Source organism: Anser cygnoides, chromosome 3 (genome assembly GCF_040182565.1).
Source record: "Anser cygnoides isolate HZ-2024a breed goose chromosome 3, Taihu_goose_T2T_genome, whole genome shotgun sequence".
In the NCBI taxonomy this organism is placed as follows: Eukaryota; Metazoa; Chordata; class Aves; order Anseriformes; family Anatidae; genus Anser; species Anser cygnoides.
Window position 1 is genome coordinate 27,229,989 of NC_089875.1, and position 72,089 is coordinate 27,302,077.

A 72,089-nucleotide genomic window follows, 5' to 3' on the forward strand; every position below is an offset into this window, starting at 1 on the left:
CCTAAATATTTTCATTAAGGATGAGAGAGAACTTGTCATCTTTTTGGAATCTCTTTGGAGGTTGATTTCAATAGAATTGGAAATGTTCTCGAAAATCCGTTTTTGTGTCTCTTTGGGTCGACCTCATTATAGTCTTCTTCATGTAGACTTTCATTAGGCCACCTGATGTAGTTTGTAATTTTAAGAACTTATCAGTTCATCTGTATGTGTGTATGTAAACACATTATTGTTTCTTGTAAAGAAAAAAAAAAGAACTTATGGTTTTTTTTTTTTCTAATTTAGTAGATGTTCTGAAGTTGGTTGCCATGGAGGAAAAGGCAAGTTGGTTTACTTGGCCCTGAAAAACAGATCTCTGTTTGGGTGGTTTACATGGTATAATTGCTGTAGCTAATCATGTCCCTGGACTCTCAATTTTAAAAATGAACACTTATGTCAATGTAAGTAGTTGCCATGGAAATCCTCACAGCATGAACCTCCTCAGTGAAGACCTTATGGCAGATAACACAAACTATGTCTATGATTTCCCTAAACACATCAGACACCAAAGTGAAAGGTTTTTTTGTATGCCTTTAAAACATGCGTGCAATAACTACTATTTGCCTGTTCTAGCATACTTTTCCTAACCTTACTTCTTCAAGTCAGATAAAATGAAGGTCACATTCTAACAGTATGTATTCATTTGAAGAAACAATACAAGGAATTGAAGAAATCTCTTTCAATTGCTAGTGCCCTAAAATATTTTCAGGTGAAATTTTTCCATTCATCCATCCATCCAAAGACTTCTACATATTGAGCTTTTAAAATACAAGCATGAGAAGCACTGTTGGCATTTGAATGCCTCCTTCCTTCCTTTTCTTCTCACTGATCTACAGTGCTTTCTTCTGTGTAGATCTAGATGTTAACATTTCAGTCATCTAGAAGGTGCTTCTTTTCAACAGGATGCAGCTGCCGATTTTTGGTTTTATAGCATTTCTGGAAAGCCAAATTCAGCTGTAACAAAAATTACAAAGCTTCCAAAAGGATTGTTCTATTATCTTGAATAAGGTGCACTACTAGAGTGAAATTATAACCTGCAGAAGATTAGAAGCAGTAAATTGGTGTGTACCCTTTGTTAAGCAGCCTTTGTGTGCTGATGCGGTTCCACCTTGTGTCATGTTGTGGCTGTAATACCTATGTAGAAAGAGAGCCCAATTGTAGTGCCATGAGATGAGGGTAATTCCATTAGCTACATATTGATAGAAAAACAACTGAGAATGGCATTTGTCCCAACACAGAGACATGAGGAAATGAATAAAATAGATTCAATGCAAAATGTCAAGAATTAGATATGGAAAATAACAGTTTAATGACAGAATGCACAAGCTACATAAATTAATCTGTAAAACAGCTTTTTCAAATATATCTGACTGTTTCTGTGTGTCTTAAATTAAGCAAGAAGAATATTATTACCTTTAACAAAGAGTTTATTTTTTTTGTTCTGCAGGGCAAGGAACGTTAAGATGACCATTCATGTAATCATACAAACTGTATTTATTTCTGTCCAGCTCCCACTGGACTGATGTTGATGTCATGGAAATACCATTCATGACTAACTTGGTGCCAACTGTAGCAAAGGCCAATTTCAAGCAGAAGTGGAGATGTCAGTGATGGTGGGTTTAAGCACACAGACGAGCAAGAATAGAGAAGTTCACTTTAACAGCTGCCCCCATAGTAGATAAAAGAAGTACTTCATTCCCCAGAGCTTTCAGTCTGTCTCTCCATTCACTATATTCTTTTAAAATTGAGTCTGTTTAGCTTCCACTGCCAGACACTCTGGCACAGTTCCTCAGGCACTTAAATATCATTGCGGATTTGGGCTTCCGAGCCTACATCTTATTTCCCTCTGAGGGGGAGGAAGCTTTGCAAGTAGAGTTAATTTTGCTATAGAGGAAATAAATGCCATGAAACCTTTCTATTAGATTAAAACTGATAATAAAAAACAACCTCTGGCCCTCCATGAGGTATGTCTGTGAGCTGCAAAGCCCCAATTCCCTGGGATGCTGTGGAAAGGCTGGCTTAGGTGAGCATCTTATGTGGTTGGCTTCCAGTGAAGCCCAGGATAGTTCTTTCCTCCTGTATGATCTCCTTCTTTTTCTGTCCTCCAGCAGCATGTATGGAGTGCATCCAACCCTCAGAGAGCACAGATGTAGCTACTCCATAACAGCTTCTGAAACATCCCGTGTCTGACATAAATAAAAATGACCTTTAGTATCAATCTCTATCTCTGGCTGACAATAATTGGCTAGTCATTTTATAAAATGACAAGTACATGCAGTATGCTTGGCACAAACTTCACCAGTATGGGCAAGATGAGATTTCACAATTCTTTACTGCACAAAGATACTAAGAAGGCATATATGTGTGTTTGTATATATGTCTCTGTGTCTGTATATGTGTGTACACACATACACGCACATATATAGTCTATAAAACTATGCAATAGTATTTTGCACACAGAAAACCATACTTATTGTAGTGTAGCAGCCTGATTCTGTTAACATGCCAGCATAAATCAAGGCAGCTGTATCTAAATCAGCAAAGATGTAAGTAGAGGCAAACTGCTTTCAGTGAAGAATTGGGTGTAGATTGCCTAGCTTATCTGGAAGATGGAAGAAATAGCTTTAGACAGTTTAATATTGTCATTTGTCTTGGAAATAGAAACCAGAGAGTTGGCTAATTTTTGTTTTAAACTCTAGGTCTGATGGGATAAGGCTGTCTGATTCTAATGCTAGCATATAATTTTCTGTCTTGATTTAAAAATACAGCTAATCTAGTAGATTTTTGGATTAAATAAAATCTTGCCGCTGCAGTGTGTGTGATATTTCTGGAAATCACTATATGATTTATTGAGTGAACTCTAGTAGCTGAAAATATTTTATGAATATTAAAAATATATTCTAGGAAGTTACATGTGTTTTCTCTGAAATGTCTATGGCAGTTTCATTTCCTGTGGTTTCATAGTTATTAAATGTCATTGTTTCTTCTTGGAGCATATGATCTGAGCTCTCTAAACCAAAAGTATGTCTGGAAGGGACTCATTCAATTTTCTTGCTTTATATCCTGTGTCTTTCCACTACATAAAAGAACTTTGAATCAATGCTTTCTGCATCATTCAGCATTTTTAATTATCTACACTTTCAACATCAGTTACTCTCTAATGTCATACTGCAGGTTCACTGTTGTTTGTCTGTTGGGGTTCCTGATTACAGATGATAGTTAATGCTGGCCAGTTTATGACTCCTACAAGTCTCATCAGGTGTTAGCAAGTTCTCATTTTCTTCTGCTTCCACTTACATGCTGTGGATGGAGAGAGATAGTGGTCCTGAAATGAGCTTGCATGGGTTTTGCTTAATATTCAGGTGCATGTGCTTGTCCTTTTTAATGATGTGTCTCAGACTTCACAATGTCATACAAAAGGCAGAGAGTTTTCAAGCTTTTACTTAGTTTCATTCAATATTTGCCATTCTTCTTCTTCTGAAGAGAATAACAGGATATTATCCGGTACAGGGCCTGATGCATTTGATGTTTATATGCCATTCACTAATAAAGCACACAGGGTTTGAACCATGTGGGTTGTTAGTCACCAGTATCAAGAAGCAATCGGTAACTGTTAACGTTTTTCTCAGATTGATGTAAACAAACTGATCTATTTGTGGTTTGACAATCTGCTGATTATTTTTCCCAAGTCAAAATGTGTTGTTTACCTTCATTTTGTAACTTATGCCAAGATGCTAACAGGCAGCTCAGATCACAAATGTGTTCAGGCAAATAATTGTCACTGAAACAATGGCTTTGTAATGATATGTGCTTTCTGTCAGTGCTAGCTTTTATTTTATAGAGTAATGTTTTCTGTAACTCCATTTGGGGAGTAGGAATTATCCTCTAGTTCACTAGCAATACTGGGGTATGAGCAACCCTGTATGGCTCAGTTTATTTTGCCACAGTAGCACAGAGCTTTACCAAGTGGGCATGGAGATGCCCCTAACAGTGTGCCCTGCGATGGGGATGTTCCTGCAAGACAGCAAAATAAGTGTTTGGCTTCCCACCTCTGCACAGAGATAAGAGCTGTCTCTAGGTCATTGTCTTGTGACATTGACCTTTTCCTGAGACTTTTGGGTTATAGATCTCTGGCTGTGATTTGCAAGAAGAGAATGAGCTTGGCTCAAATCTTGGAAAGAGTAGAAACCAAGCCCTGTGGGTCCTCAGTGGAGGTGGCTGCACCCTCAGAGCAAAGCATGGCAGGGTGGCATTTAAATGTTTGTAGAACCCAAATAATTTTGCCCTGACTTCAGCATAATTTATCTCCCGAACCAGGGACATATGTTTTTATTTATCTATGTAATGGTCATATATATACACCTGTTGAGTTGCTCTTCAAAAATATAAAGTGGTGTTCAAATCTTTGTGGTTGTGATGCAATTTGATTGAATTACCTGGTCAAAGATCTTGGAGGTATATTTAACCTAAAGCCACATCAATTTGGAAAGAGTTGTTGTATGTGATTCACAGATCTTCAAACAGGAGAGCTGTCTGCAGAAGTGAATCTTATGCATGCATTTGGGTTTGATTTACCTAACAGCAGGGTTTATTTCTGCTAAGGTGCTGAACAGGAACTGTTGGATATATATTGATTTGATATATATTTTCCCCCTAGCTTTCAAGCTTTAATAAAAATTTCAGTAATAGTAAAAGAGTTTTTATGGACTTCCACAGTTTCTGTACAATCACTGATATCACTGGCTGGATCCACCATAAGATCATTTTGTGCCAGATAGTGCTGGCACTTGTGGGTTGAGATATTTACTCTGAGCTGCAGGGTGTATATTGACTTTGTATTCTTCATTATTACTTTAAAATCAACACTTTTAATTTGGGTCCAACCAGCTGTTATTCTGCATAGTTTGATGCTGAAGAGTTGCTTTACAACTATGTGTGTCTTCAACCAGAAACGGACCAGGAGGCGATAACCTTTATTAGCCTGGTATGTTTATTAAAGTGCACTCTGAATAATTAACTGAAAATAAAATAAGTAGAAAGAACCCACAACTCACTGAAATCTGCATCATGAACACAAGTTGGTTTTGTAGGAATTTGAAGAAAGAAAAAAAAAAAAAGCTTCCTTTACTTATATGCTATGATGGTGGGAGTGTTGTTTTACGTGCATCTGTTCTATAACATAAATGTGGTTGGAGATCTGAAATTGGAGTACAATGAATGCTTTTAACACCAGAGTGAAAGTATTATCTTCATAAAATTAGAGAAGATTGGTTTACAAGCATGAATAAATGCTGTGTGGGTTTGAGGAAAGAGTTTACTACAACACACCTGATCAGTTAATTGATCCATCTAGTCTGGTTTTCTGGCTCTGGTAGTTTGTTACTTCAAAGGAACAAGCAGGATCTAAAAATAAAGCAAGCATGGAGGAAGGAGAGTTCATCTCTTGACTTTTGCAAGCTGTCAATTGATTCATTGCAACGTGAAATGTAGTTGGCATCTGATCATTATCTTGCCTTAACTGTTCTCTGTTACTTTTAAGAACAATGGGACAGTCTTGAGCTCTGCTGTTGATTTCTGTGATATGCTACAACATGATCTGTGAGGGTCACTGTTTACCTGTGTTTTGCATAAAGTTGTGTTGGATTTTACTTGTGCAGATACGTAATGTAACCATGTTAATCAACATATTTTATTATTGTCTCATAATTCAGCACTTAATAAGGAAGAATATATTGAGACTGTATCGAAACTTATTTCAATAATTTTTATAATGCAGCTTAGCTCAAAACCAGAATAAAAGTACACTATCAGGTCAGACCTATCTAGCTTAGTTGGCAATTGGAGGTACTAATTACAATGAATATTTTTGATCTACGTTGCTGATTTATAACTGACTCTAACACAAGGTCTTGCTCAATTTGAAATGCTATCATAATGTTTATATCGCTCATATAAATTTAAATGCTGTAATAATAGAAAACACAATATATTAGTAGCTAAAAGGGTGTGTCTTATCTTTCTTTTCACAAAATTTAGCATTTTTCTCACTGTTCGAACATTTTAAAGGCACTGAAAATCCACAACCTCTCTTGATAATTTGCCAAACAACTGGCAACATTGGGCCACTTGCCTTTTCCCATTTGAAGTTAAAGGGAAAACTCCTGCTGACTTCCAGGCTAGGTGAAATACAGGCTTGGGTAACTGCATATGCCTGTAGGTAGGTTCAGACTCCTTTGAGTGTGCTTCTAAGCTTTCAGGTCAGCCAGCTCTGGCTTGTGACTCTGGACAGTCCTGAGTGTGTCGCAGTAATAATTCATTTTTGAAGTGTAGTGCAGGTATGTTTTTTCTCTTCTGTGTAGTAGAGTAAATTGTAGTTTAGAATTCATATTTGTATAAAGGCATTGTTTCTGAGTCTTGGAGAAACCATGGGCAATAGATGGACTGAATAGATGTACGATTTGGATTGAAAATCAGTACCCAAATCAAACAGCAGGTGCGCCTTATTTAGAAAGAGAAGGAATATGTTTGAGTGGAGCCTTAATTCTAAACCGTGAAGTCTTTAAAGGTGGAAAGTATCTGTAATCTAGAGGTGCTTAAATTTGCATTCTGAAATTTCCATGGCTCGCAGTGCCTCTGAATGTGTGAAGAGCTGCTGCAGATCATCATACATACTAGTGTATTTTATCCAATTACTGTTGTGTGAAATACAAACATTTCTGTGATATGAAGTAAACCCAGAACTAGCACTGTGGTAGTTACCTCCAAACTGGTAAACTGAAAATACAATGCTTTGATACCCTAGATTCTTCAGCTGTAGATGTTCACTCAGGGAGCAGGCAATACTGCAGACAGACAGGCCTATCGATACCAAAGGTAATCAGATAAATTACTCCCTCATTCAAGGGACACTTGTCTGTTGTAGGTCACATCCATAATAGTCTTAAGGACAGGGCTCAGGTTCTCAAATTAGATCCCCTGTTATTAGGAGAACAGAGCAAAATTCTGCTGTATGCTTTACTAGAAAAGCTAATGAGCCTAAATATATTATAAATTAAGGCCAACATATCTCAGTTTTTCTCACCAGAAGTACGAACACTCATGTAAAACACATACAACATTTCAGTTTACTGAGCTTTGCGGGTGATAGATAAATTAAAGAAATATTTTCTGAACTTTCATTAGAGTTATTACAAAAATCAAGACATGGTAACTTCATGCTTTTTCAAGCATGTAATCGATAAAGCTCAACATCAGAAAACAGGTTAGTTAAATGTTTAATAATGTAAAGTGCAACATTTAAAACAAACAAACAAAAAAAAAAACCAAAGCCCACATGTTTTAGGCTATTTTAAATAGAGACTTCTACAGCTGGAAATCCAGGACCAAGATGCCATGATGATAGTGTGGTGCATAAGCAGCATCCCACATGGTATACCTGGCATGTTACTACCAGCTGTGATTGGTACTGCATTGCCAGATTTGTTAACCAGCTAAAGTTACCTGAAGCAAGTACAGTGATGATCTAAGTAATGTGTGATGTTACTGCTTCCCCCTTTACTAACACACGTTCCAATTTTTGCCAAGGGATTGAGATCCTCAAATAGTAAAGCAGATAGTTTCTTTTTTTTTTTAATTTTTAAGGGCTTTTTATCTAAAGATCTCAGAAGATCTGTAAACTACCACAAATATAAGCCCCTGTGCTGTGGGCTTGATAACTAACATACCTAATCTATTACTAATGGCAAAACTGAGGCAAAGAAATGAAGAATGTTCTGTAAATAAGCACAACAATATCTGTCCTATCTCCTTTTCTTCACCTCACAGAGGACACTTGCACTTGAAAAGCTTTCAATTTATTCCAGATACTAACACTTATATTACTATATAGCTAATCCTGCTACTTGGATCTGTTTTTATTTGCTTTCATGTAAGAATTCTTGCTTTGCTTGTTTTTAACAAAATTACAGATTGTAGATTTTGCTGAAACATTAACTACTTGGGGAAAAAAAAAGTTATAATAGGGTATAACACTTGATTCCAGTGTAATTATTGTGTTAGACTGTTCAGATTTACAGGCGTTCTGACTATAAATTTATTAAGATAACATAAGTAGGTTAAAATTTTTCTCATCAATGTCAACTGGTACAGAAACTAACTATAAGGCTGCTTGCGTTTTGGATCCTGAGCAATGTAAAGAGCAACACATTCTTCTTCTCTTTTCCAGAAGTACCTGGAAAAATAGAAAGAGAGGTGATTGAATGTGTAGGGGAGGTGGGGAGGACAAACCAACTACCAAACCTAACAACTAAATACCTTGATGCTCCTGAAAAGTAGAGGAATTACAAACAATTTCTCTTCTGACTACGTTTGTTTTATTTCCATATTGGTATATCTTGCTATATTTTTCAGAACAGCTCTTCGTAATCATCCATGTAAGCCAAACATCATGACACAATGGGGAAGAACATCTCTCTTCTTATGGATGAAGCAAGGGGAAATTCTGATCTCAGTGATGTAAGGATTTAAACAGATTATTTTAACAATATAAGCATCTAAGAATTGAGGAGTATTTTTGCCTTGTGGTCATCACCTTTGTATTAGGTGTTTATGCCAGTTTCAGAGATGGCCAGAGATCAGTATCAGCGTACAGCAGTGATATGTACAATAGTATGTGCCTGCTGTACAGGTCTGATAAATGCCTTAATCCAATATGATCTGTGCTGGCAGATCTCTGCACATGCATCATGCCAGGATTTTGAAAACAGTCTCATTGATTGACTGCAGGACTGGGAATTAATTTAAGAGAAGTGATTTCATAGAAGCAGTGGACATAATGGTGGAGGGAGGAGGGGAAGAGGTACTTGTTGGAATCACAGGTGCAGAGAACCATTCTGTGCAGCTGGACGGTTTCAGGTCTTTCAGCAACGGCTTCTGGTGTTATTTAGTGATTAGCAAACATCATCATTACTACTTATTAGTTTTTCTTTGCTTGCTTGCTTTTTTTTTTCCTGTAGGAAAGCAGACCATTTGTAATCATCTGCCTATAGTAATACAATGCAGCAAACTAGTGGGTGTATGTAATTCTTCACGATGGGCACTTTATCGACCTATGCCACTTTTCACAAGAGTTGGCAAATACTTTCCATTCCTTCTGGAAACTATTTTCACCAGTTTTTCTTTTTACATATATTATGTGTACCATGATTGTGAAACAGCCTTATGCATCCTATCCAGGAAGAAAACTGTGCTCTTGGTCTGGCACCCAGATCTCACTGTATTGATTTTGATTAAGGCTGATCTGAAGCTTAGAGGATTTGCTGTTGCCATTTAGTATTAGCATTCTTGCCATCTACCTTTATGCATGGTCTTTTGTGTGCTGCCTTTTCTTGGTGTTTATCTCTTATTTTCCCCAGCTTAATCATACGAGGTGAACTAGAATGAATGCCTGGCTTTGTTTCCTCCAAAAGACACTTCTGCCCTAAGGAATAATGCAGGCTATTGCAAATCCTGCAATCACAGAGGCAATGTTTCTGCACCAGCTGATGCCCAGCTTGATATGGACCAAATAGACAGAATTTATGTTGTTGGAGCCTGGGAAATCATGCTGTTGAATCGCTCGTCTCTACTCACAGAGATTGGGCACGGACAAGCAGGCTGTCACCAGCAGTTAGAGTCAGGGTTTTACCATCCATAGTAACTGTAGATGCACCCTCCTGAAGGGAAAGAAGAGACAGACAGCTTTTAGTTTTCCATGTCCTATCACCAGCAGAAAGAAAATGCTGAAGGTAAGTATGGAAATCTTTCCTACTGAAAGAGCACTTCAAACAAAACACTGTTTTACAAGATCTAGCTAAATATTCAGCTGATCTTCCCCATCTGACACTATTAGCATCAATAAAAACATGCCTCATGGTTCGTTGTTCCTCATCATAAAGCAGCAACCTATTGCCTGATGCCTTAGGGATGTGCTGCTACCAATCTAACACAGCAGCCTGCCAGTTGGTACGACTCTCTGGAAACTTACAGGGATAACCTGCTGTAGTACTTCAAGCTCCTCTTCTACTTTACTGATTCCTAATACTTTTTTAAGTCTTGAAAAGAAGTTCACAAGTCAGCAGGGAGCTGACAGAAATCAGTAATAGGCATCCGTCTACACTGGAACAGACTCATCATTATCTTGTCAAGCAGAGGAACCAGATTCCTGCCAGCAGCAAGGTCTTGATTGCACAGGCTGCAGTGAGCTGCAGTGTAAACAAGTGTCTTTCAAGAATATTATGTCTTTAATTAGTATTTGATAGTCCCTGTGAATTTCAACAGAACAGGAACTGATGGAAATACCTGCCTTACGAGCTAGTTTGACTTGTGTAAAGGGAAACCAGCTTTTCTCTGCTGTTTTCCCCTTGGGCTGCAGGTGTTTCTTTGAAGCCAGGAGAAAGAAGAGCATCTGGATCAATTACCACTGTGCTTTAGCATAAAAATGATCTTGGATTTTTATTAGCTTTGTCTACCGAATTCCAGCTGGAGTTCAGTATGAGGACAAAAACTTCAAGGCAAGTACTACTAGGTGATGATTTTATCACCCAGAGGCATTCTGATGTATTTGCAAGGTACACCCTAGCAGGAATCAAAATCCCCACCTAGAACTGATAGAGGATGGCAGTAGTTTTGTCCTCCTCATACAAGATGAGGGAAAAGAGGGATTATTTTTATGGTGGCAGTTTACAGAATTTTTTTTTCATGATAGTTTAAAGTCAAACGATGATTCCTGTCAATGATGGCTTCTGTGAGAAGGAAGGTAATCATTAATTTTTGTTGCTGGTAGTAAGAGGCTTTACAACTGTGCAGTTTGCTCTGTAATGTGAATTCATGGGTTAATATGTGTGAATTGTCACATACCAGTTGCCATATCCAGATATCTGAATTACTTTTAGTTTTTTCAGTTGTTCCTGGTCCATAAGCTATAACCTAGAAAAAAAAAAAAAAAGGAAAGAAAAGTAATGGATTCATCCCAGTGACTGAAGTGTACACATTCATCTTTCTACAGCACTTAAACATTCTATTTTTAAAGAAAAATCTTCATAGAGGATGACATTATTTTTACAGACATTAAAATTCACATTACGTTTGGTATTCTCATATTGATTCCTACTGATAAAAAGGGAACTGATCACACCTGCCACTCCTTATGCTCTTCTGCATCCTCACTTATCTACTCCTTCTGCCTCCTCCCACTCTCTGCTTTGCATCTATATCCTTCCTGCTTCTGTTCTTGGAACAGGCGCTTCCTCCTCATGAACTCAGGGCCCTGTCAAGAGTGTGTTGAAGTCAAAAAGATTCTTCCATTAACATTAAAAAGGCTGTAGACCAGACCTTATTTTTCTCATTATCTGCCCTTTTTGTGTTCTTCCTGACAGTCCCACACTCTGTCGCTCTGCTGTCAAATGTAGTGGATTCTTCAGAATATGACTCCAAGTAACCCAGGGAGAAAATATGTTTTGTAAACCATCGTGCATGCAGCATAGACATTCAGATGGTGACAGCCTCATTTACACTCAAGCTGGACTGTGTTTGACAAGGCTGAGAAGTACAGTGCTCTAGCATGGCCCTGGCTGTCCAGGTCTTTGTTTCCATTTTATGTAGATTAAGGAGGGAAAAAAAAGTGTATTTACACACTTGAATTAGATTTGGCACCAAGAGTGCTGTACAAACATATAGGGAAGCTGAACACACTTGTGAGCAGTGTTAGCATCTTGCTGGTATTTCTGATGTGGGAAATAAGGGGGCGGGGAAGCTGTTTTAATCCCAAAGGAAGTGAGTGGAAATAAGGTTTGGGTTGATTCTGCAAATGGAAGTATCTGAGATAGGAGTCCCCTGCCCTAGGCGAGTCGGATCAGTGGCCAAAGGTGGCCATTTCCAAGGGGCAGGGCAGGCTACGAGTGAATTGCTTTTTAAAGGTGCCTGATTTTCTCAGCAGATAGGGTTGCAAGGCCTGGATTCGTTCAGTCTGAACACGAGGCACCTATTATCTGTACCTTTAAAAATCTCCTCTTTCATAGAAATTAAACCACCTACCTCTGTTTCAAAGTTATCTCCAAAGATACTCAAGGATTGCTTCTGTTTTATTTCTCTGCGATGATCGTTCAACCAGCTGTGGAAGGAAAATGGCTCCATAACAGAAGTGGAATTCAGTGGGAAAGGTGTTTCTTTCAGGATATCATCTGTAAACGCATCAGAGGACTATCAGTGGCATTTTCCTTGAGCTTTGCAAACTTTTTACGGTTGCTTACAGCTTGAAAAATTCGATTCACAGGCATTACCTAGGTGAAAGTCCATAGCATGACCATAGCACTGTTTGCTATTACAGTTATCATGATGTAGCACTTGAAGTTAAGACGCGTGTCTTACTTGCCTGTATTGGTGAAGTTGCTTCTCTGAAGCTGTTGTCAGAATTGTGCATCCAGGCTTCTTAAAAACAAGTTCAAACAGTATGTGATAGACTAGATAGTCCTTCTGGACATGCTCTTTGCTCTCTTTCAGACCAGCTTGTGCTTTTATAAAAACTGATGTATTGTTTTTGAGCCTTTGCTGAGCAACCCCTAACATGTCCCCCTAGGAGAGGAATGAGACCCCCTGAACCACCTTCCTCTCTTTCACATAGTCAGTACTGGCCTTTGTGTTTCTTCTCCCCTAGGTGCTAAAAACACTGGCCACAATGAAGCAACCTGGTTATCACAATGTTAAATTGAATATAAAGGCTTTTCTCATGGTGCTCTTGGATTTTAAGGTGGATTTAATTTCCAGTAATTCTTCATAACTGATTTACTTTAAAATAGCTGGAGGACTGAATGCAGTTTTGCTGTATCTAGTAAAATTCAAGACTTGTGCTCCGTGTTGCTGTGAGTTGGTAAATGACTAAAGTTAATTTTGTCTAGCAGTGAAGTTCGGAGACAGGGTAATCACCTTGGGGATCCTAGGTAGCTGGTTCTGAGAAGCCACAGGGGAATGCCTCTAGAACAATTTCATGTCAGGATGCCAACTAGATGCAGGAAAAACTCACCATATGTCTGTCTCCCAAAGGCATTGAGCTAATAAACTCTCAGCCAAATTCTAGTTACAACACAAGGAAGAGTAGGTTTTTTCAAGTATTAGGGTATTCCTTAGGCAGAATTCTTCTGGTTCTTTTCCAAAGCCACATTTCATGGCTCTGGAGTGTTTTGAAAGCATCACTGCAGTTTTTCATGGAAGGCCATTTCAGATGCAGTTTTTGAACAGTGTGAGAAGGTGGTCAGTGCATCTAGGGCACGGGAGTATACTGCATAAGCTGCTGCTATTTGATGGATCATAGTATGCACCAAATATCCATGTTTATCTCCAGAAGATCTGGATGGGATGTTAACTTTTTTTGTTGTGGAAACAGGTTTTGTCATTAGAATAAATTCTCTTTAAGAGTAAATTCTATTCTAAATAGAATTTATTTATTTATTTATTTTTAAGAACAAAAAAACCCAACACTTTACATTAGATTTATTCTAATCTGGGCCTGGAAACATTAACAGGAGCTAGTCTAAACACTATGTTTTATTGTTTTATGACACTACAAAGCAATGTTAGGGTCATTGTTTCGTGATTTATTTTCACACCGCAATATATCTGATTTTATTTCTCACTTTCACAGGTTCATCAAACTTGCTTTGGAGGTATTTAGAAACGCTTGTACACTTTGTCCTTAAATTATAGATACATCCAACTATACCCACTGCAAAGTTGGTTTTTTTTTTTTTTTGGTTAGGGAGTAATACAAAATAAATATCTAAAACATCATGATGCATAATCTCACCCAGAAGGAAAAAAATCAAGATGTTTTATCAAAAGGTACTCAGAGCAATTAGGATTCCAATAGCTTTTAAATATTTCATTAATAGTAGCAATCTTCACTTTCTAAAGTAATATGAAGATAGCAGAGAATTTTCTGTTATCAGACTAAAACAGGTCACTTGAAATTAGAAAAGCCTTTTGTAATACAAGAAAGACAACGGTAGGGCTTTAGTAAAAAAAAATATATAGTATTTTGTAATACATGTGTGTTTGTGTGTATATATATATATACACATACACACAAATATATGTATAGATTTTTCATCTCTTACTCTATCGCATGCTATGTCTACCTGTATCTACATCTCTCCCTATATATATATATATGTATAGGTATACATATACACACACACACACACCAAGATGCCATGACAGTCCTGCTCAGCTCATGGGATTACACCTTGATCAAGAATTCCAGCGTCAGGCCAACATCAGTTCTGGCTTCACATGCTGGAGAGTGGATAGCAACAGACTGAGGATGGGCACTGTGAAGTTTTCTGCAAGCAGAACTATAAATGTTCCCAATGATTTACAAGGAATTTGGGGTTAAAAAAAAGGAAAAAAAAAAATCTGATTGTGTTCTGAGCAAGAAACAACACAAATCTAACAATGAAAATTAATTATCAATTTCTTAGTCGGTATCTTAACTTCTGTCACTTATTCATATTAAGCATAATTTTGCTAGTTTTCCTCTTTCTAGTGATCAACTCTTGATCAACAGGATACAGGATGTCCCATTACACAGGGCTACAGGAAAGCAATCTACTCATACTTAGGGTCAAGGCAGAGTGTAACACATCCTGCCTTTTTTTTATTATTATTATTTTTTACAAAGAGCCCACACATTGCAAGTAGAGCTTCATTTCAAGTGAAGCCCTGAAGAACTTTCAGTCTTCTGACATTTTCTTGTCAGTGGGCCCTAGTTTGTGATGGGGTTTGAGTTTCTTCCTAATTCAGACAAGTTAACAATACTTGGCCAGTAGTAGGACAATGACCTCTGAAAACAGTCTGGATGAAGTCAATGTTTGGTGTGAGCCACTGTGATGATTCTCTTGCCTGTTATTGCAGAACAAATAGGAGAGCACTGTGATGATGACGTATGTGACATGATGCGTCTGACATTGTTAATGACCTGCTTGACTGAGTCCTCATCTAAAGTCCTCATCTGCAGATTATCCCTTGAAGCTGAAAGCTGCACGTGCCCTGATCCCTGTGAACTTGAGCTAATAAAATACAGTGAGGAGGATCCAGTACTTTGCAATCTCACATGTACCGGGATTGAAGCCTGGTGCTTTCAAAGGAACTGAGTCTTTCTTATCAGCCCAATGGCTTATATTTAGTTACTGTTGCATATATTTCTGCTTAGCCTGTATATTGGCTTTCAGTAACAGGATATGTGAGTTGGTGTGTTTCTGGATTTATTACTTTATATTAACACTGTGAGACAAGGAGACCTTAGTGATAATAAGGATGAAAAATAAAATAAAAAATGCTAGAATTGACATCTTCTTACACTTTGCTAAGCTAGTCAGCTGAAAGCCTTGTGTATTTATCTCCAACCGATGTATCGCTAAGTGGAATATCAAATCTAATATGTTCCTACATGTTGTACTGTTCAGGAGATCCATTTAAATAGTTCAATAGTTAAGTCCATTTTTGGAGTTCATTACTATTAAATATTCATACCCCAGCAATGAGTTCTTTATGGTTTTTATAGCTCTTTCCAGCTTTAAATTAGAATGTGATGATATCATGTTAAGCTGAAAAATACATCATGTTTACGGAATGAATTTATAAATATTTAAAAACAGAAAATTACAGTTTTCATTGGTTGTTGATTTCAGTTAAACAATAGAGACTCTATTGAGACCGAGAATATGAAGTTGTGGGGAGAAAAAGAAAAGGACAGAAGACATGCAAGAAAACTGCCAGTGCTCGTACAGCTTGTTCCTGTCTCAGCTTTCCAACGTGTATGGTCCCAGGTATTGTGAGCACAACCTTGACAGAGAGACAGAGACAGTCTAAGGGAGAGCTGGGGACTTGTTGGGATTACTGTATTTCTGATAGCAATAAAGAGGATTGCTATTGGCTAACAGGTAGATGTGCGTGCATTTGCTTATCCCAGACTTGCATGCTACTTGGGAGCTCCCCTTCCCCTACTCCAGTGATATACCTAAACTTTCTTGTCAAGCATCATCTCATTCTGCCAGAGCGTTTCTTAAGATCTACTAACCCCAAGTTCTTTCCATAGCTTTCTTGCGAACCTTGTTTTTTGAGATTTGTTGCAAAGGAAAAAAAGCAATAAAGTCTATAAAATACAATACATTGAAATAGTGTCAACTATGAAACTGATTACGTTGGCTTTATGAAAAACTGTATTTTTTCAGTGACATGCCATTCTTCACTTCTAGGCAGCGCAGTCTAGATGGAAAAATCATTGACTCTTTAAATCACCTGGTATGTTCTTACTAATTGAGAAAGGCCCTCCACCCTGAGTGATGGTGCTGCCTTAGAACCAACCCATCTCTGCATGCTGTGGGCTCATCTCTGAGCAAGGACACGAGAAATTCCCTTATGAATAGTGTCTCCCTCTGTAAAAGAGGTAGGCATCCTTATCCAAAGGGGAACACTTAGATCCTCTTTATTTTGTTCTTATCCTTTAAAAAGCATAAAAATGGCCTATGCTAGGGATAAGGAGTTATTTTAGAATTGTGTATTCATTTATTTCTATCTACTTTATAAGCATCCCTTCCATCTCTTAAATAATACTATATAATAATGAATAGTTCTGACATGACAGTTTTGCAGATTTTCATGTTAAATTGCCAATGCTGGCAATAATTTATACACTGGGATGTTATTCCCAACATGCCTACCTAATTCCTTTGAAAAGTCAGCTTCATTCTCAGTGCTAACAGAAATGTCAATGAGACTAGTAGGAGTTTAATACCTCTGCAAATCAAATCATTTAGAACCTGTGGACCCAGGGACGTAATTCTAGGCACCTGTGTTTAAAAAAAAAAAAAGTAGTTAACTCATTCTATACAAAAATCCAGAATGAGAGCACTTATTGACTTATTACATAGGAGGTTAGTTAGTTCATTTCAGTGTTGTTAAGTATAGATGCGGAAAAATTTAGCTGAAAATTCAGCACTCACATGGTGTAATCATACCTTTCCCTGTGTAACTGTATTTGTTTCTGTAGTGTGCCCTGAGAGTTGGCACGACTGCTAATTTATGGCTCATCCATGTAATTATTTCTGGGCACATTTTTCTTTGTGCCATTAAATCTATGTTAGAAACTAAACAACATTTTTTTCCTAATTGAAACAGGAGTTTGATGTGAAAAGCCTTGAAAAATATTTTTGTAATAAAGAAATATTGCATCTTCAAAAGGAGACATCACCATCCAGGAGGAAGGGAGTAAATTAGAACAACAAAAATGCAGGACTTAGGCCATATTTCTGTTTAAAGGCTTGTCGTGATCTAGCTGGGTCATTGTAATTAAGAATGCTAAATTGTATTGAGATATACTGGCTAGGGTTCCAAATACAATCCTAAACTCGGGAATCTTACCTTTTGTTTCTGAGTCTGCCTTTTATATAACTGTGGGCATTTCATTAATTGTCTTTGTGTGTAACATCTCCCCCCATAGAAGAGGAAGTTCTGTGAGACCTCGCTACATTTGTGAGATAAGGCTTTTTACAACATGTGTGAGCTATTATTACTAAATAGCCTTAGAAACACTAGTGAAAATGTCAGACTGACACTATAAGTGAGTTTTCTGATTCAGATGTTACTGTCTGGGGGACACTTAAGAACATGAGGATAAAAAGAAGCTACCTTATTAGAGAAGATGTACCTGCTGTGAAACTGCTCTGAGCTTTAGAGCTTTAAAAATATTATATATATATATATATATATATTTACCAGTCTGAACAGAAAGGAAAACAATTTTATATGGCGTTTCTTTCAATTTCCAAGATGGGTTTATTATATACATTATGTACTTAAAGGTCAGCAGTGGCTTGCTTCCCACAGTGAAGCATTGGGATAGATCTCAGAGAATACAGTTTATGTTCTGCCTTCCTTTGAGGAGGCTCAGCTGAGACTATTGTAGGAGACGCACTCTTCTTCCCAGAGATTTTTTGTAGTTGCTGTTTGATGACTGCTGTCATTAGTGGTTCTGGGTCCCTAATGAACTGCTTGGAGTGCTCCTGGCTCCAGGAAACATGCAGCCGGCAGGCCTGGCTTTTGGATGATACCAGGTTTGGGATTGAAGAGTTTAGCAGAAGTTTTCATATGACAAATTATAGCAGCCAGTGTATTTCAGACATAGTAAAGGTATTTTATTAGTGTTTTAAGTGTTACTAACTTAGGTTGGTTGTGGCCTATCTGGTTTGTCTGAACTCTTCATCTACAGTATTAGCTATACGCTCACTGGGTATATATATATATATATCTGTGTGGTATAAAGAGTTGTTAAACACGAAGGAAGGGGAAATGGATGAAGCCAGTGAGTGTCTGTGTGGTTATATAGGACTGTAGGAGTATATTAGATGATTCTAGTCCCTTCTTCAACTTAGGCAGCTTTTACTGTTCAGGTGGGCTTCAGGAGAGAGATGAACGTGACTTGGGAAATTCTTACAGTTTCTTGTGCAATTTTGTTGGGTCCAGGCAGTTCAAAATGCTTGACTATTTTTGTCACCTTGAATACCATTCTGTCCTGGAGATCTCCTGTTAGCTGTTTGCAAAATACATTCCCAAGAGAAACACTTCTTAATGTCTAAACGCTCATATGCTTGTTCTTCTAATACAAGTATTTGAATCAGAAAGAAGTCACATATTATAGAAGACAAGTACTAATCTAGATATGTTGGAAGTACTTAAAAGACGAGAGGAAGGAGAATCAAATATTCAGTTTTCTAAGCTAAGTTTTCTAGCAAATTAAACTTATTTCCAAAATGTTTGTTCTCATTTAAAATAAAATTAAAAAAACATATATTTAGAATTATTTCAGTGTACCTTCAACAGAACAATAAATACCTATATAGTTATATTAAATTCAAAAGAATGACCATACATTTGCCATTTTGTAAATGAAGACAGAATTTCTTCCTTTCCCTCTTTTTATTATTCAGAGGTACAGTTTTAATTGAACTCATTTTTCCCCCTAGCCAGTTTTCTTTATATTTTTTTCTTATTTTCAGTTATCAACATATTTTTCTTTTGATCCACTTGACTTTGTATGCCAGTGAAACAACTGCAAATACTGTCTACAGAGGTTGTACTAGATTAGCTACAGACTTTTATAGCACTGAGCTCACTCTTATATCTTGTTTAATAGCAGTACTGAAACTAGAAAACATTTATAGGCTATACCTTAGGCTGTATGGTATTCCTACTCCAACAGATTGAATAAACTGTTCAATTTTTCCTACACATTCAGATACTTGGGTTTTGTCAGGTCTGAATCACAAGCATAGAACTGTGGTGTATTCTAACAATACTAACCAAATTTAAAGTCCAAATGCTGAATTACCCTAGATACTCCTAGAATCAATGCAAGTTTTGGAAGTGAAGTCACTATAGGACTGGTATTTGTGTCATATTTCTTCTACATGTCCATTGACTATAAATCTTTTATGGGAATTAAAATTTCATTGATGATTGGAAGTAGATTAAATAATTTGGATAAGTCAAGAAGTGATATTCTGCCTACACCATCAATATTCCTAAAGAACATTTAAAATCCTAACTTAGGAAAAGTCTTTTCTCACACTTTTTCTTCCATCACATTTCACGTAAAAAGCATGGATTATTTCAGTGAGTACTAGCAAGGTAAACTTTTGAACTTCTCAGTACTTCTGTGAACAAAGTTCAGCCATTACTGTTTCTCAGAACCAGTGTTTGTGTCTGTCTGAACTGTATTTAAATGTCTCTCGTCCGCACTATAAAATTGCGATGAAATAGAAACTGTGAGAGCCTTGCTTCCAGGCTGGTTCAACCAAAACCAGCAAGAATTGTTTTGATAATTGTCATTCCTGATGTCAAAATTTGTGTAAAGGAAAACAAACAGGCAAACATACCTTGAGTGATCCATGTTTAGCCTATGTCCTAAATATATTCATCCTTATTGATAAAGGAAATGAGACTTTTTCTCAGGCCTTATCTCCATACAAAAGAGGCTAATAATTTAGTAAAAAACAGTTCCACGGAAAGTGCCTCAGGTAAGGACTGCACAAAATGTGTGTTTCTGATTGATTGCACTTGAATATTCTTAACTCTTCTAAAAATGTGTCTTTTTAATAGCTATTGCTGCCTCTTCATATGTTCTGAGTACCCTGTTTTGAGGGACTTGCCCTAGTGTTGGCCAAGACAGAAAGCATAAATAAATCAAGAAGTCTGGACTTAGATGTGGTGTTTTTTTTCCTTTTTTTTATTTATTTTTTAAAAAGGCAATTGAAGCTTGATTGATTCCATTTATAGCTTTCCCGTATGAGTGAGCTGCAATCAAGGTTTTCTTTGAAGATGTTTTTCATCCCTTTTCAGAGAGAAAGGGGAAGCAACAGTTCAGATTTATGTAGAGACGAACCTGAGAGTGCTTCAGCTGACACTTTAACACTGAAGAGATCCTGGATTTTCAGAAGAGAAACTAAAAGGGCTGAAATCCAGCTCTCTGCATAGATCAGCTTAAATTTTGTTAAAACATGTCCTGAGTGAAACATCATGAGACACTGGTGGTAGCTTGTTAAATATTACAAGTGTTATGCTGATTGTTGAATTCTGCTTCTTAGGGAAAAAAGAAAGAAAGAAAGGGGGAGAGGGAGAGATGTGCAAGAGAGGAAGAGAGAGAGGAGAAAGGAAAAGAAGGAATGGGATAATGCTTAAAGGGGGAGAGAGCAAGCAAGCAAACGAGTGTGTGAGAAGGGGGGAGGGAGGGGAGAAGGAGAAAGGGAAGCTGAGAAAGAATGAAAGAGAGAGATGGGGAAAGGGAGAAGAGGGGAAGAAAGAGGCAAGTGAGAAAATGAGCGAGAAGGGGGGAGCATGTGCAAGGAAGGAGGAGGGAGAGGATGCAAGCAAGAGAGAAAGCAGGAGAGGAAAAGAACCAGCAGGAGAGGAAAAAATGAAAGCAAGAGAGTGAGAACAGGGAGGGCAAGGAGAGAGGAGGTGTGAGAAAGTGAGAGGGCAAGAGTGTGCAAGGAAGAGGGAAGCCAAGAGAGAATGAGAGAATGTGAGAAATAGAGAGGGAGGAGAGAGTGAGAGCGGAAGAAAGCTAGCGGGAAAGAGAAGTAAGCAAGAAGCGGAGAGAAAGTGCATGACTGAGAAAGAAAGTTTTTAGTTTTTCTGCTTGCTTGCTTGTTTCTCACAAGTCTCACTGACAGGAGCTGCTACCTTAAAATTCTGTAACTAATGATGTGGGGTCTTTTTGCCATGTACAAGACACCACTGAGACTTTCAATATCTTATTGTCAATGAGTACTGAAAATTGCAAAACCTGAGCTGTTTGGTAGGCTGAAGTCCTGCCATTGAAGTTTGTTGACTCCCTTTTGCTTGTAGCGATAGTTAAGCCACAAACATTTCAAATATTTGTTGTCTTGACTTGGAGGCTAATCCAAGGGAAGAAACTATTCAGGGGAAAAAGATGTATTGAGCTCTCAGCAAAACAGGTACCTTTATTGCTTTACTGTTTTCTTTTTTGTTGTTGTTGTTTTTCCTCTTGAAAGAAACAAAACTTTTTTTCAGCTTTAATTAAAGTTTTATGTCTTTTGGCTTTTGCACAGCTTTTGAATAACTTACAAGGAAAGGACTTTACTGGATTTATCAGTAAGAATTTCTCAGAGTTCTGTGTTTAAAAAAAAAAGGCAGGAATATATATTATAACTTCTGATTGACTGTCAGGTCTATTCTTTAGCTCTAATCTTCTGCAAAAATATTGACAATATAAATCTTTAATGTCCTTTTTTTCTGCTTTGATATTTAATAGCTGGTTTCTGTCATAAGCTCTTACTTCATACTGGTGAGGGACACTTACTGGAAATCACCATATTGAACAAGATAGCATGTGTGAGAGGATTTTTTTTTTATTACAGCAGCATCTAGAGGCTTCATCTGAAATTATACTTCCTGTGCTACTGTGAAGACAGTGAGACAGTAGCTGCCCTAACACCCCCCCTCCCCCCCCCCCCCCCCCCCCCCCACCAAAAAAAAGCGGGGGGGGGGGGGGGGCAAAAGAGAAATATAAAGGAATTATTTGCCTATTGGGATAGTAAGGCATGCCATTTGGGTCATCTAGATCTGTGAGTGCTAATTTAATGCATTAACCAAGATCACTACTACCTGGACAACCTTGAGGAGTGGGCCCATGTGAACCTAATGAGGTTCAACAAGGTCAAGTGGAAGGTGCTGCACCTGGGTTGGGGCAATCCCAGACATGAGCACAAACTGGGAGAAGAACTCATTCAGAGAAAGACTTGGGGGTTCTGGTGGACAAAAAGCTCCACATGATCCAGCAGTGAGCGCTTGCAGCCCAGCAGGCCAACTGCATCCTGGGCTGCCTCAACAGAGGAGTGGCCAGCAGGGCAAGGGAGGGGATTGTCCCCCTCTGCTCTGCCCTCCTGAGGCCCCACCTGGAGTGCAGCATCCAGCCCTACGGTCCCCAGTACAAGGAAAGATGTGGATCTGTTAGAGAGGGTTCAGAGGAGGCCATGAAAGTGAACACAGGGCTGGAGCACCTCTCCAATGAAGAAAGGCTGAAAGAGCTGGGGATGTTCAGCCTGAAGAGGAGAAGACTCCAGGGAGACCTCATTGCAGCCTTTCAGTGTTTAAGGAGGGCTTATAAAAAAGATGGAGAACAACTTTTTACTCAGACAGATAATGATAGTACGAGGAGTAATGGCTTTAAACTAAAAGAGGGTAAATTCAGATTAGATGCTAGGAGGAAATTCTTCACTTAGAGGGTGGTGAGGCACTGGCACAGGCTGCCCAGAGAAGCTGTGGATGCCCCATCCCTGGAGGTGTTCAAGGCCAGGCTGGATGGGGCTTTAGGCAGCGTGATCTGGTGGGAGGTGTTCCCTGCCCATGGCAGGGGGGTTGGAGCTAGGTGGTTTTTAAGGTCCCTTTCAACCCAAGCTGTTCTATGATTCAGGCTGGTGTGATAATAGTCTTTTGGAAGACTGGAAAAGCCCAAATTAAGAGAGAAGCATTTTCATGGTGCATATAGATAGAGAGAAGTAAGATTATGGAGACAAGATTTTCTCTTTTAAGAAACACAGTCTTTTTGGAGAAGCACATTTCCTAGTCAAAGACACAATGCTGAAAGCTGCTTCAGCTGCAGTCTTTCAGGCAGGTTTTTGTCTGGCTTACTGTTCCCTAAGTGCAGGGGCTTGTAGGGTTGCTATCCCATACACAGGACTCTTCTGTGAATTTTTCATTTTGGTCGGGATTATTACCTATCACTATCCATGTTCTAGGTCTCTGCCCAACAAACTCAAGAGTGCAGTTATGACTGGAGTGTCTTCTTCAGTATGGAAGTTGCAGTTTCTTTCCAAAAATAGATGCAAAATAAAAATAGGGCAAGACAGCATGGAAATATTAAATGAATCAGACCCTACATGAACTAAAAGCACATGTCTTTCCTTGGGCATTTTTATTTCCTGAGTGTATAGTTATAGGTAAAGGAGAACAAGTAGCTATATAGTGTGTAGGACCAACTCACTAAAACCTCATTCTCCAAAGTCAGAGATGATTTTTTCTTAATATAAGACTGGAATGGCTTGCAAGAAAAATATAAATACTGAGGTTTCACACTGTACAGTTAACTGATTGGTCATTGTGATGTCCTCACATGAACAGACAGGATTTTGGCTTTTTCTTTTTGATAATCATGTATATGGATTTTATTTGTGGTTGGGGTAATGAAAGGAAGTACTTCCCCAAACAATTTTCATGTACATCACAGAGAAAGAAAAACAGAAACTTAGTCATTTTACGTGGACGGAATCCTTGTTGTTCAATCAGATATAATAATTGTTCTAATTCTGAAATTAATTTACATTACCTGGATTTGGTTTTCCAGTTTTATACTGCCTTGAATTGAAAAACCTGAAATAATAAACATTAAGCAAGAGTAAAAATTTGTGTTCATGTTCTGTAGGTTAACAGAGATTAGGCAGCAATGCAAAAAAATAGCTGTGCCAGATCCTCAGCTACTATCAAATGTATTCAACAGGGCTACCCCTATTTTTCTGACAGAGGGTTTGGCTGAAAATCCTCAAAAATTCATGCCACTAAAAAATTTCCTATTCTGGTGTTATACTGATTTTCATTTCCCTTGCTTGCTACTTGCACAAGTTTACTTGGATCATAGTTCACATTTAGCAAACATTTCACAAATCCATAAGTTAATTGATGACATTCACACGTTTCCTGGAAAGCAGCTGCTTTTTACAATATCTAACGAATTTGCCACAGTCCTGATTATTGATAAATAATATGGATTAACAGTATTTAAACTAAGGCAAGCAATAAGAGTGAAAACCTCTGAGGTAGCTTAGAGTTTTACCTAGTTAACCTAGCATCAATTTAGTGTTAAATTTTCATTCAGTTTTTGTATTTAGCAAAAATGTATGCTTACTTGTTCACAAAGTATGTTCCAAGTTTCAGTGGGTGGCACTTATTTTTTTTTTTAAATCTGATTTAATGATTTTAGGGTATACAAGATAAAATTAAAGATCTACAGAGCAGCAATTAACTTCTAACAAGTCTATGAAAAATGCAGCATAAATAGAAAATGAAGTATATAAGTCACAGGCTGATAAAGATCCATTAGATCATTTCAAATGTCTTTTAAAATTTACACAGAAAAAGGCTTACTCTTGAATTATTGGTATAAGTTGAGTGCCAAGATCTTCACAGTGAAACCACTTTTCAAATAGGACGTTAGTTGATTCTCCAACATAGTACCTGACAAAGTAAAAACATTATTCTTTTTTTTTTTTATTAACTAACAGATCACACATTCTTTTCAATAAAATATCTACTTGATGTATGTAAGTGTGTATTATTCTCAGGCGTGGTGTACTTTATTCTGAAGTGTGGTTATTTAGGGAAGCTTTATTTTTCCCTGATTAGCTGACTGGTGAGGTGCTTAAATTTCTGTCAAGAGCCTAGTAGTTCTGCTTATCAACTACAGATAAGTCACCAAATTCCTTTCGCAAACTTTCCAGATTTAACCCTAGAAATTGTTTTCTGCCATAACTCTTTGGGACCAATAAACCCCACTTCAGGTATGGTTACTACAAAAATACCTGTCCCCAAATACAGTTTCCAATAACTGCTTCCAAGCAGCTGTTAGATAGATGTTCATTTCTAAGAGACTCCTCTTGCTTATTGCTCATGCATGGGCAGATAAGAATACAAGATGGCTTATGGATGTTTGAAAAAATTTGCTTGCATAAATTTGGAAAATGTTGTTTAGCTTGCCACTCTGCAAAGTCACTTTGTGTTTTACTTGCATTATTTTGTCTTAATGAATAAATAAATTGTGCAGAGATCAACAGGACAAAGTAGCTATTGTCTCTGGGATGACAAATATAGAATTTACCTACAGATTAAAAAAGAATGACTACATCGCAATGGAGGGATATTCCAGTACAGTCACTCATAGTGACAAGTGATTGTAAATAGGACCTGTGTCCTTTGGGTTAAAGTGACTGGAATTCAGGTTTAAAGGGGTAAACAAGGCTTATATGATTATACTCTGCATGTATGTGTATGTGTATTCATGTCTGTCTTATATATCCGTATTAGTATTGTCCAGCAACTTTCTAAGAGCTCTGCACTTCTTCTAGTTTTGCAAAAAGAGTGTACTGGGAAGAGAGTAATGTTATTAATGCCTCCAACATAAGAAAAGCTGTGCTATGAGCACAAATGTTGGATACCTGAGAATCTACAGAGAAGGGAAATGTTACAAATGTCTCTGTTGGAAGGAATATGCACCTTGCTAGGCATTAAAGAAAGAATACAATCTAAAAACTAAAATCAAACTTAGTTGGCTTAGTTTGCCATAGGATTAAGTTTTGCTAGTGCACTTTTATTATAATACAAAGCATGTAATCATTACCTAGGTTGAAACACTGAAAGAGGCTCTTTATTCTTCACTTGCACAATAATCAGCATGCTGGTGGCTCTGATTTATGACTGAAGCTTGTAGGCATGGTAAATAATGTAATGGTAACATAACATTAGACCTTGAGTCTGCATACTTCAAAGCAATCTTTGCTGCAGGTGGGTGGAAGTGAAAAGCTTGACAAGAACAGAAGTTCTGGCTGTAAATCCCATCTCCAGGGAGCATGCACAGAGCCAGCGTCGCTTCAAAAGTACAACATGATTGTTCACTTCCCAAACTTCAGGCATCTTTGTTCATGTCAGTGTGAAACCATGGCCACTAAACACCTCTAAGTGATTTATTTTCAGGTACTTGATTAGATATTTTCAATTAAAAGTGTGCTTTGTTAATCCAATTATTTTTTCCACCTGCAAACCATATGGTAGCTTCTGATGAGTTTAAATTCTCACCAAAAGCATGACTATATCAAAGCGCAAATCCCTAGATCTACCTGGGGTTCCTTGTAAAGCCGTTCAGTATCTTTGTAACTCATGGCATCCACAAGCTTCATGTATGAGGTAGGTTACTTTATTTGAAGTTACCTACAGCTACTTATGTTCTTTTATTACAAGTGAACGTCATTTTCTGAATCACTAGCCAATTGTTTCTAGCTCAAAATATCTTTTTTAATAATGCCAGTGCTCAGGATTTATGGACCTGCTATGAAAATAAAAATTAAAAAAAAGTGCACAGATAAACACTGCTTCAAGTTAAGTGGATTTGTCTTCAGCTTCAAATCCATTCAGGTGACTTTCTGAATTATCCTCCTCTTAATTTCCTATTTCTTTCTCTAGAGTTCTTGCTTTGAAAAGTGTGTGTATATATATGTGTATACACACACACACACACACATATATATATATATTTCTATCTCACATATTCAAAATTCCCCTGTTTTGATATGGCTCATGCAACAATCAAAACTGTAGACAAAAGGACAAAACCAGCACATTATAGATATTACTGCAATTTTAAATCTTTATAAACTACTTGAGTAGCTGTGAACTCACTTTGGTCCACTGAATCCAGTTAATAACAAACCAGCTTTTCTAACTTGGCTATCACTGCTGTGACTTGCATTCTTAGACTTATGAATTCTGCAAGGCTACAGAACAAGGCTCAGTCCTGCTCCCACTAGAATAGAAAATAAATCTCTCGTTTATTTGAAGACATTGTCTCATAAGGCAATAAAACCTAGGCAGAGGTGTTTACAATGTAGAGGGGTTAGTGTTAAGAAAATTGACTTTTGTTTCTAGCTACCCACACACTTGCCAGGAAAGCTGCTCTTCATCCTTTTGTTTTCAGTGCCTACCAAGGAATTAATGTTCTACTTGCCAGAACTGATATGAAAATCTCTTTTGATTTGTGCTGTTACAAAACTCTGAGATTTTAAACTTCAGGTGATATTCATAGGCAATATATAGGTTGATAGCTCTAACCACAGGACATGTTGTAAAGACAACTCAATGTGTTCCTTGCTAGACTAAACCAAATGCTAAATGAGATCTGTTTGTGTATTGATAAACACGTGTGGACAAAACTAGTAAAAAATTGCCAGGGTGAATCTATTGAATTATTACAAATGTATAATACAGTATTGTATTGACATGAGAAACTAATTCTATATTATGTATCTTAACAAAATAGCCAAGAGTTATACTTCACCTGAGCCCATCAATTTCTGTCTTTAATCTTTCCCTCTCAATCACAAGACCCACAGTGTCTGCGTATCTCTGAGGAGAATGAGGTATCCTAGCAGGTAGGAGAAACATCTGTTCAGACAAAGAAATGGGAAAGCATCAGTGGTAGGAGGTCTTTGTTTTGCGTATCATCCTTCTCCTGTCCCAAACCTGCAACGTCCACTGTCCCCGCCTTCCCCCTGCTCCTTTTTGATCCGTGCTGCTCCCTTGCAGCTGCATTCAGTTTGGTACCAACAGCCAAGCAGATGCTGCTTTTTGCTTTCTCAATGAATGATGACCATTGATTCAGCAATCAGTATTGCCTTTATTGCAGTGAGGTGCTCTCCCCCAGATTGATCATCGTTGCTAGACACAATTAAAATGAAAATCTAACCAGTTACTCTGTCTGGAATCTATGAATTTACTGCAATTTCTCAGTAGCAGAAATGGAAATAAAAAGCAAGTTTGTTGTCAGCTCAAGAAGACTTGTAACGTAATCATCTGTGTGTGTCCCTCCAACACAGTGAGACCTGTGATTGTGTGATGAGGAGAATTCTCCAGAATTAATTAACAAATACGAGGGGCTACTTACTCATGCAAGTCACAGAGAATGGGCAACATTTGGCTGGGGGAAGCCTATTACTGAAGCCTGAAAATAAATTTTCTTCTAGCAGCTATTTGACTATGTAGGAAGGTGGTAAGCATGTGCTGGTTTTGAGTGTAACAGATTTCATAGCTGAGTTTGGGCATGTCATTGTAACTTCACTGTCTGCAGGACAGAGCGAATGATAGTGCCTCAGCAAGACTGGTGTTGGTCTTCCCGCTACGGATATCGTGTGCTCCTCCTTATTAATGCTTCTGGTAAATGCCCAGATCTCAGGTGTGGAGTCTATTACCAGACTCTCCCCATCTATAGGTTTGAAAGCTTAGATCTGTTTCTTCATTGGAAAGGTCATAATGCTTCTTCTAGTGACTGTTCTTTGTCACAATGCTTCTTCTAGTGACTTTAAGCTGTTGGGTCTAATACATGTCCTTCCCTTTAAAGACTGACCCCATTAGATCTAATATTTGATCCTCTCAAAGACTGAGAGCAGTTCAAGCTTTTGACAATGATAATGAGTAGCAGTAGTGGCACATCTAATAACTTGTAGTAACAGCAGTAAAACACCTAGTCACAAGCTCATTAATAGCAATGAAATCTGTGCTTTAGTAAGTCTGCTACTACATGGAAAAACATCTGAATGAAGGTGGATACATTTTGTCCATAAATTGCTCTTTAAAAACTGTTCTGGTATTATGATGGTTGTGAAAGCTAGCTGTGATGACTAAAGAAGGCTGAAAATAGCCCAATCTCTTAACTTCTAACATTCTAAGCAGTTTAATGTGGTGTTTGGGTGGGTGGGCAGTATTTACCTGACAGTGTGTAAGTAAAGGACTAATTCGCTTGAATTCACGTAGCTGATTCTATGCCATGAAGGGGAGTAAGAACTCCTTTCAGTATTTTCTTGGCTGTCTGAATGGATATCCCAAGTACCCACAGATTTTTATCTCTTACTGAAATTGTGAAATGTTGGACAGAGTATTGTAGTTTGCTGTTAATTATAAAGAATTTGTTATAGCACATTCAAGCACTTATTTATTTTTTAATCCTGATGCCATTTCTTACACAGCAGCGATAAATTGATTTTGATATACTTCATAAAATATTACTTTAGCATATCTATGTACAACAATAATAGAAAAACAAATGTGTTTTACCTCCCCTTCTCGGATGAAAATGTCTTTTTGCTTCCCATTTTCAATTATCTTTAAACACATGTCTCCTTTCACTTGGTAAAAAAGCTGAAGGAATAGGAAAATAACAATAGGTCAACTGCTTCAAAACATTCTGTACTTCATATTCTGTTTTTAAAGGATGTATCTACGAATACATTCAATCTGTTTGCAAATACTTATAGCTTTTTTTTCTAACAATACATAATAGACTTCCAACCTTCATTGCTTTTGAAAATTTTCTGAAATATGTATTATTTCCATTATCCGCATACATATGACAGTCTGTACAAGAGATCTGTAATTGCTTGAAGAGCTCTTCCACAAACACAGTGGAACCCTGCTCTACTGTCTTTAATCCTGGGGATTACACTTTGTAGGGCCAGGTCTTTATGGTTGAGACATCTGTTAATTGTACTGCATATAAAGCTTCATTTATGTTGTTTTTCTGCTCAGATGCATCAGGGTCTTCACTTTTACATTCAGTCAGATTAAGCACCCCTTTTCCAAAAATGCTTCAGATATGCATGTCCATTTTTTTTTTTCTTTTAACAGAGCTTTCTCACGTGGGAATAATTGCTCATTTAGAAGCTGTTCTGCTTTATTTCTGTGGTCACTCTGAAGCCCTGCAACAGCTGCTCCTCATCCTACTGTGTGTGTAAAAGGATTATGTTCTAAGCTTACATAAGGACAGGGCTACTGAACCTGTAATTCTGCCTTCAGTGACCTTTCCACGGTTCTGTTTTCAGAGTAGCTTTGTGAGGGCTCGGAGGTGCTAAGATCTGGCCTTGTGCTTCATGGAAGAGCTGTGCTATGATCTGTAAGCAGGTCTGTCGTTGACCTGGAATAATGGGCACATTTCTACTTGTACTGTATGATGATGGGCAATAATACTTCAAAAAGTCAACTTTACCTTTCTCATTCTGCCTCTCTGCCCAATCTCTATATACTTTTCATATTCTGTCTGCTGTAGCTAGAAACCAAGCAGACTAATACATATAGTTGCTGAAATTCAGGTTAAAATTGCCCGAAATCTGACTCAAAGTTAGAACTACAGTGGAAATTATTTTATCTGTAGTTATTCACAATAATTTTAGCAAAATGGAAATAAAGAGCTCATGAAATATAAATAAGAGAAAGAAGAAATCACCCAAGTATTACGAAAACCCTGAAACAAACCTTTTCCATTAGAACAGCTTAATCAAATTTTTAAATCAGTTTTTTTTCTGAAACAGTTTTTGATATATTGATTGATATATGTCTGAAAATCCAAGGAACACACTTATGAACATAAGAATAAATACACTACCAAGGGAATGAAACAGTAGGGAGAACTGAAGATGCACTGGAAAAAAAGCTCATGCTGAGAGCTCTTACATGAGTGGAAAGCTCACCTTTTGCCAAGGAGATCACCATGGCTAAATTAAACTCGTCTAGATGGCCATATTGCCAGGTTACTTATCCTCATTGCACTCCATTTCCCGGTGTTCTTTTGATATCATTTTCTTGCATGTTACTGAATGACTGTAAAAATGCAATATTAGCCCTCATTGCAGAGCGTGTCAGGCTCCTTGTACAACATAGTCATTTGGGTGGAGAAATGATCTCTCCTCCATTTCAAAAAAGACCCATCTTATCTAAGAATATAAGGTTCTGATGGATCATCACACAGGCCATTGGTAATATGGCACCGGCAATGCAGAAATTGAAAGATCTTTTTGGAAATGATGACTTTTGGAGTGGTATCTTCCCTATAGCTACTGAGGGAACTGTTTCTAAATGCTTGCACAGATGTTGATGATGCAAAGAACAACAGGAGGAGAGTTTTGTGCTGCTTGTGAGTACAAATTGCATGGATTCTTGACACAGCACTGAATTTTGAATTAAAAGAATTATTTTGTAGTGGGAAAGGAGGAGGGAGGTGGGCTATGCATTGTTCCATTGTCAATAATTTTTTTTTTTTATGTCTGAACTTATATACTACCTACCATTGTAAATTATGGTCTATTCTTCAAAAAGTTTTTTTTCTTTGAATAATGTCTGAGTGCTTTAGGCTTCCATAAATCATCTGATGTCACTGTGATGCATTAAAGTGGCAGTAATTACTGAATCTACTGATGCTCTTATATTATACCCTGAACTTTTATTGAAGAAACTGTCAAATGTTTAACATCTCTGTGAGTTATAGTCCATGCCTGTTTCATAGAACAGTTTGCCAATATAGTATTATACTGTCATTTTACTGGGACTTTTTTCTTTTTTTTTCTTTTTTCTTTTTTTTCCTTTTTCCTTTTTTCCTCAGTGCTGACCAAGCTTTGCATTCCGGGCAAATATAAGCTCTTCCTACATATCCCCCCCCCCCCCCCCCCCCCCCCCCCCCCCCAAAAAAAAAGACACATGAGTAATGAAGTAGTGGTGTGTGTGTGTGTGCTTGATTGTGCTTCAAACTGGATAGCATTGTGTCAAACTGTGATGAGAGGCAGCAGGATCAGTGCTGAATTTCTGTCTGGTTTGCACAGTCCAAGTACAATACAAGATGTGCTCTAGGTACTCCTGCTCGGCAGGGGGGTGATGACGATCTTCAGAGGCCTCTTCCAACCTCAGCCATTCTGTGATTCTGTTTTATGCTCAGTAGTTCAGTGTATGGCTTGCTAATTTAGATCCACATTTGATATCAAACTCTGCCTAGATATAGTAGCCCAGAGCTCTGTGAGCGCTCTTGTGGCTGACAATTTATTCATGGGCCTCTAAAGAAATCTGCAGTTTGCAGTATACTTTGATCACTAATTTTGAAAGTGGAATTTAGGCTTGCTTAGCCACTTCTGGGATGAGGTTCTGACTTGGCGTATCCTGGTTTGCATTGCATGTCAGATTGTTAAGTACTAAATTAATATGAAGAGCAAATCAAATTCTGATGTGGGAGTAAAGTCTGGGTGTTCTCCAGACTTCAGCAGTGACTGATCTATATGAGCACAGAAAAACAATTTTCTCCCTTACTCATCACAAGGCTTTTCAGCCATCAGAAGTCTGGAAGGCAAACAGATGAGGAAGGCAGAGCAAACTGTTTGTTTTTTCTCTGCTCATTTACATGTCACCTGTGAAACATGAATACTAGCCAAGACTCATTCCAACAATTTTATGCAGCAAACATATTTCTGAAGACACAGTCTCTTTCTGATGCAAAGGGATCATCACTCTTTTTGCTTTCTAATATGAGCTTTGTTTCTTATTAAAATATTCAGAGTTTTCACCAGATAAATGTGTTTTTAAAATATAAGGAGCAAAAAGATCTCGCTTGCTTTGCTGAGACTCGTGTTCTCAATTTTACTCGGGAGATAAGCACTGCAATACCACCTACTGGAACGATCGTTCTAGCCACTTTCCTGCTCCTTAGGCATCCATTATCCCCATACAATCTAAAGGGAGAATGCAGTTGCTCGGGGAGTTTCTCCAAAGCATGCTGCCTGGAGAGCAGCATAAGCTAGAAGAAGGGGTCAGGCTTCATTTAAGCAGATTTGTCAGAAACTGGAGCCAAATCCTACTTGTGGTGTGTATGTGAGGAGGAGAAAAAGAGAAATCGAAGCTCAGGCTAGGAAGTGCAGACGAGCTGTGACAGATACGACTTGAAATTTTTATCGCTTTTCAGAGCACAACAACTGTATCCCAAACAGAAAGTGTAAATATGCTATAAGAAGCTGAAGGGATTGTCCAAGGTGATCAGAGGAGAGGGGTTTTCTGTTCTGAAAATCCTCTGCAGGAGTGCAGTGTTAGGGCTCTGACCTGTGGGGCTGCATCAGTTTGTAGCTGGCTGCATACACTGGAAACAACCTAGATGCCACGAGCAGAAACTTCAGGCACTCATGCCACAATGAGAAGCAGGGCTTTGAACACCAAGTGCAGTATTGTGCCAATGCAATTGTGTTGCAGGTGGTAGACGAAAGGCTGATTTGAATTTCTCTGCATGGAACTGCGCTGTTATATGTAGACTCAACATCAGGTGTGAGGAGAATCTGAATTGTTATGAAAGTAAAGGCAGCTATTGGAGATTTGTTACGTTTAAGTGGTGGACTGAAATGGGTAAAGAGATGGGAGCCTAACTACTTTTCTGATCCTAGATTTAGCAGATCTCACCTTCCCCCAAAGCAGCCCACACTGTGCAATAAATAAAATCTGAAACTGATTTTACTACAGTTAAGCTTTGTTATGATCATGGTTTTTATGTGTCATTAATGTCCTTTGAAACAAACAGTTCCCTTCATCTTTCACTTACTGTATAAATTCCCAGAAATAAGGTGAATAAGATAAAAGAATAGCTTTTCCCCTACTAAGGCTTTGCAAGTAAGCAAAAATGCAGTAAATACACCGTGAATTTTGGGAGCTGTGTGAACACCTTAACTCTTCACGTCACAAATGCTATTGTATGATGAAAAGTTCAAGAGACCAAGTTATGTCCATGACTGGAACCTGAAAAACACCTATGACCCTCAGCCACGAGGGGCTGAGCATTGTCAGGACTGCCCTACAATCTTTCCATACAAGCTTTTCATTAGTACTTCATGAAGGGTTTGTATAAAAACTTACAAGACTAGATATGTATATATAGCACAATCTATTTAGTGCATATTAAGAAAGTCTTGTCTGTATAGCTATACAAATGTTTTCTCACAGCATTTTGCTGTTTTAACAGAAGATGTATGTCCTAAAGCAAATACAGGAAAAAGGACGAATATGACATAGTGGTAAATTCAAGCCAAAGAATGTGACTGGCTTATCTCTTGTAAGGTGCAGCTAAATTTTGCCATTTATAAAATCTGTCTGATAGAAAACAATGTCCTGGGTATGAGACAGTACTTCTCTGCAGAAGGCTGGCAAATAAGTAGTGCATGGAAAATTAGCAGGAGCGAGATATCAAGCTCTACATATTTAGGAAACCCCTGATAAGCAGGAAAAAATTTGTGTGAGACTGGGTACTGTTTTAGTCTCCATGGATTCCAAATCAAATCTCCAGACCCTCTCATAATTAGCCATCAGAACCGATTTTCCTGATACACCTGCACACTAAAGGTGCCAGCAGAGAACAGCTCAGGAAGAGGAGGATGCTCCTAAACCCTCATCTCTGCATGTGAACTGCTTCCTGTTGTGAACTGCAGGCTGACAGCACACGTGCCATAGGACACAATATAAGCTGTGTCTGATAACAGGCACAAAATCATGCCTGAACAAATACAAACAATCCTAAAGTTAACTTTCTTTTCTAAACCATTTTTTTGAGGGTATCAGAATACTAGTAGAACAGTATCAGCTACATTTGCGAAGAGGACTGTGAGTTTTTGCATTCATGATTTGGTTAACAGTATGCCTCTATTTTGGGTTTCAAATTATCACTCAGAACTATAAAGGACCTGTTTTGAATGTTTGGGTTTTTCTTCTTTTCTTGTTTGTTTTTGTTTTTAATCCCAAATCCTATTTAGGAATATGCCCTTTTACTAGGAAACTCTCTCACAATTTTTAAATGAAAAATATAAATTTAAAGGATTAATTAGATCACAGGAAGGTGCATACGTATCTGGTAAAATACAACATGGGACTGTACTGCATCTATGTGAAATCGGGCAAAACTGGCCCATCTGATATTGCAAATTCTCCTATGTTCCGGGGGCACAAATGGGATCCATGACGGGAATTTTACATTCCATTCATTATCACTAAGTAATTGTTGAAAAATTGCTATGTAAAAGAAAATTTTAGTTACTAATACATCTTCAATCTAGATGAATTAGCAATGATTTACTTATGCACATTGATATATATTATGACTTCACATATATGTCTAAATTTTATGCTGTTGGAAAGTCATAAGTCACCCTTATTAAAAGTTGGTCAAATTCTCCAATACATGAGCATCTTGAAGAAAAAAAAAAAAAACTCATGTAAATGATATTCATCTGACTTTTGTTTTATGGGAAGAAGAAAAGACAAATTTTTAAAATGCAACAGGATAGAAACTGGTCAGGGACCATGGACAATCTAGCATAAACTGGGAGATGCAGAGAGAAACAAGATCATAAAAAAGAGAAATAAATATATTGTATTTATATACCTCATAGTTGGAAGGTATCCCTACCCGTGGGAGGGAGGTTGGAACTAGGTGATCTTTAAGGTCCCTTTCAACACAAACCAGTCTGTGATTCTGTGATATTTAATACTTTAGTGCAGACTGTTATTTCAGTTAAACCTTAGCTTTTTTTTTTTTCCTGTTTTGCTCTTAGTATATGCCTATTGCACATTCTTCAGAGCACGAAAATAAGTTAGTTGTATAAAAACAATTTTGTTAAGTTGCAGGAAAAAATTATTTGGACTCATTCATTTCCATACCTACCTTTAGTTTATGCTTGGTAGAAACTTAATGTCACTGACCTTAACAAAATTCACTTTGTTAAATCTAACATATAATGCTAAAAACATGCTAAATAGATATGATATTCTTTTCAGTGCTTTCTGAGCAGTCATGCTACAGATGTGGTTAATCCTTTCCCAAGGACGCAATTGTGTTGACAAAACCACACTTTGTTTTCCCCAACTAAGTATCTCTGGAATTTCCTTGTCAAATACGTGCTGGATGCTAAATTCCTCTGGTCAGTGACAACTGCTTTGTACTGCGCTGCCCTGAGGTCTGCCCTCCATGCTTTCCACCCTAAGGGACCTGCTGGCATGGTACAGCTGACGAAAGGGGATATCCTGAGCGTGGTGGGTAGCCTGGTGCCTTACCAGACATGGCTGTGCCCACAGGCGAGGGCAGGCTGTGAGACCCATGTTACAATTTTGATAGGTTTCTACCTTTTCTTCCTATATTCTGCACTTGGCCCAACAACTTCTCACAACTCAAAGCTTTGAGTTGGATGGCTTTGTTTCGATACAGAAGATGTCAGAGAGGGGGACTGATTTGAAAAATATGGAGAGATTCTATTCTCATAGAACCATTGGATATCCTGAGTTGGAAGGGACCCACAAGGATCATGGAAACCAACTCATGGGTCCCCCAAGGACCACCCAGAGCTTTGTCTGAGAGCTTTGTCCAAACAGTTCTTGAACTCTGGTAGGCTTAGGGCTGTGACCACTGCCCTGGGGAGCCTGTCCCAGTGCCTGACCCCCCTCTGGGTGCAGAACCTTTCCCTACCACCCAGCCTGACCCTCCCCTGTCCCAGCTTCATGCCGTTCCCTCGGGTCCTGTCGCTGTCCCCAGAGAGCAGAGCTCAGTGCCTGCCCCTCCGCTCCCCTCGTGAGGGAGCTGCAGGCCGCCATGAGGCCTCCCCTCGGCCTGCTCTGCTCTGGGCTGAACAAACCAAGGGACCTCAGTTGTCCCTCATACGTCTTCCCCTCTAGGCCTTTCATCACCTTTATAGCCCTCCTTTGGACACTCTCTAACAGTTTTATGTCCTTCTTATATTGTGGGGCCCAAAACTGCACATAGTACTCGAGGTGAGGCCGCACCAGCACAGAGCAGAGTGGGACAATCCCTTCCCTGGACTGGCTGGCAGTGCTGTGCCTGATGCACCCCAGAGTATGGTTGGTTCTCCTGGCTGCCGGAGGACACACTGCTGGCTCATATTCAACGTGACATCAGTTAGAACCCACAGATCTCTTTCTTTGGGAAAAGAGGATATTCCGCAGGATATTCTTTATCCTTCAAAATATGAATGAAAGTAGAAAATGCTGTTATCTTTCACAGAGTCCACTGGCTTGAAATTATTATTTTTTTCTGAAAATAATATTGATTTTTGAATTTCAAAATTATTTTTGAAATATAAACTGATACTCTGTAACAAAATATCACTTTAAAAATATTCTTACCTTTCTAAAGTTTCATTCCAAAATATTGACGTGACACATTTTGATGTGTAAAAGTAATTTCTCTCGTTTCCTGTTGGAAATGAACTATACCAAAATAGATCTGATCTCATCATGTAGTTTGTTTAAAAGGAAATGAACAGATGGTTTATGGTTCAGGTGCATAATTCTGCTCAAGTCTTTGAATACATCTAGTAAGTACAACACCACTGAGCCTGGCATTGCTAGGCTTCTGTAGCTTCAAATGTAGCTGCATTCTAACCATACAGATCAATTAAAACAACCTATAGGTTACCTCTTCTCCTTCTTCAATATGGTAATCCTTCCTTTCATTTGGTCCTCCAACAAACATCACATTCAATTGATGTCGATGCCTAGAAAAGAAAAGTGACAATTTAAAGCTACCTCTATACGTGGTGTCCCTTATTTCATGGATTATTTTTTTTTTTAATGCTTTGACTACAGCGAGTCAATGAAACAATAGCAAGTGACAAGTAGTAACCAGAATGAGAGAAAAGACCTAGATGCATCTTCCTGCTCTGCCACTGGCCTGCTGGATGACCTGAGGCCATCTACTTCCCACCTGGTGTTTCGGTTCCTCCAGCTGTGAAAAGGGAACCAAGATACTTACCAACAGTGGAAAGAGCTTTGAACTGTAAAGACAAAGAATGATATGTAAGAGACAGGAAAAACAGGAAAAATGCTGTCTCAATGTGATTTGATTAATTCAGGATTCTGTAAAGGTAAATCTCTTTTTAAGCTTAATAAGGGTAAAATCATACTTGTTTCCCAGTGGCAGAATTACTAGAGATTCTGATGGTAGGAATTATCAGCTAATTTCTCTTCTATTTATATCAGTTTTGCTGAGGTGGAACAACATTACAATGGTTTCTTTGTGGCTGTGGTTGATTCAGAAAAAAGAGATTCAGGTCCTTTATCTTAATTCTGTCCCTTGTAAGAGCCTCAGCGAGCTCTTTTCTCAGCTGTCACAAAGAATAGATAGAACCCCAATTATCTATCAGTACGCGTATATTAATAAAGAGGTAAGGTAGCAGTTTTCCATTTCCTATGTGTGGGGGGGAAAAAAAACCACACTATAAACCAGAATTGTTAACTGTGATTCGAAATTTATCCTTAAGCTCTCTTTGACGTGTGAGCTGAAGGGTGTTGACCTCTACTTTTCAATGAGGAAATACTTGAGCTAACTGGAGATCCTAGTAATACAGAACCAGCAGGAATGTGCTCCCCTGCAATTCAGGAAAGAAATACGTGCCTCTGTGTCAGCACTTCAAAGCCTTAATTGAGAGAAACCGAACTATTCTGAATTGCTGAACATATCTATTTGATCTGGTACTTATATCATGCTTACTTTGAAAAGAAGTTAAATTATAAAGAACACAACAGTAAGGATTAGTAAAGCAGAAATAACAATTGTGACAAACCATTCCTTGATCAAATTAAAATCTAAAGAATTAAATTAGATTACAATACTTAAATTTACTATTCTTACCATAGGAACTTGTACACATTACAGCTCCTGGCTTCATGCCAATATCTTAAAATAAGGAAGTGAAATCAGAACTGACTGTATCAGGCAGATTTAATACTTGTTTTCAAGGACATGCTGAAATACTTCTGTATTAATGAACCCTTCTACTAGAGAAGGGTAGGAAGACCAAAATAGTAAAAACGTAGCTAATTATTCATGAAATAAATTCAAATCAACTCTGAAGAATAAGAGAAATATGATCTATGTGCATCTTGTAGCCTACTTTTAAGATTAATTTTTACAGAAACCCATTGAATTTGATTTAAATGATTAATTTTATTAGTTTGATAATTAAAAGGGAAACTATTGCTCTCAAAACCATTGTTCCTTAACATTTTTTTAAAACTGTTTGGCAAATCTAACATTAATTCTGGTACCCTATGGATTTAGCTGGGTTTTGCATAATAAACTGGCAACAATGGGTTAATTCTTGCTATCATTAAGAATTATATAATGGCACTATCAAAAAACTCTAACTATTAAGTACAAGCAGGAATTCAACGAGGTTTGTTTGTCCACACTGCTAAATAAAGTTGTCCAGTTAATATAATTGCATTGAAATAAGAAAAATCATAAGAAAGAAAAGGAGGTTCAGCTAACACCGTCTGGGAGATAGTTAATGCGGTTTCAGTATCGTAAAGGTTACAGGAGTGTGGAAATTACTTGATTGCATTATTTTTAGAATGAGCTGCAAATCAATGGCCTATTAAGTTTTACATACTCTTATATTTTTCTTCCTAATCACATAAAGAAAATATGACCAGCAGGCAACCTTTTGAAAATGTCTTAAGGCCACGAAGAATGAGATACTCCGTGACTGTAATGAGGTCTCCTTACCTCCTTACGGTAAATATAATATTCTGAACTCAAAGAAAAGCTTTAAAAGTGCCTTAGCAACCCTGTAAAAATCAGCTATCACAAGGGTTCTGATTTTGCGCTAATTGTTCCTTGAGGTTAAAAAGTATTTAAGCTTGCAAGACAGTGTAATTAAAATATATATAATTAAATTGTAGCTCTTACATCACATTGTTTTCTTGACTCTGGCAAAACTCTAAGCAGATGAAGATTCAGGAACTGAGGTTTTGTTTTGAAATCCCATATAGGTACTTAAAACTTTTGATCATCACAATTGTATGGAACATAACTGAATAAAAGTCTGAAAGCTGTAACAAATTTATAGATGGGAAGTCCTACTGATACACTGTAAGACCTAGATTTTAACCTTTAATTCTCTTTTGAAACTTGGGATCATAAGTTACTTAATTTTTTTAAGGTGTTTGCCTTCTTGCGGTGTAGAAGGCAGTGAGAAGATTTCTTTATACATCTGCTCTCAGCACATAAAGTATCATAGCCTTTGAAAACAATCTTGGAAATTTATTAGTCACATCTTGGAAAATTGCCTAAAGCTTTTTTGGAAAATCCTAAAAAAAATGTAGATATCACTAGGAGCAGGTGGTGAGAAACTCAGAATCTATATAGTACATGGCTTTTCTCTCCTCCTCCACAGGCTGAAGCTTCAATGGAGAAATTGATATGTATATATTTTTTTAGTCTATGCAAACTTTATCATGAAAAAAAATGTTCCTTGTTTCACTCTAGCTTCTTGCAGTGTTTATGGGGGAGACTCATCAACACCAACTACTTAGGGATACGTGTAACTTTCTGACCTCTGATAGACCTCATATTCCAGAGTTACTTCAGAATTACACAGAGCTGCTGGTAGGCTGTGCAGCATAGTGCAGTAATAACAAAAAGGTTAATCCTACTGATGAAGAATGAAAAAATGAATATTTCACATGCTCTAAAATACTAAAGCTTTACCACTATCACTGGTAAGCTTTAGAAATAGCTATGCTTTTATGCTTCCTAAATCCATTCCCAAAATGAAATAAATGAAAGCACTTGTAAAAAGACATTTTCTTCTCTTTCCCACTGTGAAACTATTGCAGTGATTCAAGTTTCATAATTTCTCATTTAGAACATAAACTGTAGTTTCAACAGAGACATCTTGCTAAGGATGTACCTCTTACCTTATTTTTGTCTTGCAACCATTACTTTGAAAAGCAAACTCTTGCAGCTTTGAATGGAAATTAATATCACTGCCACTGCTACAGTAGTGCCCAATCAGCTTTTGATTAGAAGTAGCAGTGCAGGGTAGGGGCAACAGGCACATTCTTTGCTTTTTGTAGTCATTAAAATTCAAATGCAAGAAAAATAAATATAGAAGAGCAAAAACATCTGCTTTTTATGTTCTTCATAAAACTCAGTCTTCTGTAATTTCTTGTACATTACCCTTTCTTATGAAAACCTTTATATAGAGGCAGTGTTGGACTAAATGTATTGTCCTCAAGTTCACTGATAAAAGAAATCCTTGGTAACATGACCAGAATGTGCCACACATTGGACCACTTACACTGGAACTTGTTCATGGGCTTTGACGCTGGCAATATGCATACTGTAAACCTGCATAATACACACACTTTTTTCTTATATTAGCTGTATAATTATTCAGGATACAGTTCAGAGCTCCAAGTTGTCAGTCAGTGCCCCGAAATGTTGCCTTTTCAGCCTCATGCTGAACAGAGCATCATACCATGCCCTGACAGCTCTGAAATGCCCTGGAAACCTGCTTTTTCAGCCCTGTTCCCCTTCAATTCTCCTTATCTTCATGTGATATATCCTGTCAGTTTTGATTGCTCCTGCGGATTCAGCTCCTCTGCAATATTGGAATGACCCTTAGCAGCTCTAGCAGCTGTTCCAGGTTGTAATATAGTAGCATGAATCTATTTGCTAAATCTTACAGTCTATGGATGCAATGCCATCTCCTCAGATTTCTATGAGGTTATTGTCAAAGGGCATGACACAAAGTCCCTTAGCAGCCTAATTGCCTACAAGAGACTTTGAATTGAGGCAGACATATTGAAACTGATCTTCACAGCTTCTGCAGAGTTACCACAAAAAGATTTCAGTTACTTCCTGTCCTTCAAAACTGCGGTATGACTGGCTGTAGCCTGAGAGGAACTACGGTTCCTTACTAGTCTTTACCATGTATGCATTTTAGCAGCTTCCTCTGGTAGCTAAGAATATTTATATATCTAAGAACAAAATTAAACCAAAACAAAACCTTCATTTACTCACATAAGTTTATTGCACACAGGAGGTAAAAAGGCTGCCTTGTTCTCTTCTATCCATTTTCTGACATTTACCAGAAGCTCCATGGTCCACCAGCTATGAAACTTCTGATGAAGATGGAGTTTGCCTAGTGCTCGCTCCGTGAGCAAGCTACATGTGACTCCATCCCCCCAGTTCAGGGATTGGTTGGTAGAAGAGGTGTCTTCAGGCTTGAGTGTCAAAGGGGACAGGTCCATCGGCCAAAGGTCACTTTGCAAAGAGTGCTGGTGCTCCAGCAGCTTAGCTAATAATTGACCAGTGTTTCTAAAAAAAAAAATTTTATTTTTTTTTTAAATTATTTTCATTTTCATCTGAGACTCATACTGCCCACAAGAGGTTGCTTCCTTCTCTTTACTGCATCAGCTGCAGGAACTTTCTCTCTACAGAAACTGCCTTGCTACATACGGTGATGAAAACTTGGACACTTAATATAGAAAGCTAAATGCAGGTTGAGAGCCATTGCTCAAAGTTTAGTTACATGTATACAATATAGATAAAATGTATTTTTATACATACTTAAATATCTACGTGTTTCGGGCATGATAATAGAGTCCTATTTCCTTTTCCCACCTTCCCTCAACCTTGTTAGGCTGAATGATTGAGGTTGTGATTGAAAATACCGGGAACTACTTCTGCCAAATAACAAAAATAAAGATGTCTCCTGTATTTGTAAGACCAAAAGCAGTTGTTCATAAATGATCTTTTTAATTTGTCTTACTCTTTGCCAGGGTTGTGGCAGGCCTTGTTGGAGAGCTGAATGTGATTCTTTGATGACCTTTGGGAAAATGCAGCATGTTGTCATCAAATTAGCAGGCAAAGAAGAAATGGAGAATTATCAGGCATTCCTGGTCTGTATTAGGCTTTATTCCTTCACTGGTTTCTTTTCCATGTCTATGGAGTTTCTAACAGATTGATCACTGCTCCCCCCTCCCCCTTCACTTTTAATAACCAAATCTATAAACATTTCTTTTCAAACTTGGAATACATGAAAAGGGTGGTTGACAAAAAAAAAATGTCATTATTAAATGTGAGAGTTTTTCAGTTGCTCTTTATATAGCTTAGTCTTCTGACTACATCTATACTGTGCTTAGTGTGTCAGTGTGCATGGGTATAAGAGTATCTTATGATTTGTTTAGAAGTGAGCTGTACAGCCGCCGTGACTTGTGCATATGGGCTGTGTAGCTTCTGGATTGATGAGTCAGGATACGGGAATGGTATAAACTTGGGAGTTCTTTAGCTTGTACCATTGTAACTTTCCTATGGGTGGAAAAAAAAAAAGGTGACGGAATGTGAGTTGAAACTAATATTGTACTTTTCTTTCAGTAAGTGTGAGGGTGACTTTCTGCTTTACTTTCATCTCTATGACTTCTTTGCAATTTAATTTAAACTCCTTACATAATTGATCCAAAAAACTCCATTCATTTTGGGATACAAAGATCCACATGAGGATTACAGTTCTGCTATATTAGTACAATCATAATGGTATTGGCAATACTTTTCTCTGATATAAGCCCAGAGTATGTATTATTTCACTCAATTATAAATAATAATAAAAAATGTAACATTATTTATTTAGCACATGAAATTTCTACCATCAAAATGACTGTGGTGAGACATCACTGTGTAGCAAAGTCATTAGGCCTGGTTTTGGACCTACAGACAGGAACATTTTGGTGCTTTTTGCACTGTAGGCTGATGGCATGCTATTTAGCTATGAAGGAAAGCAATTTTCCATTTAAAATGCTTTCACTGAGAGGATTGTGACCCAGCCAGAACTGAAGACTCTCTTAATGACAATGGTTTTGTAAAGCTCTACCTCATTGTTAGTTACAGGTATTGAAGAGCAGGACTCCATTTGTCAGGCCTAAAAACCAAGAGGTTGTACAGATTCACAGCAGGAAAAAAACAAAGGTCCTGGACTTGATAGAGCTGATATTAATGCACAAGTTTTAACTGCAGGGTTATTCTGTCTCAAACTCTTACTTTCATCGCTAGTCTCTGCTCTTTTCCCCGCTAGGCAGAATACAAGGTGCTATTACCTGCAGAGAAAACTATCTCAGTCACAGGCTGATAAATCCATTTTTATGGCTAAAGTGAGGTATGGGGGGGAAGAAAAAAAATATAGCTAGAACTATGCAGGGAGGGCACCAATGAAGTTCACTTATAAAATCCACCATTACCAGGAATCTGAGGTTACTGTCACAGGAGCAGTACTTTCTGCAACCCTCGGAAATCAGTGCATTTTGAAAAAAGCAGTTAATGGCCTCTCCATGTGTGCAGCAGGTATAAGGGAACATTGCTTCTTTTGAGGAGGGATAAGAAATGGTCTGTGCAGCCTGGAAGTAGTGGGCCATGAAACCTTATTTCTGTGAAGTAAGTGTATTGGAGAGGCAAAGAAAAGAGCGAGTGTTGCAGGCTCTGTGAGTTTCAAGTGAGTACAGACACTTCATGACCTGACTGGGGACCTGGATTTTTCTGGCTAGTCCGCTTTGCTATGGCTCTTCACATCCATCAAAGTCTGTTCCAGAAGCTCAGGTTTCTACATCTGCTTTTGGCTCAGATCCTTCCCTCAGGTAGGGAAGGCAAAAGCTCTCAACTTGTCAGCTTTTGCTGACAGAGTTGTGCAAGACTACTGAAGCACAAAACTGCTCCTCAAAAATAAGCCATCTTTTACATTGTGGGTGCAGGAAAAAGCATTAGTGGAAAAAAACCAAACACCTGAACACGCTTCCTTTTTTTTTTTTTAATCAATTCTGTTCTTTCTCTGCTATAAAAATTCTTTGAGAACAAATATATATATATTTACTTTATTAAAATGAAAACATTATACAGTTATTTATAGTTTTAAAATCCTGCATAGTTGTGGAAATAAAATCAAATTGGCAACAAACCTACTACATGAGTACAGTTATGTTCCCACCTAACTAATTCACGTGGCCAATTTTTGACTATTTGATTTATAAACATAATATCAAGGGCCCCAGTCTTGCTGGGGACACATGCAGGAAACAAGTGGATCACATAGCACAGTAGAAGAATTAAATATCCTACAAAATTTACTAGGATCTTTGCTATTGCTCTCACTATTACGGGAAGGCTGATTCAAATACAACAGCAGTGATTATCATCTATATGTAAATAACAAAAGCAGATTCACTTGGTCCTCCTCTTGCCTGAGTCTAAGGCTGAAGCTGCAATAAAGAACTTGTCATAGCTTCAGCTTTGATTCTTCCTGACAATTTTTTATTCACCAAAAGGGCACCTGTTTGGATGAAATTGTACAAAGATTGCTGCAAACATAATACAGTATATTTTATTTGCTAGTGTAATGATGCACTGGTAAGGGTAATGAAGGTAGCTGCAGTTTTCTGGTATGCCAACTAAATATATGTGATTATGTAAAATTGCTCTAAGAAATGAACTGACAGCAATTTTCTTCTCCCTGCCATCATCTTCATCAACAGCCAGATACAGCAATTGCACATTACTTCACCTGTCAGTGGTGTATACTACTGAAACATGTTCTAAGTAGCGCCCACAGTAATAGTACCAGCAGCAGAACAGCTGTCTTGACAAGTGAGAAGCATCCTGTCTCCATCCAGAACAGTCTCAAAATGTTTCTGCTCTGTTAGGAATAGGAGGAGGAGGTAATGAAGTCATGTATACCTGCCACTCAATCTTGGAGGTCACTGCTATCTACTTGAAACTGGCCGAATGCCTGTCCCCTGCTGCCAGGCCATAAATATTTCAGTTTAGAGGCCATGGAAGTCCAGGCACTGTGCGGCACTGTACAATCACCCACTCGGTAATGACAGGTCCAGAGCTTGTTACTTTGCCCATGCTTCGCGGATGTAGAAAGCGGAATGCTTTCTGGTAATTGTGTCCGTAACCCAGCAGAGCTGTCTCAGTTCTAGGAACATAAATACGGTGACAAAGCTTAATGATAGCAGGAAAAATAGATAGGGTATGTCCTTGTGTCAGCTGTAACAGGACTGGAGCATTAAATAGGGTTTAAATGTCTGCTGATGCCGATTTCGTTTCTCTTCTTCCTGTCACACAGCGATAGTGGAAGTGACAGAGCTTACTGCAGAAGTTCACGCTTTATCAACAAACACGTACCTAAGGCTGTTTTTTTTTTTTTTTTCCTAATAACTGTTTCTCAGCAAGTAATACACCACATGCATACATTGTGCTTTGTTCTGCGTATAAGCAACGGTTGGCTTTTAGCAACGGTTGCTGACAATTCAGCATTTTCTGAGCAGGGTGCCTGCCCGGGGCCCTCCCGGCGGAGGGGCCGCGCTCTCCCCGCCGCCACCGGCCGGCGGGCACGCGGGGGGCGGGAGGCCTCATCCCGGGCCCCGCCGCCGCTCCCCGCCCTCCCGCACCTCACGGCACCGCCCTCCCGGGACGGGAGCCTCCCGCCCGGCCGCGCCGGCCCCCTCCCCGCGCCGCCGGTAACGGCGAGGGCCCGGCGTTGGCCGCGGGTCGGGGCGCGGCGGGGCCATTACGCGTCGCGGGCGGGCGGCTCGCCGCCATTTCCCGGCCCGCGCCCGGCGAGTGGTTGATAAAGCGTTCGGGAGGAGTTGGTGTCAGGGCTCCAGTGGCGCAATCGGTTAGCGCGCGGTACTTATACAGCAGTACTAACGCCGAGCAATGCCGAGGTTGTGAGTTCGAGCCTCACCTGGAGCACAGACTCTTTTTTGGGAGGGGGAAGACGGTTTTTTTGGGGAGCGCTCAGCGGGAAGAGAAGAAATGCGAAAGTTCACGGAAAAATTATGCGTGGGCCCGCGGGCGTGCACCCTGCAGGGCCCGGGAGGTGCTGGAGCACGTCCAGGGGGCGGCTGCTCGCAGCTGAACGGACTGGTGGTGGTGGTCAGGAGGGCAGGCAGCGCCTGCGTGAGGCCGGGCTTGGAAAGATGCACGTATGGAAGGAAACACGCTGAGGTCTACGCTTGGTTGGTTTAGCGTAGCTTTTCGGTGTGGAGTAGTTATCGGTTTCCTTGTAACAGCTGCAAGTGTCACGCTGCAGGAAATAAAAGGTTATTTTACTGGAGGTTACTTAATACAGGGTAAATAAATATTCACCAGTAGCGTCACTACAGCTCAAGAGTAACAAAATCTCCTTTACTTTGCTTCCTTCAAGAGTGATATTCATTGTAACTACTTACTACTACAGTAATCTTTTAGGAATGTGTAGTCCAGAGAAAGAGAAGAATTCAAATAATTTTACTTTCATAATTGAAGAGGTGGCAGGGCCACAGAAAAAGGCAATTTCCAGAAAGAGAAAGTTGAGGGACACTGCCCAGCAGGTTTAGGCCCAGATCTTGTAAACATGCATGTTAACATCTAATCTAATTGCAGCAATGCAGTTTATACTAAAAAGCTCTGCGAGAACATCAGGATCATGCAGCCAGACGCATCACCATTGCCCGATCAGCCCATTAGTGTGTGTGCTGCAGGGGTTAGTTCCGTATTGTACCGCTTTTAATTACCATGCCTTCCCTGTTCTAGGAACCACCTTGTCCCCTCAGAACTTTGCAGGAGCTTTGCCACTGATTTCAGTGGCGGTACGCTCATGCCTGAACTGCACACCATATCGATATAATAAGGTCTAAATAAACAGATATCTGTACTATATCAAAGTGTAAATACAATTCATCCTTTCTCTGCTGGGAGTTTCACGTTTTCTCTGTCATACATGAGTACCATGTCAAAATGCTGGGGAGTAAAGACAGCATGGAGGAATATTCGCAGAGGTATTAGAAACAGTAAAAAATGAAAATACTGTTTTTGTGTAACTGAAAAAAATAGCAGAAGGCCTATTAATTGTCATTGCAGAGGGACTCCATTCCCCAGGTTAGACCCACTTTCAAAACTTTTTAAATTAACTCTCACCTTCCTACTTGTCTTTATGCTTTCAGGAACACTATAGCTCCTGCTCTCCGTGGCTGAGGAGGAGCCTTGTGTTTGTAATTGGGGTTTGGGTTTGGTTTGCTGGGGTGATTGTGCAATTTTTGCCAAATACAAGGAGCATAAAACAGATGCTGTTTGGTGCATGCACAGCAGTGATCCAGCTTGTCTACAGCTTGCTTCCATCACACCAGAGAGCAGCAGGACAAGCGGTTGGAGTTGGCACAGTGCTGCAGCCTCCTTCACAAGGCCTCCCTCATCTGCTCCATCCTACCTGGCTCTTAGTCTGTCTCCAAAGTGATTTTTATCTGAAAAAAAAGAAGAAAAGAAAAAAAAAAGAAAAAAAATTGCCAAGTAAGCAATAGCTGTTATCATTTCTGTAACAGAGGCCTATGCTCCTGTTTGACTCCAGTGCTTAACACCTGAGAGAAACAGTCTGAGATGGGGATATCACACAGATGTAACATTAGGACAACTAATGGTGAATTTACTAGGCTAACACAACGAAAGAATGTTATTTATCTGTGTGCAGTGGCTGTTTATGAAATAAAGTGAACAGAACTGCTACGAAAGCGTGAGAGCATCCTGACGGAGGCAGGGCTGTGAGATAAGATAAATGAAAGCACCTGAGGTGGGGTGGCTCATTGTGACCTGGCTGTAGGCACCTGGGCTGGGGTGGTGCTGGGCCCTTCTCCTGTCCCACTGTGAGGGGCCTTGCAGGGCTTGTGGAAGAAGGGTGCTATTTTGGAACAGGGGTTGGTGAGTTTGTGCTTTGTTTGCTTACTGGGTTGGGGGGGGGGAATCTGCTGGCTTGTTTGCTGTAATTTGCCTTGTTCTTTGCTACAGGGAGGTTGTGAGGTTGGGGCCGGGGGTCTGTGCCTGCTGGGGAAGCTGTGGTGCTGATAGGGTGAGAACCAGAGTACCTCTGGTTGTCATTGATGTTTATAACTTTTTCCTGAGGAGTAAGCATTTTACGGGTTTATGAGATGAAAGCTTATGCTGTTGTTTACAGTGAGGTGTGTTTTTTGTTGGGATTCTTGGTCCTGAATTATTGCTTAGTGCTTTAATTCTAGTTGATAGTGACCTGTAACTGTAAGCACATATATATTTATGTATATATGTGTGAAGATATCTTTATGCTGTTACTGGAAAGCTCCCAGTGTTTGTATGTGATCACTATCTTCTTTTTTTAAAGCTTTAATATAAGTAGATGACACATTAAGAAGACACTTGCATGTGTGATGCAATGTGTCAGCTGTACCAAGCTGTATCTAGGGAAAGGTACCTCCTCCTTCTCCCTCCCACCTCTTCCCCTGACAATAACTTGCTTACCTGTGCCTCATTTTCCATTTGAAAGCAGATGGCGAGATGTTGTCTGTCTCCTTCTGAGCCGCTGCTGTATGTCACCGTCCTCACAGGGTGACATTGGCTTGGCCAGGGCTATGAGCTGCTGGGCACTTGGACAGTCCCTGGGTGTTGTTGGAGGCTTCCTCAGGAGGATTTCCCCATGTAGGCACTGTGTTGATTACTCTGTGCTCTTTTGTTTACTTAGGGATGTACATCTTGTAGCCTATACTATATATATTATTTCTCTTTTAATATGTCTGGTGTGAATGTCATGCTTGCAGGCCTGTAACCACCTAGCTCCTCTGAAATCCTTCAAGGATCCCTCTTTTTAAACTTCTTGTTGCTATGTATTCAATGTCATGTATGGACTGTAGTTGCTCTGCGGTATTTTTCTGGTTACTTTGTGTTCCTGCTGACAGTGGAATTAAAACTCACTTTATAGATACATAGAGAAACTTTATGTACCTGTTGCTTTTTGCTCAGGGCAGAATTTACAAAGATCTGGCTATTGTGTGGTTTTAATAATCAGCTAGGGAGCAGGCTTAAAGTGTTTGCATGATACTTCTCACCTGAGGAGTCCCACTGGAGCGGGAGATGCAGGGTGTAGGAGAAGGAAAGGCAGGACTATTGCACAGGTTTATTCATGATATCCCTTCCTGACATTTATTTTTAAAAGTGGCAACTTCTTTTTCTAACATATTTTTCTAGTTCTGAGCTTTGTGAGGCTCTTAAGTGTTTGCTTAACTTGGTTTATTTGAACGTATTGGTCTTGAACTTTGAACAGTATGGGGTTTTGTATGTTGTAACAAATGTCTATAAAAGCTTATGGTAAAGACCTGGTACACTTAGTTATTTTGAAACTAAAATAATAAATGTTTTAGTCTTAAAAATGCGTGTACGTGTTAAACAGCAAATAGGAGTACGTTTTTCTTTTTTTCCGATAGATGGCACTGTGATCCCACAAAGTGAAAAAGAAAACCAAAGCAAAGCATTCCCAGACATCCTAAAAATAGAACTCACTTGCCAAACGGTTCGTTGTGGGCAGCAGAGAACAATAGGCAAAAATTCCAAGGGTTGCTTAGAAAACAAAGTCAACTAGAGGTGTAGATACTTTGTGTGTGTGTGGTGGTGTTTTTTTGTTTTTGCTTTTTGTTTTCATTTTGTGTGTAACATCTTGGGGACCTTTCTAAAATTAAAAATCTATTGATTAGTTGTGTTTGGAGCAGCAGAGGTGGATGGGATGTGCCATGTGTTTTAAAGTCTGTATGAATTCAGTACTGTTTCAAAGTGCCAACAAAGCAGGCCCAGCTTAGAGTCTCTTAAGCTTATTCAAGAAGAGCTGCTGCTGCTTGAGGCTTTCATGCAGCGCTGCCTGAAGTCCAGGCAGCTGCTTCCCATCGAGGCTGCCCATGCTGTGGAGGTATTAGACTAGGATACAACAGCTGGGGAGAGAGGAACAAAGTGCAGATGCTTGCAAACTAAGGGGAAGGACTTGTTTAGCCCAAATATTAATATGTGGTGGAGGAGAAGGATAATGAAGGATGCATCTGTCCAATTGTGACATGAAAGCTTCCTTGGTGAAAAGAATTGCTGAAAGATGAAGGGGGTCCGTGGGCTTATATGGGTTGACAGAAGGAAGAGAAATAAGGAAAAACTAGATAGAATTCATCTATTGCTCTCTGAAACCCAGGAAGTGGGTGTTACAAGGAGGGAATGAGCAAAGGGGAGGGGGGACAACAAAAAAAAAAAAAGGAAAGGAGGATGAAACAGAGGGAGCTGGTAAAAGAACATAGGTGAGGAAGTTTTTTTTAAAAAAAAGATATAACTAGACAATCCACTATATGAACGTGCTGTGTAGGGCAATGAAAAACAAATGAATAAGCATGAGCCAAGCATGCTAGTCTAAGATAGAGTTCCTGTAGAAAGTAAATTGGCCTGCCCGTTTTGCCTGAGCAAAGAGTGATCTCAAAAGGTTTTTCTTCTCTGTGCGTTCTGAGTGGTTACTTCAGTGTGCCAATGTAAGGGACCCCTTGGCTTCTCTCAGGATTAGAGCTGGTGTTGGGAGGGCTGGAGAGCTCAGCTTTCTGGTTTGGAAAAGGAAGGAAGTGGACAATCTGCACTGGTGTTTGTGCCCACGTAATTTTCTTGCTTTTATGCTGAGTTTTCTGTGTTAGGTTCTGCTTTTAAGGTGGAAAAAGTCTCCTGGTTTCCTCAAATAGTTTTGGTGCAGCTTAAATATTTGAAACCTTGGAAAAGGCTCAAAACACTAAGATGAACTAAACCAGATCCAGAGAGAGAACAAGCTAGGGAAGTGGCTGAAATGGCAGGGGATAGTCGGTTTGTCTGTAGTTAAAAATGCTGGTGGAGGCATGCTCCCTTGAAGGAGGGAGTTGAGCCTGCACTGCCTGCTTTGTACGAGGTCTTTGTTCATTGGCAGCCAATTTAGGATATTGCTAGGAAATGTATTTAAAATTTTTAACATGGAATTAGACACATGAAGGTGGTTGAGGAGGGGAGAAACAATTTTTAAAGGTTTATCTTCTGAAAAAAATGAATAAAATATCAGAAGCATTGTGCTGCAGGTCATGTAGGCATGTGTGACTTGGAGACTTGGCTGGTTTTTTTTTTTTTTGTGAAGAGAGGCTGTCAAAAAGATCAACATTAAAAACTAAAAGTATTTGCAAGGAAGAGAATAATAAAACTGAGTCAACTGACTTCATTGCTTGCATTTGCTTTCTGTATATCCTGGCCATTGGATGAGGATTAGAGTTGGTTAACTATAATGCTTGATTTTTAAGTACTGTTTACACACAGTTTGAAAGAATTTAAAGAAGGATGTGCCTTTATCTTTAAGGAGAAGCATGCCAGGCTTGTTCCAGCAAGGATAAAGCCTGGTTAATATTGAAGCTGCATTACTGAAAGCTTTTTATGTAGCTTTGCCTGTGAACTGCATCCTGCAAAGGGCATCTGCAGCTTTTGTGTACACTTGTACACCGTTGCATCAAGCTGAAAGCATCTTCCAAGTGAAAAGGTGAGCCCTCGTTTAGGGCCCGGGGAGCTTTGTAGCAAAGTGGTGCTGGATCCAAGATCTCTTTCAGCTGAGGGGAGCAGTGAGTGTCTCTCTGCTCAGTGCCTGGGCCCAAGGCCGGGGTCTTGCCTCTCCACGCTGGCTTTGCTCTGCCTCTCCTTCCCAACACAGGGGGCTCAGCTTCAGCAGGAGAGGGGCACCTGCTGGGGGAAAGCTCTCATCACCGGAGTCATTGACAGGGTTTTTTAGATTCTTAGAGCACTTGGCCAAATTTTCAAGGCTGCTTAGGACATGCCCATGCGATGTTGATATTTGTCTGCTTCTAAGCATCTGATGTTGCAAAAAGTTGTTCTGATGCAAGTGTGACATATTTTAAGTGTTCTTGCCTGAGTGGTTACTCTGGGGCTTGGAAAATCAGTATTTGCAACTCCTGCTTTCTTTCTGTTGTTTCTTGTCCCTGTACGTTAGGCTCAGCATTGGTACTCCTTTTTCCAGGCATGTCGTTAACCACCTCTGAAGAATGCTGTCCTGTCTGAGAGCTGTGTGGCTGCCTGGTACTGCAGAGTTCACTTGCTGGGGCTCGTGGCTGCTATGAGGCAAATGTGAAAACTGATGGCTTGCACACAGCTGTGTGTGCAAATTGCCTGTGCATGGTCGTATGGGTGGCTTCACTTTTCAGGAATGTAAAGCTCGAAATTCTTGTGAAATGGTCAGACATAAAAATCCTCTTAAATGAAGTTTGGGCACCTCAACGTTCTCCTGCGGTTTTCTGAATGCACTCGATCTGTAGCTTGTCATCTAAATGCCTCCAAAAGTGAAGATAAAACTGTCAAGGAATGGAGATTGGTGACTGTTTTTCAGATGTAGTATTAAAGAATAATACAAACGGGTACATTTTCACTATGTCAGTGAACTTGCCTCATGCTGTATAAGAGGATAAATTTTGGCTCAAAGTAATGGCAAGCTTATGTCTGGCTGCAAGGAAACCAGGAATTTCATGGGGCTTTAAAGTATGACCCACTGCATTATTCACTATGTGTGATTTTTGGCATGATGGAGCAGTAAATACTGGTTGAAAACAGAAGCAGAAATTATAGGGTAAATAATTCAGGCCAAAGAGTGGCCTCTGCTTAAGCATGCATAGTAAAGGAAATGGAAGTAGAACCACAAATGACAATTGGTGGGAAGAAGAGCAGCAGTTTGGAACATATGAATTTACCATTTGCTGCTAAAACTGAGCATGATCCTCTGAGGTGACACCTGAAATCAGGAGGGTGCAGTCACCTCCTCTGAGTGCAGGCTGACCAGTACATCACATGAAGACTGCTGCACTTGGCAGGCTTCATTTTTTGGGGGGGCCTTCCTGTGCTGCAGCCACTGGGTTGGAGGATATAGTGCTCCTTTGGTAGATGATCTAACAAATGTCTGTGACTTGACTTTTTAAAATCTTCAGATCTTTGGAAAGAGATGGCCATCGGGCTAGATGCATTGCACTCTGTATGAAGGGAACTTCTTTATGCTAAATTGTTTTTCTCATCTGTCATTTTTTTAGTATTTAAGTAGATAGATGGCTTTGGTTACTGACATAGGACAGTGCTAGTCTCCTCCATACATAGAGTGCTACCTAAGCTATGCTTCTGCATATGATTTGATTTGATGCTGCTTTCTGTTTAGGCAAAAAAGAGCCAAAGTAGTGCTGATAGAAGTGTTTGAGCTCTGTGGCTGAGCAGTGTGGTTTCGGTTTGCTTCATTTGGAATGAGAGGGATCTTCAGAACTCTGCAGGACCCTTGCGCAAGTGAGGTGCGAATTAAGGCAAATAGCAGAAAGAACTGTTAGCACAGTAATTTCTCTAGCTTGGGCATGCTTTAGTTGCTCTTGGAGCTTAGACTGCCTTGGCTGAATGTGTACCAGTGTTTTCACAATGGGGAGGGTTATCACTGGGGCGTGACATCTGGGGAGCTATGGGTTGAGGAGAACAGCTAGTGGTGCTGATCAGACGTGACCCATGGTGAACTGCTGCTTCAAGATTGCTTCCTTGCGCAGTGTGATAATTGGAAGACTGTAGTTCCTTGATGTCTCCAATGAATTCTGGTTTGAAATACAAATCTTGACTGTACTTAATTTTTACATGGAATATTTCTACTTATTAAGTTGCTTATTTTCTCTGGAAGCTAATCTGTTGGATAATAGGGTGAAAATTCCTTTAGCTTACTCCGCTAAATGACTGCTGGACAATGAAAGAAAAGAGGGTTTAAGGGTCAATTTGGAAAGTAACTTAGACCAGAAGTTTCCAATAACAGCTGTGGTTTGGATACAGTTGAAAAAAGAACAGCACATCTAAATTCAATTGTACTTGCATTGGCTGAGTAATAATCTTAGAGTAGATGTGAACAATACGCGTTGGAGACTAATAAGCCATATCCTGAAAGAAAATTATAACTGATGCAGACAAACTGGGAGAAAAACTGGTAGTGATTACAAGCGATGAAAGTGCTGGTCCTGGCTGTCCTACTCAATAAATAATCTTGAAGGGGTATTAGCAGCACTAGTAGTAGCAACATTTAACCATCTGGCTCGGCTTCTGTGGGATGTTTTCTTGGAAAAAAAAAAAAAAATACCAGTTGGTGGAACTCCGTCCATTGAAATCGTAGGCGAACTTGGCACCGTGTTGCTGTGTTGGCAGTTCCTTGTGTGCTGTGCATCCCGCACTTGATTTGCCTGTGATCATTTGACTTGATAGGGCAGATGTTTCCGTGATGTTCATGGACCATTAGTGGTCTATGAAGTCCTAGTAAGTGCTTGTTCAAGTTACCATGCATCGGTCTAACCATGCTGGTGGTCTGCAATAAACCTGGAGGTGGCTTCAGACCTACAAAACTCTGTCCTGGGGCATTGGTGGCTGCAACTCCAAGCTTGTCTTGACTGTTGCACAGCAGACAAAAAATATATATATTAAAAAAAAAAATCACAGTCTCTGTCTCTTGCATAATGAAATCTCATGTTTTTACTATCTCATTGGCTTAGAATCGTAAACATGAATGTTGATCTGGCAAAAGTTCTTCTTGCATATTTACCACGCAGACATTTACGGAATACCCTGAGTACATGAGCGCTTGCTGTAGCTTAGCGTCGCTGTTGACCATATTTCCCATGTGTTCTGCTTGTGCCTTGCTTTACTGATAAACTCTTTCCATCTTGTTTTTGTCTTTAAAGTCTAATGTTCATAAAATAATCAATTTGGTGCAAAATGTCAGCTTACTACGTGTATTTTTTTGATTTATCTTTTCCTAAAATCTGGCTTTCTTCACCCCATAAGCAAATGGAATTAAGGATAAATGTTTTAATCTCTGAGCAATGCGTTCCTCCCACCCTGCCAGTACTGCTAAAACTACTTTGAAATACACAGTGATACTATTTCTTGGTATTTGATTCATCCCGTAATCAAACTGACAGACATCAATGGAGCACTTAGGAGTTTATGCTTGGAATTAAGTCCAGTTGAGTGCTTCTGGAATCTTCTGGTAACTTTCTTTTATCAGTGTAAGTGATGCAGCATGATTCCATCATAATTACTGCGGAGCTGCACCAAATTAGATGATATGATTGAGGCTGATTTTTTTTCCTAAGAACTTTTTTTTTTCTTGGAAATTAAGAGATGGTAACAGAGAGGCAGACTGTGTAACATTCACCACTTGCTGGATTTGTTTGCCATCCTGTATATAAAAAAGGCCTATTCCTTCTGTTCAGTATTCCCTGATAGATTGCTTGCAGTCTGCTCGAAATGAGTATCAGGTACTATTCTAATGCAGTGGTGTTATAATGTAATTCTGTTTTTGCTTCAGTGCAAGGCATGGGAAAATCAGACTTGTACTGTTAAGCATCTGTGTCTAGCAAACCCATGCATGACTGAAAGTTGGTGTACAGGCTCACATCCTCCATTTGTTTACATTGAGAGGAATGGAGGTTCATGTTAACTCAGTTAAGTGAGGTTATTTCAGATTTGTACTGGTGAAATGGGAACAAAAATATCTGGCACATGCTTTTAAGTGTTGTACGAAGATAAACAATACTAAAGACTTTTTCCAAGAGGTGTCAATCAAACAGAACTGCATGAATTGCAGACATCTTCACTGGCGATGTTTGTGTGGTACAGACCATGCTGGGATACAACTCTGTACATGTACCTGAATTCATCTGCCACTGCTCATCTGGGTCACAGTAAATAAGACACTGTGGTATTTTTATAGAATCAGAGAATATCCCAAGTTGGAAGGGACCCACAAGGATCATCAAGTCCAACTCCTGGGTCCCCAAAGGACCACCCAAAAATCAAACCCTGTGTCTGAGAGCTTTGTTCAAACACTTCCTGAACTTGGGGCTGTGACCACTTCCCTGAGGAGTGTGTCCCAGTGCCTGACCCCCCTCTGGGTGCAGAACCTTTCCCTAACACCCAGCCTGACCCTCCCCTGTCCCAGCTCCATGCCGTTCCCTCGGGTCCTGTCGCTGTCCCCAGAGAGCAGAGCTCAGCGCCTGCCCCTCCGCTCCCCTCGTGAGGGAGCTGCAGGCCGCCATGAGGCCTCCCCTCGGCCTGCTCTGCTCTGGGCTGAACACACCAAGGGACCTCAGCCGCCTTTCATATGTCTTCCTCTCTAGGCCCTTCACCAGCTATGTAGTTCTCCTTTGGATGCTCTCTTATGACTTTATGTCTTTGTGTTGTGGTGCCCAAAACTGCACACAGTACTTGAGGTGAGGCCGCACCTGTAACAAAATCTTTGCCGAAATCCAAGATCATATCTTTTTATCTTTTGCATTAGGTGTTTTTTTCTTTTCTTTTCTTTTTTTTTTAATATATTTACATCTACCCCTTGGAAGAGAAGAACTTATTATTCTGCGACTAGATGCAGGGAAATAAAATCAGTAATATGGGCTCTTCAGTTTTTTGATAAGGCTGCACCCAAGTGTTGTAGACCTGGTAGGTGGAATACCTGCTGAGGCTGTGGGAGGGGATGGTGTCCTCCCTGATCAGCGGTTTCCTCTCTGCACATCCAGGGGAACCCATGGGCTTGGGTGTCCTTCCTATCCCAGAGTTGTCACTACGCACAAAATGATAGTTTTAGGGTCCTGCTGTGAACAGGAGGCACCTTCCCCAGGTCTTCTGTGCTGCATTGTGCACAGTGCATGGAAATCTGTGGAGTTTTAATGAGTGTTGGTGGCCCTCCCATTAATGGGAAGTACAGCTGCTGTCCTTGACTGCAGTAGAACTTGTCTGCATGCACAAATGCTTGATCAGAAAATACGTTACTTTTTCTCAAATTGATTAGATTATATAGATTTAAATAGGTTTGAATGCTCAAAAGCCTGTAACCGAGCCTTTGGAAACAGCTATTAGGCCATTAAGACAAGCAATTTTCAGCAGATGGCAGCATTGCACTCTGTAACTTTATTTTTCTAGCTGTGGCTCTGCAACTCTTTACTCAGGCTGGTAGGAAGCTGCCAACTAAGAATTAATCCAAAACCACTTCTAAAATGTTTTGAAATACAGGTCTTAATAGATGAGTCTGTAACAATACCTAATTATCATCATGGCTTTTGTATGGAGAATACCAGTGTGCTGCGTAAGAAAATACTGTACTAAAAAGCAATACTAGTATACCCAATTTTTTGTTAACTCTTTAAGTAATTGCTTTGAGATGGAAGGAGGTAATCTGATAGACTTGTTCTTATTTGTAAAAATATTAGCAAATACCTTGAAGATGCCAGACTTTGATCTGGAACTATGTGCATAGAGCTGTAAGTGCCTTCCTGCTTATTAGACCTTTAAGACTGGAACCCCTTTTCTTCTCTAGAAAAAAATAAACTGAGTTTCCTAGTGCTTTATACTATATCTTGTAGGCAACTTGGTTACAGGCTCTGATCAATATACAAGCAGATGTTACCTTGTTAAAAGTTGTAGTGGTTACAGGTTCAGATGCAATACTGGTTTTTTTTTTTTCTGTGAGGAATCAGTTAAGAATACTACATTTGTATACGAAGCATGTGCGTGATTCTACACTATAACTTGTCAATGTATAGCAGTAATAGGAAAAATTGGAGAGGGTCCCCACCAGCACCTTTTGCTGATTCATGGGCGTTCCACTAAGAAGGTGAAGGAAACGAAAATTCTTGCTGCTTCTAAAGGACTGACTTCAGTGACCTCTCCAGAGAAAAGCTTCTAGTTCCAGGTAGACATCTATCCATGATGAACGACTATATACATAATCCTAAACTGTGCAAGAGAACTCATTTTTCATGTGCTTCCTTAGGGAGAATACGGAGCTATTTTTAGGTTTGAGACAAGGCGCACTTTGAATGGACTGTATTGCAAGCAGCTAGCACTGATGTAAATGGCAGTGCAAAACACAAGGCAATAAGAAATGGAAACCAGGTCCAACTAGTGCAACTGTTCAGAAAGAGGTTAAAACATACCTCTGCTGCAGATTATGCTCGCAAAACTGTTGAGTAGAAACAAGTATGATGATACAAATGGAAAGGAAGCTTTATATACCTACGTTAGAGTTTCACTTGAGAGTGACTGAAGAGAAGAAACCTTTCTCTTTTCCTTTCCCCTCTCCTTCCTTGCAGGTCAAAATAAGTGTATATTAGTATAAGCAAAGCAAAGTTCAAGCTGAATAATTTGGGCTACCCTCTGGTATGATTCTGCCCTTTGTTAAGCAAATAAACCGCAATCAAAATTGTGAAACTCTTATCCTTTTTTTTGCAATCAAAGTAGAATGTTGCAGGTGCCAGAGTAGTTTGCAGAGATGAATGAATAGTTCTCCAGCTATATGCTGTCAGGACGTGATATTCTGGAATGAATTTAGCATATGCAAATATCACTTGGATGGGAGAATTTTGAGAATATCAGTGGCATGAAAATTGGGCTGCTCTTGGAAGATGCATAAGCCTGCTTAAAACAAAATGCAAAACAAGAGCTTTCTTAATGTTGCAGGAGAAAAATATTTTGAAAAGATTAGTGACCTTTTATTTTATTCTTTAAAGGCGCACAAGGAGGCTGGGAATCACTGCCACGTGTACATATACTGTTAAAAGGGGGTATTAATTATCTTTCATCTTGGGTACATTTTAAAGCTTTGGCACAGAGACTCTGGATGCTTTGAGCATCCTTTGCTTTAAGTTGTTAACTGTGGGGAGCAGGATGTTGTGTTCTTTTGTAGGGGAGAACTATGTCTTCTGTAAGAAGTGGTCAGTGTTGCTTTTATAGAGTAACATCCCCTTTCCCAAAGGAAAAGAGGCTTAAATAAATGAAATTTAAAAAATAAAGGGGGAGGGGGGGGAGCAACCAAACCACAACAAAAACTCTTAAGTATATCTCCATTCAAGAGATCTTACCAAAAGCCAAATGAGTTTCCAGAGTTTTGTTTCAGAATTAAATCAGATGATCAAGCTCCTGTGTCTGTTTGGGCATTACGTTTCTGAGACAAGGCACTTATTCTAAACCAGCATTCACACATCACTTCAGAGTAAATCCTGAGGATGTATAATGTTTGTGTGTGTCATTAGAAATAATAATAAAAAAAGCTTAAAAGAACGACAGAAAATAGGTCTGTCTTCGAGAGAGTTGTCCTACCTGTGTGTACTACCTTCCTTTGCTTTGTCTGAACAGTTCTGGGGAGGGTGGTTACTTTGAATGGCTTCTGCTGCTGGAAGGTTGTATGGCATAATATCTTCTGATGTCTATCACTGAATTTGGGATAACATTTTATATTAAGAAAAATCACACTACAGTAACAATAGGCTTAAAGGGGTGTTAATTCCTGGTGTTGCTTTGGCAGTAGCATAGAATATATCCTGAATTTGACATAGTCTTAAAGAAAAAAAAAAGACTCCTCATCTGCAATATACACTTATGTGTTCTTTCAGGATTGAATGAACTTACTTCTGGTGAGTTTAAATGACTGTTTTCATAATTTAATGAAATGCTGGATTTTGTGACTTGTGTTCTCAGAGGATGTTACAAACAACTTAAATCTGTTTTATCTTCAAGATGGTGAGCAACACTGTGGAGATGAGGTGAATGTGTTGATATTCAGCAGTTCCCCAAATCCCCACTGCAGTGGACATAGCTGAGGTAGTAATTATTTTAAATGGTACTTATGCCGTGGAGTGTGTATAACCAAATGTGGAGTACTGGTAGCTCAGTGTTTATGGGTTATGTAGTCTGTGTGACAAAAATTGCCATCATTTTCCTCTTTGATGCTCTTAATGAATGAGTTGGGTTTTTTGACAGTAAGCCAGCACTTCTGAAGGCAGTGGGTTTGATCTTTGCTAAATAACATTTTTTTTTTAGTAGAATGTATTTCGTAGTTGCCTATACTTCCTGAATACGAGATAAGTGTTCTTCATTTACATGTTCAATTAAACAGCATAAAAGATGTGTTTTCATGTGTTACTGCTCTGTAACAGTTATTTGCATATCGTGTACATTTTAGAAGGAACCTATTCAAATTGCTATGTAAACCTTACAAAAAGACTCCCTTGGGCTCTGTTGTTTGCTTTTATAGGGCAGATAATTTAAGAATTGTTTCTTTTTAAAGGATTAACAGCTTTAAGAAAGTGCTTTCTAAAGAGTTCCTTTTGTTTTCAAAGTGGGGCAAAGTCAGTTGGCGAAGGGCTTTCAAAGCATCTCAGTCCTTTGGAACTTGGAGTCTAAAGTTTGCCTAAAGAAATTGTTTCCTGGCCTTTATGGACAGCATTTCTTTTTGAGTAAAAGGCCTCTGAAAGCCTTCTAGGAAGACTCCCCAACATTTGGAAAGAGATCCTTATAGCTGCTAAAAGCTTTATGAACTGGGCTGGGAATGCTGCATATTTTACATGCTGAAATTGGACAAATATGCTTGCAGAACTTGGAATCTGTTTCATCTTTCCAGAGAGTAAACTATCGTGTTCTGAGATTTTGTCGTTGTTATGTGGTGTGTTGTTTATTTGTGTGTAGTGATTTTGGCAGAGCTGTGTAAGGACATGAGGAAAAGAACCTGTGCCTAATAACGTCTGTCTCAGAGCTGGGCTGGTACAGCTGGTAAAAGCAGACCAGTTTTTGGGTACACGAGGCCAGGCACCCATGTTTATGTGTGTGGGGGCCAGCATTGGGCTCCAAAGTTAAGTACAAGGGGAGAACAGGACTGCTTAGATCAGCTCTGTCAGAGGGGTACCTTGTACCTCTGGGGCAGCAGCCATACTTGGGATGTGGAGGTGGTAGTGAGGATGCAGCTATTTCTGTTGGGGAAAGGGCTCTGAAACATGAAAAGGTGCAGAGCTTCTGTTTGGGAGTGGGGGAGAGGCTCTGTGTGGAAAAGCAGAGGAGAGATGTCCCACCTCTATCAAGTAAGATGTGTGGTATCCAGTGCAGCTGTGACTTTCACTTTACAGGGTTACTGCTTGGCATGACAGCATGAAGTCACAATGTCATGTAATGTATGAATCAGTTATTTCCTCATTCCATGAGGAAACAAAAGATTTTAAAACATTGATATTCAACTCTTCAGTTTGGTGAAATCAAAGGAATGACTTTGGTTTGCAGCAAGAAAATGGTAATGATCCTTGCTGGTGGAAGGGTCTGGTCGTGACTCAGTGGTGCTGTGTATGTGCCTGATGGTCTCCGTTTCACTGAGTGAATGATGAAGCATAGTAGTCTTCCGTTTCTCAGATGGGAAGTGGGATAATTGCATGGCAAGACTCAACTTTTAAGGTTTGGATTTCAGCTAAAGCATTAGCTCAAACTCTGTGGTCCTTCCCATCTTATCTGTGAACACACTGTTGTTGGCTCTGTTTTCTTGCTGCTGTAACATCCCACAAATATTTAAATGATTCCTCTATAGCATCCCTTCAAAATGAAGACACAATATCCTCTTCTTACAGATAAGGAACAAAAGCAAAGGGATTTGTGTCTCCTTGGAGTTGGATGTTTAGCATATTTAACTTCTCTGGGCAAGAACAGAACAAGCATTATAAAATACAGTATTTGCTTCTATGTAGGATTTTTTTAATATTAAACTTTTAAAGTCTTTCATTTTTATGTTGAAGTCTGCAGTTTTTCGTAAAAGTTGCAGTGGGAATGAGAACAGCAAAAGTAATACTTATCACTCAAGACACATGCCTTTTTTAAAGTTGTACTTGGACGACTATTTGCTTGCATCTTCTGGAACATCCCATTTACCAGCAGGATAGTGTCTTTATGACTCAGCTCCTAAATGAGAAAATGGAGTGCTCTGTCTTCATTGTGTAGCATGAAAGTACAGAGCATGTATTTGAAGTGAATTGCTCGGGAATTTGTTTAGCTCTCTATTTCTATGTGGTATTTTGAATGTCTAGGCTGTTTGTTTTGAAGTCTAATAAAGCCACGTGTTTCACCTGAATTCAGGCAATCCAAAACTCTTATTAGGATTCTACAGAAACATGATACTATGCCTACACTTATCCTTGCAGGATATAGGAACTTCAAAAATACTTTTCAACAGAGAAATTATAAACTGGGATGTTGAATTTATGATATCTAATATTTTCTTTGGCTCCTTTCATATTTTAATATCTGGAGTAGCAACAGAGCAAATCATCAGTTGTAATTGTACTACTTTAACCCCTCATTGCAATTCATGCCTGTATTCCTTTTCATGTACATGGAGTCTTAGGCCACTGCTATCTGATAGCTACTTGCGATAGCACCCATTTCACCCTTTCATTTTGAGAAATCCCACATGCGCAAACAAACCAGCAAAATGAACGACCCTCCTCAGTAAATCTTAAGGAATATGTTCCCTGACAAACCAAAGAGCATTATGCCACCCCTTACGGCAATTTCAACGTGCAATTCTGACACTTAATTCAGAAATGTAGAAGGGGAAGTGCTACTATAAAGGGATAACCAGATCTGAAGCACCAGCACATCTTGTGGCAGCACGCATCTCCTACAGAGCCAAGGGTTTCTCAGAAATAGAAGCAGGGATGGTTCTCTGCTTAGCAAAGCAGGCAGATCCAGCTGGCCCTCGGGGAAGCGGTGGAGTTCTTCTGGACTGAGTTTCACTCTTCTCTCGCTGCAGTTGGAAATCGAAGTGGATGCAGCAGCAATTCCTTTGTCATTAGCGCACTTGCCACAGGCCTCTGCTGCCGATAGGGAAATGTGTATAGGAGTGAGACTGTGGTTTTTGACTTTACCCTATGGCTTTAAGAGAAAAACTAGATCTTATTTGACTGGCATTTTTGCTGCACTTCTTTTCCAATAGAATTAAAGTGACTTCCCAAGATCCAGCGGTTTTGTTGTTTCCAAGTCACATTTTTTTTTCCCTTCTTCAAGTAGAGAAGCTTAAACAATGCACAGCTTTTTTGTGTGCTGTGGGTATTATCGGTGCTCAAGCTTTGCAACCCCATGTCTGCTGGACTTGAACCAAGTCTTTGTGTGTTTACTTTGTTTCTGTTGTCAATCAGTTCAGGTATACTGGCACACAGTTTGAAGACTCAAAAGAAGAAGCAGAGTTGGTAATTCAGCTTTGTTTAGTTTGTCTAAACCAGTGGGGGTGCCATGCATATTTGAATCCACATAGGTATGCATGTGCCTGTCATTTTACATTAGCAAATAGAAGAATCTGGCCAGAAAGTAGAGCATGCTATTGTGCAAGCTTATTATTCTAGGTCATCCATAACACAGCTTTGATAAAACTAACACTCACTCATCTATTCTGTGGACAGTGGTACTCAATGCAAGACTTATTACTCTACAACATTTAGTTTTATGTTGGGATTTCATCATTGTTAAAAGCTCTTAAAAATCTAATAAGTCACAATTTGAGGCAGTGGTCTGTTCAAAAGATGAGAAACAAAATTTGTAGGTTTCCAGTCTCTCTGGGCACTGATAATTATTTACTTGACACTATCTGTTATGCACTGGAACTAGAAAAAAAAATATGAAAGGTCAGTTATTCTCTGGCAGAGGAGTTGGTAAGATATTAAAATAGGTTAACATAACCCAGAGCTGGCAGTGATTTAGACTTGTGGTAGGTAATATTTATGAGAACTCAAAAATGTCTAAGCAGTCCTGCCAACTTATTACTTATCCTTTCAGTCCTTAGAAAATTAAAGTTATTTCTTCAGTGTTCTGGCATTTATGGCCTATACAAAAATGTTCATTTCTGTTTATTTTTACAGAAAGCAATTTCTACAGCTTCTATGAGAGGATGATCATGATGGGATTAGCGTTTTTTCCCCTAATTGTTTTCTTTCCAAAATCGTCCGGTTACAATTACAGAATGTTCTGATTTTTTTTCCTTTTTTTTTCTTTTCCTCATATGACTCCAAGCAAAACTTTAGTTTTGCATTTTTTTATGGTAATACCAGTACTGTACAGTCTCTCTGGTTAATGTCTTTTCAGTAATGAGCTTAGTGATGTCTAAAACCCAAATTCATGGAAAATTCTGCTGGAAAGCCTGAGAAAGGTCATGCTTCTGCTTTCTGCATCCACTGGAAGCATTCTGTGGAAAGCTCAGCAGAGCATCTAACCAGCTGCTTTACTGAGATGAAATAAAGGTAATAGGATGTTGGCTTCACTAACAACACTGTTTTCTTTATTTCCCCAAGCTAATAATTTGGATTTATTTTATAAACTCTGTAAGCTAGTTAATGATCCTGTGTTGAAGGCATAAGGCTTGGCAAAGACCTGCCACATGGCTATTCATGCTGGATTTGGACCACAATCTTCCTGGTCTTCCTGCAAAACCATCTCCTTAGCATAGTCTCTCTTGCTGGCAGAGGAAGCTGAATTTACTGATGCTGTGCTTGTGTGTCAGTGAGCTCCCAGGCAGAAACCATAGGGAGAGACCCAGGAGCACTGGTGAATAATGTAGCTGAAGGTCCCAGACTCAGCGGGCAGCAAGTTCTGCTTCTTCGTCTGTGTTCCCCCTGGATGCCGACATGTATGCCACTGGCACCTGCACAAGTCTCTTCCAGAGGTTCTTGCAAGCAAGTACATGCTGTGAGTGCAAGATCTCTGAAATCTCAAAATCGGTGCAACCTGAGGGTGCTGAGCAGTCAACAGCATCAAAATTTGAAGTTTTTTTTAGTACCAATGGGAAATCTGGCTCTAGTACTTGTCGGTACCTGTCTGCTGTGACATTTCTAGATATAGATGGGAGGAGGGCTTGAAAAACATGAATGAACTGAAATGTGGAGATGTATTTTGGAGAACAGTTTGATATTCATTTTGATGTAATAAGGTAGTAACATCTGTATTTATCCACATTTATAAAACATATTATTATAGGCTCTAGACATATGGACGAGAGACCTTTCTGATTTGTTCAAGTGTTTATAGCAGTGTCAGCTGTGCACCTGAATTAAATTTCTCATACTGCTGTACTAAATCTGTTTAGGTATAGGAAGAAATCAAATAGCGATGCCCTTCACCAGCAACTTGGTCAAACCAATTCAGAGCAAGCCGATTTAGATTTAAGTTTCACTTTCTGTAGCTTTGTGTTCTGAAATGCATTCTCTGTGTAAAACTGACATTTCTCTTTCTCTGGTGCAGCCCCATCAACCATAATGCAATTATCCCAGAGATATACTGGGCAACTCAGACTTGTTGCTGATCCTGATGGAAAACAGTGGGGCAGACAATAAATCCATTCTTAGCCTGTAACATTAATGTTCTCATGCATTTCAACATAAAGACGCTCTTGGTTGAGGTGACTGGCTTTGAAAAGAGTTGGACAAAGTTGCTGTTCTATCTCTATTTTAATTTTAAAAGTGAAATGTTGAAAATGCAGCTTTGTGTTAGTTTATGCAATGAGTCCTGTTAGTTTTTCTTGTAATATTTCTCTGTACGGGATGCAGACCTCAAAAGAGAAGCCAAAGGGAGGACCAAATATTTTATCGGCTTGGACCGAGGGTTGATAGAAGAAGGAGACTTGCTTAAGGTAGCTGGGGGAGCTGAAAGAAGCAAACTGACATCTAGTCAAAAATGGCTGCACTGATAAATTATATCACTGTCTGTTCTAATGAAGCCTAGGGGAAGTGAAATTATATAAGCATTTTCAATACCTTAGGGAAAGGCAAAACGTGTTACTGGATTCTTCATTTTCATTCACACATGCCTCCCTCAAATTTATTATGTAAGAGAGTCATGAGTGGTGCTTTAGCTGGGTGGAAAACAATTTTCCCATTTAATGTACTTTTGAGTTTGTAACTATTTAAGTGTCAAAGTCTCCTTCTCTATGAAAAGATAAATCTACTCCTAAGTAAGTTGTTTCATTCAGCAATTTTAATTTTTTATCACTTTCTATGTTTAAACTTAAAAGTTGTATAAACAAGGATTAGCTAGAAAATGATGAATCAGTTGCTAGAACTTTGTTCCCAGCTTGATGAGTCAAATTTGGCACACAGTCCCTTGATTGAGAACCTAATTTTTCCTTGGTTTGCCGTGAAGTTTGAGGAAGCAGAGAAAGAACCTTGTACCCACCTTAAATTATTAAATATGGTCTGGATAGCAGAGAACAACACCTAACAGATCTATGAATTACAGGTTTAATTCAGTTCTTCCCCCCTTCCCCGCCTTGGCTGTAAAGTCGTCATGACAAATGGTGTTATTTCCCTTCTCGGCATATGCCACATGCTGCTGGAAAATACGCAACAAAATGTAACATTAACATTTCCCTGACACTTCTAAAATTAAACAACTCCTTCAGGGGAAGGAAGCTTCTCGTTAATTTATGTATTCCTCAGCTTTCATGCTGGGGAACAAGGGTGGACACCACCCATAGCAACTGCTTAAACCAAAGTTATTTCTAGGTTAATACAAATACAAAGTAAAACCTGATGAGCAGAATGCTTGAGTGATGATTTAAAAGAGGAAAAAAAAAAAGGTAAATATCCATTTGTCTCCATGTGTTGACTATATTCCTCAATATTTTGTTCAAGGTGCTTCTTGAATGAATATTTTAAACTGGTAGTCTGTGGGCTATGAAACAAACTCTATTTGTATTTTTTTAATGGAAATAACTGCCAGCAGCTCTCTGGATGTACCTCAGATGGCTAGGCTACTCCATCAGGGTGCCTGCTCTGTATTTCCTTAGCTTGGGAAAGCAGACTTTGGGACTTGCTGTCTGTAGAGTAAGATAGTTAGTGGGCTGCTTTGAAAGGGAGGGAGGCAGGACAAAGCTGCAGAGCAGATTGATCTGGGTCTTTGGTGATGGGGGCCCATTTTATTAGTTCTTATATCTGCTGCAGTAGGTCCGTCCAGAAAGTGATCAGCAACTCATCTTGTACTGGGAACTTACTGCATCTCTGGACTGAAGACACTACAGAGCTGAAGCTCCCCATGTAAAATATTGGATAAATGGTAAAAGTAGTCATTCTTCCGTAATAAACTTATAATTTGGCTAATATGACAAATTCTGGTTTATTGTTTCATTGTAAAATATGCTGCTGTTTTACTCCTTTATATCAATCTCTACTGAAATGCATTTGTTTCGTACAAAATTTTGTTTTAGTTTCTTTTGTATGTGCTGAAGGCAGACTCATGAGCTCAGGTACCTGCTTGTGGTGGCACCTTATCTGTGAAGGTGATCTCGAGTGGTGGCCCACCCCTTCTTGTGATCCCAAATGCTGCCATAACGGATGTTGTGGGGTTTTCTGAAGAAGTCATACTTCTCACTGGAACAGACAAATGCGGTGTATGTTTGTTTTTTTTTTTTTAGTTCTTCCTACCACAGTAGCATGTAGCAACAAGAAACTAACCTGTCTTGAGGGTGGAGGAGGTTTCCTGGAAATACAAACCAGTCACTAAAGCAAAAAGGGAAGCTATAGATTTTGAGCAGCCAATTATTTGAAGTACATCCAGTTCTCACTCCTTTGTAATCTCCTGTTAACCTTAATGATCTATACAAGGAAGAAACTTCAAACTATGTAGATTTTGTTGAGAAATTGGCACAAAGTTCCTATTTATGCATTTCTTCATGTGATGTCTGTGCTTTCACTGTCTGACTTCTAATCCCCCTTCCCACCATTTCTCCCTGGGGTTTTTGGTGGAGTAGTCCTTACTGTACACTGCATGAAGGTAAGAACAGAAATATTTCATTTTGCTCATCCTGGTCAAACACATTTATAGGGAAGATATGAACTTCAACTTTGTTCAAGACCCTAGAGGCATACAAGATACTCTGTCACAACTGCTATTCAGATTTCGTCTTTTCTTCCAGAATAAATTCAGTTTGGACTGCATATCTTTCTGGCTTACTTTACCTGAGGCATTGATTTCTTTTGAAGATATAACCACAAGGTTTTGGGCAATGATCCTACTCTTTGTGTAGAGATTACACCTTGGTGATTAGATGTTAAAATCTTCTCTGTTCTTCGTAGTGCACGAAGGGAAGCTTTTGCTTGCAAGTTGTGTAACCCAGTAGTATATTTTGTGCCCTACCTTAATTTTGTATGTTCTGGGAAGTCTCTTTCATGGATTAATGAACAAGTTATAAAATAGCCAAGAATCATAAATTACCTCAGAGGAATTGCAGAACACTATGATACATCAAACAATTTTCAGTCAACTCTCTCTTTGTATAAGCAATGGTGGGTGTTTCCTCTCCAGCATACTTTTGTTCTAAATTTAGGGATATATTCTCTCATCGGCATATGTGTAAGTTCTTCATGTAACTTGTGTTAACATTAATGGTTGTCAGATGGGGTCCAACATTTCAATGGAACAGCTAAGAAAGAATAGATCCCTGTAGCTGTTTTTTTAGCTTAGTTGTTGGATTTTAGCAACAGTCTTTTTCACACTGTATCAAGCAATTTCAGTGCCAATGCCAAGGGTTTTCAACCACAGAGGTAGCCTTGAAGTAGATTTTCCTGAAGATCAAAGCTTCCAAAACATTAAAAATACTTTCCAAGCAAGTTATATGGTAATGGCTGTGTTCTGTTATCTCTCCTGTGTCATTTGCTAGTTACCCAAATGAAAGAGGAAGGGGGCTGCATGGAGACGCCCACAGTCCCACAGCAACGCACAATGTGTCTACCCGCAGCTTTCTCCCTTAGAGTGGCATTGGCATGCAGGTGTTTGCAGTGTGCTAACATCTCTGGTCTGGCATGGCTCACAAAGGATGCAGTAGGCTACCTTGGAGGAAGGTGCCATTTGCTAGAATTACTTGTGCCTTATGGGCTGCCCAAGGAGCAATTTGTGCAATACCAAAGAGGTCTGCTTGATAGCGAGTCACATAACGGTTCTCATGTGCTTTGTGACTCAGGTGTTTCAGACAGGCACAGTGAGCATTTGTCTTGCTAGCTGAAATCTGTTAATGCTAAGTGACAGGCTAGGTGCAGAGGTAGTTACGCGTGGGAAGTTTCGGGATTTGTCCTGAAGTGCTGTTCACACATATGGTCTAATTCCAGTATATTCAGGCAATTACTTAATAGAAATGCACTGATGTTAAACTTCTCCATATCTCACCATGTTAGTGTCCGTGAATTTGCCCTCTACCCAGAAGTGAATGTACCCACGGAGAGGGACTCCCTTTTACTCTGTCTGTGAAAGTCAGGTCCCTGTGCTGCATTAACATGAACCTCTCGAGACAGGAAATGGGAACTGAGTTGTAGAGAAACTCAGGGAGCCAGCCTTTGGTGACTGATTGAAGTTGTGCCATAGGGCTGTAGGAGATGGTGTACGGAAAATCTACCCATCGACTTTGTCATGTTGCCCAAACTTGATACAAAGTTTTGGAAGATGTTGATAGTGACCAGAGTGGATAGAGCAGTCTATATTTAATAACTTTTTTTAACATATTGTTCTGTGACTTATAATGTGGGTGTTCAGTGTATTGAACTAAAAGGGGAAGAAGACAGTTAATAAAACCATGGGAAGAAGGATAATGAGTATGGAACAGCTTCGTCAAAACATTCAAATAGGTTAAAATGAAACGTAGTCATGGTGAAACATTTTGAGAACGTAGCCAATGTATCTTTAAGTCATTTGGCATGCATAGAAATATTTATAACTGTAAATCTGCTGTAATTGTATGATTTTGTGAGCATTTACAGGCTGTTTGTGGCTCTAATTATTAACCTCAATGTGAAATTAGTTTGTCAAGTTATAACATGGTCTAGACAGGGTCACTTATCAGCATATTGCTAATATTGTGGAGATCTTGATAAAATGAACCGTCAAAGTTACCCAGATATAATGTGCATTTGTGCCTACAAATCAAGGCTGAGCTTGGGTTGTGTAAGATTTGCTGAAGGCTTACATGTTGGCACTCACTCAGTACATTAACATAAATATGTTAGCTGCAGTATTTTCAGTTTAAGATCATGGTTTCACAAATTATTTACAGACTTCTTAGTCATTGAGTGGAAGAGTAGGGGGAAGAATCAGCAGCTGGCAGTTTGTGTTTGTGCTCATGAAGCTTCATGTCATCAAGAGAACGGCTTCCACTGTAGACGTGTAGAAGAAGGTTGGAAGATCTCATAAAACATGCTCAAAAATATCAAAGATATTTTGTATGAGCATCATCATACTTTTATGCAAAGTAATGATGAAGCTTCTGCTTTGTCTTTGAACAATGTCAGGATGAAAGGGACAGCTTCAAATTTTAAAATGATTCAAAGTATAAATGAAATATAGGCAATGAAGGGAAGAATGCCATTTTTTAATGTAACTTCACTGCCTTCAGGTCAACCTCTTAAGTATCCTATTCATGCCGAAGTGATTAGTGTTTCTTTTTTTCATATAAAATTATTAATAAACTCCCTTGCTCATTCCACCCCCTGAAAACAAAATACAACCCAAACCAGAAGGTACATGATGAGTACCTGAAGGTTTTCCTTTAAAATTGAATCCAGCTGTGCTCTTCAGACTTTGCTTTTTGTAAGTTTGCATGTGAGACTTGACCAAAAAGTCATTCTACAATAGGAGACTTTCAATGAGAGTTTTTAATTGCTGAAAGCAGTGCTACGTTTGTAGATGTTGGTTTCTTCCACATCCATATCCTCCCTGGGAAAAAAAAAAAAATAAATGTTACGCCCTAGAGAAAGAAAAACTTGGCATGATGGAGAAATCTTAGAGGGGGTCTTTATTGGCTACAACGAGGACTGAATACAATAGCCTACAGTAAAGTAATTTGACAGCTTGGGCAATCTGAAAAATTTCTAATGCTTATATCACACCTCACCGCTTCCCCTTTTTCCAGTATTAAGCCTTTTCAAATCTGTAGAACACGATTTCAAATGGGAGTGCAAAGAATATTTAGCTTTGGAGCACTGTTAGAATAGACTTAGTTTAGTTTTCTCCATCTTATATGTCTTTGTGGAAATTTGAATGGGTATTGCTGCCCAGCTTGTCTGACACTTCTGTCCTACTCAGAGAAGCTTTGTTCAGCTAAGAAATGAATTTGGGACAATTATAAATTAATGGTCTTTTAAAATGCAAACAGAACTCATTTTGTTTTCTGTTCTTGGCATGGTTAAGTGAGAGTTAATTTGATCTTAGATACAAACAGCACCTGGATTGGAATGAGCATGCACTTAGTTTTGAGCATGACAGAAACCTATATTTACTTTTCTAAGAGTACTTTGTGTTCAAAAGGGCATACTTATCCAATTATTTTTTTCATAGGGCAGCAAATCAAGCATATGACCAAATGCTAATAGTGAGGAGTGACCTACGGTGCTAT

The 72,089-nt window shown here is 39.1% G+C and overlaps 1 protein-coding gene and 1 non-coding gene across 2 annotated transcripts; one reads left to right on the forward strand and one right to left on the reverse strand.

The window, feature by feature from the left end:
- Positions 1–7,294: 7,294 nt before the first annotated feature.
- HAAO (3-hydroxyanthranilate 3,4-dioxygenase) lies at positions 7,295–42,303 on the reverse strand. The gene is made up of 10 exons (XM_013173874.3): positions 42,068–42,303; positions 37,676–37,754; positions 29,518–29,601; positions 27,746–27,852; positions 24,787–24,876; positions 23,972–24,015; positions 12,109–12,254; positions 10,933–11,001; positions 9,667–9,749; positions 7,295–8,266 (listed from the first exon to the last, which is right to left on the reverse strand). The coding sequence occupies exons 1-10, from the start codon at positions 42,295–42,297 to the stop codon at positions 8,188–8,190; spliced, it is 1,011 nt and encodes a 336-aa protein (XP_013029328.2). The 5' UTR covers positions 42,298–42,303; the 3' UTR covers positions 7,295–8,187.
- Positions 42,304–46,694: 4,391 nt separating this feature from the next.
- TRNAI-UAU (transfer RNA isoleucine (anticodon UAU)) lies at positions 46,695–46,789 on the forward strand. Its single transcript has 2 exons — positions 46,695–46,732; positions 46,754–46,789. It is a non-coding gene; the product is annotated as a tRNA-Ile (tRNA).
- Positions 46,790–72,089: the final 25,300 nt, after the last annotated feature.

Coding starts and splice junctions, on each gene's coding strand:
- HAAO (XM_013173874.3), bottom strand. CDS start 42,297: ATGGACCTGTCCCCTTTGACACTCAAGCCTGAAGACACCTCTTCTACC. Junction 24,877..27,745: donor ACAGAAATTGATGGGCTCAG/GTGAAGTATAAC, acceptor TTACTTTGTCAG/GTACTATGTTGGAGAATCAA. Junction 8,267..9,666: donor CTTGTCCGTGCCCAATCTCT/GTGAGTAGAGAC, acceptor CTATTTTTCCAG/GTACTTCTGGAAAAGAGAAG.